Source organism: Podarcis raffonei, chromosome 3 (assembly GCF_027172205.1).
Source record: "Podarcis raffonei isolate rPodRaf1 chromosome 3, rPodRaf1.pri, whole genome shotgun sequence".
Classification (NCBI taxonomy): domain Eukaryota; kingdom Metazoa; phylum Chordata; class Lepidosauria; order Squamata; family Lacertidae; genus Podarcis; species Podarcis raffonei.
The window spans coordinates 41,648,413-41,709,360 of record NC_070604.1 but is presented as its reverse complement, the minus strand read 5'-3'; the positions used below and the strand labels follow the sequence as shown (position 1 = coordinate 41,709,360).

The window sequence follows — 60,948 nt, the reverse complement described above, 5'->3', positions numbered from 1 at the left end:
ACCACCCCAAAAAACAAGCTCAACAATCCTCCCCCCAAAAAAGCTCAACAACTTTGAAGAAGCCTCCGCAAAAAATCTCAAAAACTCTGGTCAATTCAATGGGTAGATCACTGCCAGTTTATTTATAGTAGGAGTAGATCGCAGTCTCTTGGAAGCTGGACGTGCCTGCTCTAGATGTTGCTGGACTACATCTGCCAAACCACTGCCCATGTCAGCTAGGGCTGATGGAGTGCAAATACATTTGGATGGCAACCCCCCCCCCCGGCTGCCCCTGAGCTACATCAACCTGCCTATTCCATATGCCCAGATAATATTTGGAGGACCTCCTCTTGACCCCACCCACCCCACCCATGTTCAGAGGTTAAGTGTGTGGCAGAGGTAGTTATGGGGTAGTGCAACTGGTGCAGTTGCACTGGGTGCCATGCCACAGGGGTCAGCAAAACAATGCTGTAGAACGGAGCAGAAGAGGAGAGGAGGTGCCAAAATTCAGCATCACACAGTGCACAGGTGACATTTGAGAGCCCCAAGTCCACAACTGCTTTTGGCTACTGGCGGGGCTGCTTCTAGCTAGTGAGGACTTGTCCTTGGAGCGACTGGAGCTGAGTGTTATTGTTTCTCCTGCATGAACTGAAGGTCCTTCCTTTTAACCAACCAACCAACTGAGCTTGCCCAAGATTAAAACCTCATTGAAACTGGTTTTGTATTGCTGGTGCAATTTTATGTTGTTGGCTTTTGTTTTTCTACTTTTCTGCTATTTGTAGTTCATTACTTGGTTTGTTTGTTTGTTTCAAATACACTTTGTTAACTACATTGGGAGTGGAAATGCCAGAAATAACTACGTATACAGCATTGACATTCAAGCATGGTGACTTCCTGGGCTCACTTATATCCCTGCTGTTTCCCCCCCACCCCCACTTTCTCTCAAGGTAGTGACCCCTTTCTGTTATGCTGCCTTGCAAATGTGCAAAGATGGTACAGGAGATAAATAATGCACACCTAATGAACCATGGAACGCAGAAGAGTCTTGTGTCTCGGTGTTGTTGCATTTGATTTTAGTTAGTTGACATTCATTTATTTATAGTATTATTTATTTATATATTTATTTATGTATATATTTATATATTTATAGTATTATTTATAAATAATAAAAAATATTTATTTATAGTATAGATGTAATTTGCTGTACACTTCCAGTTTTTGAAGCAGGAAATCTATACACTTCTACTATTACATACACACATATAATTGGTCATTGTGCCCTTTCGTCCCAACAAAACACACTGTCCAGAAACTTAAATAGTCCCCACTTTCCAGGCACACAAACCCTCTTCATATTGAGTTCAGAAATAAGGTGAATGGAGAAATAGTTCAGAACTGGAAAATAGCTCTGCTTATTTCTGTGTATACCCAAATTTGGGTGATCCCCTTCCATTTCACAGAGCTCCTGCCTTTCAACAGCCCCAGCTTCCACCTCACCCATCCCAAAACATCAGTATGTGGATGTCATGCAGCTCTATTTCTCCATAGCATCAGAAAAAAACTATGCAAGCCACAGACTAGTGTCTGAAAACAGGCCCATACAGCTGGGAACCTGAGAAGAGATGGCCTCTGAAGAAAGGAATTATGAAGATCCATCATCACTGCATCTGCTTCTGCTATCGGTATCTTCTATGTGTCACAACTGTCATGGCAAAAAAAGAAATATGCAGCAGGTGAGAGAGGGGTTGTTTTCTTTGCTTAATGCTCTTCCATTAAATGCTGTATACTATATTTTCTACACGTGAGTAGGCACAAGTGTCAGCTTATCCATGCTGGTGATTTCCCCCCCTCGTTCTTCCTTCTCTGACCGTTCAATGTTGATTCTCAGTCTACGGACATAGCTTTATGCCCTTTACAAAGTACAGCTGCATTCATAAATGCTTCTCACATTTGATGGTAGTTCTAACTGCAAAAGAAAGAAAGAACGAAGTCTGAGCAGGTAAAAGGGAGATCAATTTTCATAAGATAATTAAGAGTGTCAGATTACACAGGGGGTAGTATTTTCTTTCAATAACTAGAACGGAAACCGGGAATCATTCTCTCTGTTTTAATTAAAATATAAAATTAAGCATTTCCCCCCTGCTAAACAATTCTGAGAATGAAGCAAAGATGACAAACAAATAGAGAGAGCTTGCTAAGTCGAAGCTTGGGCTGTAAACCATGAAGACATCTAACAGGCTGAATGTAGTAAAATGTTTTTGAACCTAAATTGGTAGTTTGCAAAGCTCTGATTTCAAGACACATAGAGAGACAGAGTGTAAATATCACCCTTTTCAACGTGAATAAAGCAAAACCTTCATGGTGTTTATTATTTCGAGAGGCTAATTCAATAATTTATTAATTGATGTTCATAGATGACAAATTCCTTCAGCAACAGCCTCTTGAGATCAGTGGTTCTCTTTGAAAAGACTCTGATTATCCAGCATAGTTTCAAGTGAAATATCATTTGACCTAATATTTCAGGCATCATCAAGGCCACTTATAGAATAGTACTATATAGAACAGTATTATAAGTGTGAGCCTTGATCATATAGAGCAGTGGTTCCCAATTAGCTAAGTACTGCAGACCCTCTGTTATTGAAAAGCCAAGCCATGCCCCCCTACTATATATATATATATATATATATATATATATATATATATAGTAGTTTTTGTTGTGTGAATGGTGCCACCGACCCCCTGGGTGGGTTACACGGACCGCCCTGGGGTCCACACACCACCAACTTGAAACCACTGATATAGAGTATCTATATCTTTCATATTTCCTCTAGATTTCATCACAGCCTGGTATTGGACAGTGGACAGAGGAGTCTTAATTCATGACCTTTGAAGTCTGCTGAGTACTCCAACATTGTGGAATTTGTGTCACATATCATCTACTTGGGTATCAACTGGAAGAAACCATCCCGCCCCCCCCCCCCCCGCCAAGGAGCACAAGAAGCTGAAAAGGCAGCTGCTATTCTTCATTAAACCCTTCATTTTCTCCCCTGTTTACACAAGGGCTTTAAGCTGTTCTGTTTTTGGTAGGGTACAATGTTTAGTGAGACAACTTCCTGCCATAGGAATCTCTCCCCACCCCCAGCACTGTTTGAATTGGTACATCCCAGACAAAGTAGTTGGTTTTTTACTGCCTCTTCAGCTCATTGTGACATCTCTTTCAAGACACCCGCTAGTCCAGCCTCAGAGATCAAAAGGAATGGTCACCTCATGGTCTCGTATTAAAAAACCAAGATAGATTTAGTGATGCCTTTTTAAAATATCTGTCAAGGAATTATTCATCTCTTTTTACAGCATGCAGAGAATAACCTAATTAGTCAACAAACAAAGTTGAATTCTTTGGCAAATATCTCCATTGACTCAGCTAAATAAACAGAATGTGTCTGAATTATGGTACCAGTGGCCATTACTTTATAAACCACTGACACCAATAAAGATAATTCATCTTTTTTGTTTTATTGTTGGCAGGCAGGAATTGAAAATATGTGTGTGTGTACACACACATACACAAACACTAGAAAGCCTGAAGATGAAATTCAAGCAAAAAAACCCCAAAATACTGACTCAAAGAATGAGTATAGGGAGTCAGTTGAGAATAAAACACAAGAAAGATAGTTGCCATGCTGTAACCACAATCAGTAGGTATCTACACAACCATTAAAATCAGAAAAGAAGCCTAGAATTTCTTAAGAAATGTTCTCAGAATGTGGAAGCTAACATTAAAAAAGGTCAGACTGACACCAGACCATACTAAGAATACTAAGCGCACAGAAACCTGAAATGAATGAATGATTCTTTAAGGCCTTAATTAGTTGAGAGAGGCAGAGAGAGAGAGAGAATTGGGCATCCACATTGCTATCTGTGAGGAGGAAGAAAGAGAACTGGCACCTGTGAAAAAGAAATCAGGTGGATGTGGCAAATCAGGCAGCATCTGACATATTTATATTACATACTTGTAAGCTTCCAACCTGTTTATGAGAAACGAAAAGACCATTTGGAAGAGTCTATCAGGTGCAGCTGACTGATTAAAATACAAATGAGGAGGTAAAAAGATTTTTGTGTGTGTACCTAATCCATCATGCTGACAATACCACAACCTCCAACTCTTATCCAATTAGCACATAAAAGCACAGACGATTCTGACTGATTGAGGCTTACTACAGCTCTGAATCGTGGTGATAGGTGCTCATGTTGAACTTTTCCCTCCTTAATCACAAATGCATTTTTATCATGGTAGTTACTTCCTGGGTTTAGGGTTTTGAACAAAAGCTATCTGGGGCGGGGGGGGGGGAATACGGAAATGATAATAGAGTCCATTGCAAACGTACAAGTTCCATTTAACTCCTGAACCCTCTAAATTGTCATATAAGTAGAAACCATTATCATCACCATGCACTTCTTAGGATTAAAAGACACCACACCAGTTGTCTTACATTGATGGTTGCTGAGCTTTTTCTTTTTCTTTTTCTAGTTTTCCCAAATGGACTGCCATCCGGGGCGAACGAAGGCGTTGTGACACCCGGGGCGGCAAGCCACTATGTACGGCGTATGTGTGGCATAGCTACATACAGTGCATGCGCCGTACATAGTGACATTGCACATGCGCTGTACATAGCAGTTTGCTGGCAGCGTTGCTCATGCTGGGATCCTCTGCTCATAGATGCAGCCACGAATGGAGAATCCTCCGTTCGCGGCTGTAGCGGCGACGGAGGGATCCCACCGCCGTCTGTATGGTGCTCGAGCGGTGCTGGCGGCAAACCACTATGTAGAGCTCATGTGTGGCAGCATTATGTACAGTGCATGCGTATGATGCTGCACATGCACTGTACATAGTGGTTTGCCGCCGGCGCTGAGATCCTCTGCTCACGACTGCAGCCGCAAACGGAGGATCCTCCACATGCAGCTGCGGCAGTGTGATGGCTGCTTGAGTCGTTGTGAGCCCCCGCGGGGTGCCTTCTTGTCACCCCCCAGACATGGCACCCAGGGCGAACTGCCCCCCCCCCCGTTGCGATGCCACTGACTGGCATACGTCCAGACATTTTAGAGATTTCCACCGGGACACTGTTTTCGATGGCTGATTCCCGGCTATGCCCAGGCAATTGTATCTTACAACAACCCTGTAAAGTCAGCTATTATTAATAAGTCAAGGACGACAGTAACCATTTGCTTGAGATAACTCATCAACTCTGAGTTTAATGCTGACCTCCTTAATAATCTATTTAATAGTTTTGTGGAACTGCCTGTGCAACTGGGGCGTGGGCTATTTTTGGTTGAAAGCACCTTCATTCCAAACCAGTTGGGAGGAGAGCACTCTCCAGGCAACCGCCTTTTGATATATATCATGTAAGTAAAATACTAAGGTATCAAGCTTGAGCAAGCATGTTATTCGCAGGGTGAATGCTGCAACACTGCCTATTCCTTATCTAGACATGTTAAATGCACAGCACTATTGAGAAACTGCTACATTCTAATTGGATGACAGGAAGAGACTGCCAACGTCTAATTGGGGAGGGGAGATAACTGTCAGTAATGACATTTCCAGATGATTACAAAGCTCAGGGACTTAATCCTAAGTGTAGCTGTGCCAGAGTGTGAGTCATGTAATCATATTAACCAGTCAAGAGTCTCTCTCTCTCTCTCATGCTCTCTCTCTCCCTCCTATTATTTAATTTTCCAGTCAAACTCTCTGTGGTAATAAATTCCAAGAACAGTGTCAATACTCTACAAGATGATAGAAGGCCATGTCGATACAGCTGCCCGCGTAATATAGCTGTCAGTTATGAAAATGGCCGAGAGTATACTCTGCCTGTATTGTTAGTTATGGATCTGCAATTTTAAAACTTTGTGCTGCTCCCTGTGCAAGTTAAATTCATTGGTTTTGAGAAGCTGTACAGAGCAGCTCTGGGGTGGTTGGGCAGCAGGAAAGCAGCAGCAACAAGATGTTTCCTGGTACTGCAGACCAGAAAAGAATCCAAAATGGCGGAAGAGTCAACGCTATCATTAGGGAGAAGATGCTGCCTCAGTTGGTAGGTGCTGGGGTGTGTATTGGGGGCAGCAGTGGCAGGACCCCTGAGATTGCTCCTGAACTCTCCCCTGCCCCAAATTCCAGTGGTATGTGCCCTGCAGCAGCCTGCCCTAAGTTTGTTGCTGCCCTCAGGTGCAATAGTGAATGTTGTTGTACCACTACTGCTGAAGCAAAGTTCAACTCTAGTGTGGTGGACTTGTCTGTGTGGAATGAAGAGGCAGAATCGGTGTGACAGGATGAAGCTGATTATCAACACCCTGTGTCACTCTGTTTACCTTTATTGTGAAGGAGAGGAGTGATGTGATCCTGTTAGTTCTCCTTGATCTCTCTAGGGCTTTTACATACCATTGACCATAGTAACCTCCTGGAATGGCTCTGTGGATTGGGAGCATTACAGTGTTTCCTTTCTTAACTGCAGAACCAGCTTCTACTCGGTGCCTTGCTGTGGGGTTCCATAGGGTTCCATTTTGTCTCCAGTGCTTTTTACATATATATGAAGCCATTGGGAGCTGTGAAGTGGGGGTGTGGAGTATGGGGTCATCAAAAGTTGTTGGACTACAACTGCTATCATCCCTAGTTACAGGTAGGTAGCCGTGTTGGTCTGCCGTGGTTGAAACAAAATAAAAAAAATTCCTTCCAGTAGCACCTTAGAGACCAACTAAGTTTGTTATTGGTATGAGCTTGCATGCACACAAAAGCTCATACCAATAACAAACTTAGTTGGTCTCTAAGGTGCTATTGGAAGGATTTTTTTTTATTTTGCTATCATCCCTGACCACTAGCTGGCTAGGACTGATAGGAATCAGAGTCCATAAACACCCCTGATTTAGATCTTTCCCTGATAATAACATGAATAAGCTATTTTTTGAACTAAAGCTTTCAAATACCCTTCTGCCTCTCTGTGTCAGTCTTTGGCATGCAGACTTCCCTCTGAGGGTGAAAAAAAACTGCAGTTTTAAAAAATAATAATATTAGTAATTAGTAATATTAGTAATTATGATTAAACAGATTATTGTGAATGTCTGAGACATTTTCCATTGCAATTGACAGATGGAAGAATACACTACACTTTGGAATGGATCCAGAATACAGGCGTCGAAACAGGTAGGTTGGCGAAAAGAAGAATTTTGGTGGTGGTTTTTTATATTAAAAAGTCATTATAAGTTTATAAGAGAGAATGTTTTAACAGAGATATTCCTGAGGTACACTGTAAGCCTCAAACATCCATTAAAAGGAAAAAGCAGCAACTTTCAATGAAAAATCCACCCTGAGTAGGGAAAAACCCTGCTAGTTTAAGATCTCATTTTGGCTCAAACTCCACAAAGCCAGGAAATTGGCAGCTAAGGCTGATGCCTTAACAGAAGTGTCCTGTGACCAGCAATTATATTTTGCGATGTCAGAAATTGAGCTTGCTTACAGCTTACCCTCCATGTAGCCACACCCTTTTCTCATTCTCTAGCAATACAGTAAGGCTCAGATGGTTCATAAGGCAATAGAGTGCATTTGAAACATATGACATGCCTGTATAAAATTTGCAAAGGCAATATGTATCGATCTTCAGCACTTTTTTTTATAAAAAAAAATTGTTGCACATGTGGCAATGTTATTGGATAAGTTTGACATTTGCTGCCTTTGTAGACCTCATCAAATAGATCATGTGTGCTGCGTTTCAAGTTATGAGCTCAATGGGGCTTATTTTTAAACACAAATAGACTTTTGAGGCTTATAATGTTGGTGGAAGCTTTCCCCATCCCCACCATGCCACTTGTTTTAACTAAAGGTAAGGTTTGAGCATTATAACTCTAGGTGTTAGCATAATGCTTAGGAAAATGTTGCATTCTCTAGTATGTAGATCTAAACCTGCTAGGATAAAATGCATCATTTGTAGAGTAAAACGAAAGGCCCACTGGCATGGCCTTAACCTAAGGTGACATGTAATGAGGGTTTACTGAAAAAAGAATACATCTGAATTAGCTGGGGTGTAATCTACAAACATATTAAAAAATGCTGTGAAATGCTTTTTAAAAAGTTTTGAAAAATACACCGAATTTGGCATAGCTCACTGTCGCCATCTAGTGTCACATTTGTATATTGCACTTTACAACACATTTAAAACATTTCATTTGTAGCCTTATAGCTGATTTATTTCCTAATATGAGTGAATAGTATATCAGAAGTTATTTTCAAAAAGAGTTAGTTTGCATCTAGGTCTACACAGGCAGTGGAGTGAGGTGGTTGAATGCTGAGGGGCTATTAGAGGACCATGCTACTCTAGATAACACCCGGGGGGGGGCGCACATTTTTTGAATGCTTTCCCAAGCAAATAAGGAAGCAAGCCCAGCAGAGACAAAGGTTCTAGCCCATCCCTGTTGTTGTTTTATTTGCAATAGCTTTTTAACATACAGGCCTGTTCTTTAAAAAATGCCCCACTAAACTGCAGGTCCAGCATTTATCCAGTACACCCAGACCTCAGGTTGTCCAGAAATTAAATACCCCCCCATCTCTTTCCATAATCAAGAAGCTGCTTAGTGTTTTGTTGACAGAGAAAGGAATGTATTATGTGGGAAATGTATGCACTTCATACCTCAGAGTGTTAGGACAAATGTCGGTTTCTGGTGACATTAATTCTGATACTGAGAATGTTTTCTTTGTACTTGAAGCTTGCTCCTCTGGAATACGCCACTCTTCAAATAGAATCATGACTCTGTCAAGGTCTGGTATTTGCTCCCAGTGTGCAGATGTTACTGCAGGCTAGAATGCATAAGTCAGTGCTGAGAGTTAAGGATCAGTCAGAGATATCAGATCTATTTATTTTCAAGAAACCCCAGGATATCACAACACAGGTATCAGGTACAAAAGTGTATTCCCATACAGAAATATAAATAATCATAAAGCACTGGTCCCCTTATTAAAACAGTATGTACACTTGCTTCTTTCCTCCAGAGAGAGTTCTTCTAATATCCTCCTGAGGGAGATCGCACATCCAGCATTCAGACAGAATGTACTAAAAGCTGTTCACAATGCACGCCTATATATATTGAACTGGAGACTAGCCCATAGAAATCTCACAGCATAAGCAGATTTCATTTGGAATAACAACAACATACTGGGATTGCTTCTGCCACCACTGTATTTATCCTCTTTTCTGTAACATACTAGCTCCCTTTTGGAAGTGATCATGATGGATCTATGTACGTGCTTAAAAAGTTTTCTGAAACGTAAAGGTAAAGGGAACCCTGACCATTAGGTCCAGTCATGACTGACCCTGGGCCTGCGGCGCTCATCTCGCTTTATTGGCCGAGGGAGCCAGCGTACAGCTTCCGGGTCATGTGGCCAGCATGACTAAGCTGCTTCTGGCAAACCAGAGCAGCGCACGGAAACACCGTGTACCTTCCTGCCGGAGCGGTACCTATTTATCTACTTGCACTTTGACGTGCTTTTGAACTGCTAGGTTGGCAGGAGCAGGGACCGAGCAATGGGAGCTCACTCCGGCGGCGGGGATTCGAACCGCCAACCTTCTGATCGGCAAGCCCTAGGCTCTGTGGTTTAAACCCACAGTGCCACCCGCGTCCCTTTCTGAAACGAACTTAGTTGATATATAAGCAAGTACAACTCAATTTGGTTGAAGAACTTGGATTTCAATTAAGGGCTGTTGAAGTCTTTCTCATGTAAGCTACATTCAGTTGGACACTCTCTAGTGATTTCTACCAATTTTATTATAGCATAAGCTTTTGAGGACTAGAGGCACTTGGGGGTGTGGCCTCTACTCCATGGAAGCTTGTGCCAAAATAAAAATTTCAGGTGCCACAAGACTCTTGGTTCATTCCACTGTCTCAGACTAGCAGTACAATTCTAAACCAGGTCTCCACAGAAGTGTGTCCCAGGCCATGCTGTTACTGGATTGCAGTCTTAGTGCCGTTGAAATGCATGGGAACTCATTCTACTCAAATTCAAAAATTTTGGCTTGCGTAGACAAAAGACCAGGTTGTCAAAGTAACAACAAAAAATCCCACTGCCACTTCTGTAAAGATGATATGAGCACACTAGTTTCCAGTTTCTTCCTATCATCAATAAAAAGGCCCCGCTGGCTAAATTCTATTGTCAATTCTGTTAGTGGAATCCAGTTATAAACTTTTCCCCTTCCTTGATGTCATCTGGGCCACCCATGCTTTTATTCAATGGCTCTGCAAAATAAATGAATGAATGAAAGAGCCTCTCCTCATGAGAAGTGAGTAATTCCACAGCCACTGTACAGAGCAGAAACACACTTCCAACCCCTTGAACCTCTAATTCCCATTCATTAAATGAGTCTGTTACCATATGGATGGTTCTCCCAGCATTCATTACTACAATTTTATAAGAAGAGAAACCATCTTCCTCTTATTAACTCCATTTTCTCAACCTCTTCTGATGGGGAGAACCTATTTCAGCAATGCTAGACTTGGGCTATTTTTCACTTATAATTGTTTCTGAAATGTTAAATTAGCTTCCAGCAGCCCTGGAATTAATATATTAAATATATTTAAGGCTTGACGTCCCAGTGGAATTATCAGTGAAGGATGGCACTGAAAATAATGCTAGAGCCATATCTCATTTCAAGCAGGGGCTAATTGAGGCATTAACATAATGGCGCCCTGGACTGGATTCTCAGTCACGAGCCATGTGTTGTGGCTTGTCAGGTCACTATTTGTGGCTCCCTCCTTTCTACATTTGCAAGCAGAAAATAAAATGCTTATCAAGTCCTTGGGATAGCTTCTGCCAGCCTAGCAGTCTGAAAGCATACCAATGTGAGTAGATAAATAGGTACTGCTGTGGTGTGAAGGTAAACGGCGTTTCTGTGCGCTCTGGCACTTGTCACGGTGTCCCATTGCACCAGAAGCGGTTTAGTCATGCTGGCCACATAACCCGGAAAGCTGTCTGTGGACAAACATCAGCTCCCTTGGCCTGAAAAGTGAGATAAGTGCCACACCCCATAGTTGCCTTTGACTGGACATAACTGTCCAGGGATCCTTTACCTTTACCCTTGAAATAGAGGGTGTGACATGTTCAGCTTGATGGGTCACAAATTGTGCCAGTCCCACTATAGCAGGCACCCACAAACTCGGCCCTCCAGATGTTTTGGGACTACAACTCCCATCATCCCTAGCTAACAGGACCAGTGGTCAGGGATGATGGGAATTGTAGTCCCCAAACATCTGGAGGGCCGAGTTTGCCTATGCCTGCACTATAGCTTAGCTGGTCCTGCATTATGACAATTCAATAGCATAGCAATGTGAAAACATTGTTTGACTCCTCTGAATCTGGCTTAGATCGTCACTCCTGCCATTGCTCATTTTCCATATTCCCCCTCCCCCATATTTTATTTTCAATTTTCAATAATTTAATAATTTAACATCCGAATTAATTACTTATTCATCCCTTCTAGACTTCCCCCCAGCCCCTGGTCATTGCTCATTTTCTTCAGTCTGCAGATCCATGTCAAATGAGCTCTTTCCCAGGACACCATTTGCAGGGGCTCAGCACCCAGAAGAGAAAGCAGGATCAGGTCTAATGCTGAATTGCACCCAAAGCAAAGGTGATAATGGATCAGGAAGGCAGACAGGTCATCAAAGCCTGGGAACCAGAATTCAAAGATGGTAGGATTTGGCCTCATCTCAAAGGAAAAATTCACAGAGTATGGAAGACAGCCTTTTATGAACATTCAGATAATTTTCTGATAAACAGTTCCAGCCTTTGTTCAGGGGTGAGAAAGAAGTTGCTAATATTTGATGAGCTTCAGAGGTTTACTTTGTTTAGCGTGTACGGTATGAATGATAAATACTTAGAATAGGCTAGGTCACTGGTTTTGAAGACCTGCTATCTAGGATGAATAAATAACAGCTGTAGGGCAAAAGTCCAAAAACAGATCTGTAAAAGCAGGCTGAGAAAGTCAGAGCTCACTGTGAGTTGGTTTGTTTGTTTGTTTAATTTCTATCCACCCTTCCTCCCAAAGGAGTCTGGACTGGAAAACAACAAAATAGCAAAACAATTAAATTAAACATAAAATACCAACCTATTTAAGACATTTTTTAAAAAAATAAAAATAAGTAGCCACATTCTGTTTTGAGTTTTAAATGCCTGCTGAAACCATGTATATTCCCTCAGGCTTATGCAGGCAATTAAGACGCTATCTTTTCATAAAAATTAGTGATTTCTGATTTTTACATAGTTTTTATTGGAAGGGTTTTATGTAAAACAGTTATAAATCACTTGATGTTTTTGATGAACAGCAGTATATAAACGTTTTGTATAAATAAATAAATAAATAAATAAATAAATAAATAAATAACACTCCTAAAAACTTAAGTCACACACTCTTCCTTTCATAAACTTTTCTCTCTGATATTTATGATTCAATAATCATATCAATATATAATTGTGTTCCATTGTTGTGGAGATCTGCCTTGAGCACTAGGTAAGAAAAGGCAGGATAGCCATTTGAAGAATTAAGAAATTATAGTGATATGGCACTTGAGCCACAGAGGCCTACGTCAAAGGCTGTACAAACTCTCGCCTCAAAAGTTGCTCACATCAAAGTGTGAGGTTACCTTCTTAGACCAGGAGGAGCCAACATGGTGACCTCCAGATCTTGCTGGAATACAACCCCGATCGTCCCCAGGTTGGCTGGGGCTTATGGGAGTTGAAATCCAACAGCATGTGGAGGGCAGTACATGTCTACCTCAGGGCCATAGCATGTTGCTGTGAAAAATGTGAGCTCCTTTTTGAGCCATTTCCATCCACATCAAATTTCTTTGTGTCCTCATTTGGCCTCATAATGGAGGCTATAGCCTGAACTGCTTGATTTGAGTTTGATTTCTGCCAGTTTGGGTCTCTCCTTTGTGGTTTTCATAAAATATTATGTGTTTTCCCCATGTGAACCAGTTTTCCCCCTGCACCTTATGCAAACATGTGTTGTATTGTATACACACTTTTTTTTATCTGTGTGATCATTGGGCATTGAGCATTTGTTCTTGACAGCAATGAAATTTAAGATTCATTGTTCCTAAGTTGTATTACTTATCAATGTAAACTTTTTATTGAGTAAAAAAAGAGCCTATCAAGTTCAGCTGGAAACAGAAATCAATTAAAACAAAATGGCATTATAGAAGCAAAAGGCAACAAAAGAAAACGAGGGAATAAGTGTGAAAGTTTTTAGCACAAAGTACTAATACACAGGGTCAGCTTGTACTTTAGAGAAGAAAAGCTTCAATTAGTTAATCAAAGGATATCAAGGAAAGGAGAAAATTAAAGGGGTGACAAGGAAGGGAGGTGGTGTTAATAAAATAGACTTATGTGAGCTGATGTAAAATTGAGTGGAGCAGTACAAGTGGAACAAAGTTGGAGAAATGAAGGAAATCAGACTTCTTTACCATGTATGTGCATGCTTTAATTTGCCTTATTCAGTGTCCTTAATTATCATAATCAATGCTCTTAAGTCCCAGTACCAAATACAGTATATGTACCAAACAAATAATCAACAGTAATCCAAATGTTTCTATCTTCCAAAATACTACAAATTTTCTATTACTCTCTGTGTGTGAGAAAGTGAGAGAGAGATCTCACTCTACAAAGTGCACATACTCAATAATTCAATGAATTTCATCATGAACCCGAAATTCTGGAGGAAACCTATTCACTGAAAAATCAAATGAACTGAAAAATTACGGGCTTCTCAGCAGGGATTTGAAGCAGCACTAATCAAAGGTATAGTTCCTGGCAAGCTTTCTTCATGTGTCACACACACACACACAATCTTTTAACAGCTTTGCTTCTCTTTTCTGAATTATCTGTGATGAAAAGTGGTATATCTGTATTCCTAAAATGTAACCACTCAGAAGTGGACACAATAATCTGGGCTGAGAACAGTTGCGCTGTTACTGCCTCCTATGTGCAGCACACAATGCTACTCATAATGTAGCCTCAAATGGCATATCATCTGCAGCTTCCAGTATACTTTTATGAAATATACATGAGCCTGAAATCTCCCTGCCTTTCCAAATGCCTAAAGGCAAAAAAGGAAAAAAGGGGGGGGAAATCTCCCTCCTTCCAAAATGTCGTTGGATGAATTGATGGTGATTCAGAGTGATTGTCATAAAATGGTAAGACAAAATATCCAGAAACAGATGGCAGATAAAACACTTTAGCCACTTTATTAGTACTGTATGTCCTCAGTGTTTTGTAACAGAAAGAAATACATGAAGCTCAACTGTCTACAGCAAGGTAAGCTTGTCCAGGTTATCATAACCTTTTCGCAGGTTGTCTCAATGTATCATGTTATAGGATGAGACTATGTCAACCACTAAGTTTAAATGTGTCGTTGATCATTATCTGATGCCTCAGCTGCATATTACCTTGGATTACAATAAAAAAGTAGGATTTATGTAATTTACATAGATCAGTATACTGGGCACTGAAAGCAGTCCAAAATGAAAATGTCCACATATTTATGGATCATGGAAGATAATGAAATTTAAAGTCACTTCCAGGTGACATTTTAAAGGATCATTTGTCCTGGTTTGTTTATGGGGATATCAGTTGACTCTTTATTGAGCATTATTCTCATTCATTTGCAGGATAGACAATGCTGCAGGATAGACAATGTTGCATTACATAAATGTTAATCAACACTGTCCAGTGCATTTTCCTGTTGCTTTCCATATAGCAAGAAATTCCAATTTGGAGGGAAATTTGCTGATTTAGACTTGCGAATGAATTTCTTTCCAGAAATGATAGCCATCAGTTCTTGCAACTAAAATCACCTAATATTTGTCTTCCTATGTAACCTGCACAACTCCCAGTACAAAAGTGTTACGGCTGCAAACAGTAGACAGTTGCAGTGTAAGTAAGTATAATGTCTGCTTGCAAATCAGCTTGGAACACGCAGGGAATGAAAAACTGCCCATTTAGACTTTTGGAAAAGATGTTGATCGATGAAATTGATCCTTGTTTTGAGTGATTGTCCCACCCAGGGAGATACTTTGAATTAAAACTGGTGCAAGAGGTTCAGATGAAAACCCTATATGTTGTGAAACATATACTTTCCTAAGCATTAAACTTTCTGTTGTACTTTTTTTTCTGTACTGCTGATAAACTAACATCAGTTCATCTAGGGGATTGTTCCAAAAGGAGAAAACCACTCCCCATGTCTACGTGCAGTTTGTATTACCCAGGTGCAAATGAATAAGCCCTAGCTACAATTTCTGTATTTCTGTCCCTTTTCTTTAAAGATGCTGATTGCACACTTGAGGTTTCTGCTGAAGATGATGACAGTCTTCCCACGGTTGGAGAATCTGTGTGATTGTGTTAAAATATTTGTTTTTAAGAAGTGTGTTGAGAATGTATGTCATGCTGGCTTCTGGTTACTTAGGCTGCGATCCAATACCTATTTCCCTGGGAGAAAGCCTCATTGAACTCTGCAGAACTTATCTCTGAGTAGAAGTGGGTAGAAGTGCACTCTCGGTGGATCTCAGATAAGGGTCATTTGAAGGGCAACAATTCCTCTATTTTCATTGTTAATGAAATTTAATCTACAGTGGTACCTTGGGTTACATACGCTTCAGGTTACATACACTTCAGGTTACACACTCCGCTAACCCAGAAATAGTGCTTCAAGTTAAGAACTTTGCTTCAGGATAAGAACAGAAATTGGGCTCTGGCGGCGCGGCAGCAGCAGGAGGCCCCATTAGCTAAAGTCGTGCTTCAGGTTAAGAACAGTTTCAGGTTAAGAATGGACCTCCAGAACGAATTAAGTTCTTAACCAGAGGTACCACTGTATAGGCAGGACAACACACAGGATTTAGTCAGGATGAAAAGAGCATCATGTTGATGAGACTGCTAGCAGCAGATAATGGTCCGTCTACAGTTGATCATGCAAGAATATGCCATCTGCTCTGGAGTAAAAATTGTTTTTCTGCCAAACAAGGCGGGAGAGAGTACTTAACCTGAGGTACCACTGTACATTGATAAAGGCGTGACTGGAGATTTCTGTAGGGCTGCACCAAGATATTTTGTTGCTTGCAGCAAACGACAAAGTGTCACTAACATCCCCTCATTTCACCTCCAGAAGACAACCAGATGGGAAGTGCAATCTTTTAAAACAAAACAAAACAAAAAAACAAAAACTGGTGATGGGACAGTGTCGTTCAATACACCTGAAGGCAGCAGGCTAGCTTAGGAGGTATGGCGTATTGTCTTCTTTATGCAGTTCCAGATTTCCCTGCCATGTAAAAATTTTCATCCTTATTATCTTTCGAAGAAAAATTTATCTTATGTAGAAAAATGGAAGGGACATCTGCAGACTGATGCAGGAAGGCATGGAACAGAATATGGCTGTAAACTTCTCAAATCTTCATCCTTGAATATTAGAGCACTTATTTTAAAATTAGAATCAAGGTGTTGTCTAACATCCAATCAAATTTCACTTATCAGCAAGCCATTCATGAAGCTAGAAAATATGTGGCAAAACCATATATGCAGTGTTGGTAGGCTGTCCTAAGATAAAGAAGTAAATTTGGCTAGTTTTTGTTTTGGGTTGAACTGTAAACTGAAATGTATTGCTTATTTATTATGTATACTTCGGAGTTGGTTGATGTACTTGCAAGTACCTTGAAATTTCCCCCTCTTCAGCAAGGAAATGGTTTGTCTGCACTGATATTACTTCTCCAGTGCTCCACGGACAAGCAGAAACAAAGTGCACTTACCATATTCTTCGCGCTATAAGACGCACCAGACCACAAGACGCACCTAGTTTTTGGAGGAGGAAAACAAGAAAAAAAATATTCTGAATCTCAGAAGCCAGAACAGTGAGAGGGATCGCTGCACAGTGAAAGCAGCAATCCCTCTCTCTGTTCTGGCTTCTGTGATAGCTGCGCAGCCTGCATTCACTCCATAAGACGCACACACATTTCCCCTTACTTTTTAGGAGGGGAAAAGTGAGTCTTATAGAGCCAAAAATATGGTATATTTCAGCATGGCCATGTCAGGTTTTATAAAAGAAAGTGGAAGAGGTTATTCCAGTGATGGACAAACTTGGCCCTCCAGGTGTTTGGGGACTACAATTCCCATCATTCCTGACCACTGGTCCTGTTAGCTAGGGATGATGGGAGTTGTAGTCCCTCCCAGCTGGAGGGCCAAATGAAGAACCTGTCCTCACAATTCTGGCACAAAAACCTCTGCATGTATACTAAAAGCAAAAGGATGAAGTTGTGTGTGTGTGATTGATTTACATTTATGAATACATTTCAATCCCACCTTTTCTCCAAGGAGCTCAAGGTGATGTACATACATCTCCTTCTCCCCATTTTATCCCCACAGCAACGACCCTGTGAGTTAAGTTAGTCTGAGAGTGAGTGATTGGCCCAAGACTGCCTAGTCAGCTTCATGGCTGAGTGGGATTTCAACCCTCATCTTCCAGGTCCTAGTCCAGCACTCTAACACCCACAACTTCATCTTTTTGATTTTAGTATAAATGCATAGTTTTTGTGCCAGAATTGTGAAGACAGGTTCTTCATTTGTCTTTCAGTTTGTTTTCGTTGGCACACAACTTGTGCTGTCAGTACTGCATTATAATTTACTGCCCCAAATAGGTGCTCAAGGAGGGCAAACATTAAATCAGACACAGCTATGCTTCCGTCTTCCTTGCACACAATGAAAGGAGGAAAAACCCTTTATTTGGCTTTCCTGTTGAGTTCCTATCCAGACTAGGAGGTAGTTTCTTTTGGGGTTTGTAAAACATCCTTGCGCAGTGCCATCTAGTGGTTTCATGCTTACAGAGGTAAAAGCACAGAAACTGTAGCAACGAGAACCACTAACAAGCAAAGCTGACATGGCTCAAGTTGAAACTGTTCAATCTTCAATAAAGATAAATAAATAGTAAGAGTAATCTGGCTCTTGCACAATGAGTTTTGAACTTTCTTACCATTTCTAGATGTCTAAACTGCTGAAAAATATGATGCATACGCATAAATATTTTGTAAGGATCCTAAGTTGTTAGGCATAGCCCATTAAGTGTTCATGGGGAAAGTACAGTATTTGGCTAATAAAAGCAATAGATTATTACAACTAGCTATGACCTGGTAAAGGGAAAATATTTAGCAGCTATCCAGGGTCAGTATATAGTTTGGAGCAATCTTGCAATGTCGAATATAAAATTCAAACCACTTTGATTACGGTATATCAGATTTAAAATTGGATTTACCCACTTGGATGTGGTCAAGGAGACCATGTCTTTTTGTCAAAATGATCCCATATTTAAAGGATTATTTTTAGAATCTGTTGGGGTTTGGAGGGGGTGTTCATTTCAGCAGTGTGTTAAGACTGTGTGATGAACAGCTTTAATGATGATCCCTAACCTCATCCATGAATGCACTATGTGTTCTTAGGATTGTCACTTTGCAGCTGTATTAGGGTCTCTTTGCCTCTGCATTTCCCTGCAGCACTGGTTAAATTATGGTTAGAGCTTTCCTTTTTTTTTTTAAGTTAAGTGCACTGATTACTTTAAGCTGGCGATACAAAAAACGATTGAATCATGATATTGCAGTTAGTGAACCTAGAGCATTTCCAGGAATATAACTTCTAAGATGTGGCCCTGTTATATATGAATGAATGGATATGGTCACAGTGGGTATACCACATTAAGTCATAGGTAAAGGGACCCCTGACCATCAGGTCCAGTCGTGACCGACTCTGGGGTTGTGGCACTCATCTCACTTTATTGGCTGAGGGAGCTGGTGTACAACTTCGGGGTCATGTGGCCAGCATGACTAAGCAGCTTCTGGTGAACCAGAGCAGCGCATGGAAACGCCATTTACCTTCCTGCCAGAGCGGTACCTATTTATCTACTTGCACTTTGACGTGCTTTCGAACTGCTAGGTTGGCAGGAGCTGGGATATCGAACCGCTGACCTTCTGATCGGGAAGTCCTAGGCTCTGTGGTTTAACCCACAGTGCCACCTGCATCCCTTACATTAAGTCATAGCTCTCCCTAAATATCCTGGGCTTGGTAGTTTGCTGTGGTTGCTGGGAACTGTATCACTGTGGGGCTATCTAATAACTCAGCTCCTATAACAAACTGCAGTTCCCAGGGTTCTTTGGAAGACTGTCAATGCGGTACAAGCAGTGGAGGTTAGTCACTTAGGACCACTCCATCATATGAAGTTTAAAGCTGGGGGTGGGGATAAAAGTTTTCCCCAAAATAATAAAAGTACATGATTTCTGATCCTTGCATGCTCCCAGCAGTACATTTGAACTGCTTTAGACATTTATGCCAATCTCCCATTCTCTGGCCAATCACTTCTTTCCAATCAGCCAATCCCAAGGCAAAACTATTGCTATGGCTTGGAGTCCTTCCCACCCATCTCCAGGAAGAAAAATACATCCATGTAGCAACTGCTAGGACATTCCTATTTACTCCTGTGTTCTTAAAACCTTAATTTGCATCCATATAGGCAATCCAACCTATGAGAGCACAGGAGCTATCAAGCAGCCACCCAAACCTGCTCACCAAATGCCTGAGCTTTTGACCTCAGCGGCCTGGCAATTTGGCAAGCCAATTGCAATCATTCTTCCATTCTGAGCATGCTCATAAATATTTGTTTGCAGAGCAGCCTACTGAGTTGGACTGCAACTCCCATCATCCCTGATCATTGGCTGGGGCTAAAGAGAGCTGAATATTTGGAGGTTTGGGGAGGCTGGCGAAGAGGATGATGAAAGTTCTGGGTAGTCTGTAATTCTAGGTTGCTAGTTATTTTGCCCTGCTCCCCCAGCTCATACTACTTTTTCTTCTTCTAATTCAGAGTACAGTAGCTTGAACTTAATTCCTCCCCTTTTTCCTACTCTTCCAGCAAATGACTGGTACTAAGTGTTCTGCGACAATTGTTGCTTTTCTCTCTGCTGCCCACAGAAGACTTCGCTGTTTTTCAAAGTGATTTCTCAGCATAAAATATCATTAACTGCTGGGTATTTTACTTTTCTGTTATCCCTGGTATATGAAACTATGCATCTTTCCTTGAATTGGATGCCTTTAAGTTTTCACTTTTTAATCCCCGGGGGTTCTTTGTATTTGCTATATCACTGAAAAAGAGTGTGCTGCTGGTGGTGGAGAGAATATTATTTTTTCACAGATTGCTCCTTGAGATTGGATTTACACGTTTTAGCTATTTATAAAGCTGGCCAAGCAGGATCAGCAGCCTTAGAAGTAGCCTCCATAAAGGTCTTGTTCAGGCTTAGCTTTTTGGAGACACACATTACCTCCTATTACTGTGGTGACCACCTGAGTTCTTGTTTTACACTGGCCGTCCTGATCCTGCAAATGTGGCTTTGATGCTATGGGGTCATGAAAACACAAGTACCAGATGTTCTGGTATCGGACTTATCCACACACACCCCTTTAGTTGTATCAGAGTAAAGGCAGGAGCTCCCACCCTCACCTAATTTGGCTTGATGAGGTTGGCAAGTAATCAAATCTGATTGGTTATGTGTTGTCACCAAAAAGCCAGCTCAGACTGAGGGGGAATGTTTCCCACTGCTGGTAAGGAGCTGGTAAGGAGCGAGAACACTCCAGCAATACTTGCAACCCCCCCAAAAAACCAAATGGCAAGGGAGAGTTCTTTAAATTCCACTATTTGGGCTCTCTATTGAGAATTACTAATATTTGATGATATTCATTAGGAGGGCCTAGTGAAAATGTCTATTCTTTTCTGAATGCAGTTGTAGCAGACTTTGCGAGTGTGCACCCTAGGAGATGCAGACAAAGGTGGGATCTGCAACAAAGTGTATTGTGCACTGTTTCAACCAGCCATGCCATCCTCCAGGACATAGGCATGTGCATGAGGTTTGAAAGGTGTGTCCAGGCACACTCTAATGTTGTTGTTTTCAAGAAACAGTGGTCATGGTGAGGAGGAAAGAGTATGGAGCAGCAGCCTAACTCCCTTAGCTGCCATGACTGACAAGGAAGCAGCAGTGAGGGAGAGACAACAGTGGAAGGGAGGAGGAGGGAAGCCAACAGAGGGAGATGTGGGCAGAAGAAAAATACTGGAAAGGACCAGCAGTTTCTGCCGGCATCTGTTTCTGGAAGTGTCTGTGGGTTGATTGGTTCCAGTGGCAGCGCTGGAGCCAATCAACCCACAGCTGCTTCCAGAAACTGATGCCGGCAGAAACTGTGGGTCCATTGCAGCCTTTTTCTTCTGCCTCTTTCTGTCTCAATCTCAGACCACAGTCTCAGAGTTTTATTACTGCAAGGACTCAAAATCATTCAGCCTGAGCATAAGTTTTCAGTGCTAGGGTTCAACTATGTGTAACTTCTCCAACTACTCTTTAGTATATTTAAATGCATCAAAGGTTTGTGTTTCTCAATCAGAGTAAGGTGCTTCAAGAAATATTTGTTGCCCAGGTATCTCTTTTTCTAGAAATTAGGTACTGACCAAGCTCAATAAAGTGCTTGCAATAGCTTTCTGCTGGTCAGCAGATTAGCAGTACAGTGGTACCTCTAGTTAGTAACTTAATTCGTTCCGGAGGTCCGTTCTTAACCTGTAACTGTTCTTAACTAGAGGCATGCTTTCGCTAATGGGGTCTCTTGCTGCTGCTAAGCTGCTGGCACACGATTTCTGTTCTCATCCTGAGGCAAAGTTCTCAACTTGAGGTAACTCTTCCAGGTTAGCAGAGTTAGTAACCTGAAGCGTTTGTAACCTGAGGCATTTGTAACTCAGGGTACCACTGTACTACTAACCTGTTGATCAGTGGTCCAACAGCCATCGCCAATGAGCTAAGCCAGACAGCAAGCTCTGACCTGGAGTCCATCACCTTTTGTTGAACCTTCTGGTGATGATGCCAAATTAGCTGCCTTCAACACAATGATTTCCACATCCCTCTGGACATCAGTCGTATGGAAAACAAGTCATTCACCAATCACCACCCCTTTAGCAGCCTTTGCCTAATAATCAGTGCCTCCAATTGGTTACAACTGCTGTGTTTCTTTTAAAGTAGAAGCCACACTGTCAGCTTGTCATGCACAGGGGTGTCTAGAGTGACATTGCCAGAGGGAGTCCAATTATCAAATTTGAACATCATGGTTTCTGACAAACTAAGCAGTGCATTAGAGTATCCTGGTAGTATAATCGAACAACAATGGTAATATTAGTACACTCACAGCCAAATGGCAAAAAGGGAAAGAAACCTAGTTTGGAACTCTTTAAGACAAAGTTGTATTATCAACATTGTTGTGTTATGATCCTGTGATCATCATAATAAAAATTGATTCATAGACATTATTGCACAAAGTTTAGCATTTTATTTTATGAAAAGTTTATAATTTCAATATTTCTAGGAAGCATATACCTTTTTGGTATCACACCTCTAGCATTCACAGCACCAACAGAAGCGCTAATTGTGAGTAAATTTTGCCCACCCCTGGTGCAATAAGTGTTAGAAAAATGTAATGTTTCTGTGACAAAAACACCACAATAACCAAAAAGTGTCTGCATTCCTGTACAGTGGTAAAGGTAAAAGGTAGAGGGACCCCTGACCATTAGGTCCAGTCATGACCGACTCTGGGGTTGCGCGCTTATCTTGCTTTATTGGCCAAGGGAGCTGGCGTACAGCTTCTGGGTCATGTGGCCAGCATGATAAAGCCACTTCTGGTGAACCAGAGCAGCGCTCGGAAACGCCATTTACCTTCCAGCTGGAGCGGTACCTATTTATCTACTTGCACTTTGACGTGCTTTCGAACTGCTAGGTTGGCAGAAGCAGGGACCGAGCAACGGGAGCTCACACCGTTGTGGGGATTCAAACTGCCAACCTTCTGATTGGCAAGTCCTAGGCTCTGTGGTTTAACCCACAGCGCCACCCGCGTCCCTCATACAGTGGTACCTCGGGTTAAGTACTTACTTCGTTCCGGAGGTCCGTTCTTAACCTGAAACCGTTCTTAACCTGAGGTACCATTTTAGCTAATGGGGCCTCCTGCTGCCGCCGCGCTGCCAGAACACGATTTCTGTTCTCATCCTGAAGCAAAGTTCTTAACCCGAGGTACTATTTCTGGGTTAGCAGAGTCTGTAACCTGAAGCGTATGTAACCCGAGGTACCACTGTACTCAGAAATGGAAAACTCCAAAGCATTTTAGTACAGGAGTCCCAAGAGTAGCTAAAAACAAGAGACAACTCAAAGTCATTGATCTTTCTATACACAAACTTCCTTTTTCAGTGTGTCTAGATGGCAACATCAGGCAAAACTTTGTAGTTTTGATGACTTGCTGGCCTTCTGCAGTATTCTCAGAACCTGCGATGAATATAGATTCCCAAAGATAGGCTGACTGTCATTATCTGATAATGTCATAGCCATGGGAACTTTATAGAGTACTTCATGCTAGATAAATTATCCATGTTACTAAATTGGCCTGCTCTTTTAAAGACTGGGGGAAATCATGGAGCTGTCCACCTCAAGGACAGCGCAGAGAAAGAGTTTGTGTGACATGAATATATGGACAAGGAAGTTCTTCCCTACCTTTCATTCACTTCAAAAGGAACACTGTAGTTCAGACAACCTGAGGGCAACAAGCTCTACTTTCTGCTTGGATTGGCTGCCCTGCAGAGTGAACTCTGTCGTTCAGCCAATCCCAGCTAGCTTGCTCTCACTGCTAATTTGCTGATTGGTTGTGAAAGCAAGCCTCCCTTGCAAATACACAATGCTGTGATTCAAGAGCTTTTTTAGAGACTCCTCTGTTCCAACAAATAGACTGTCCTCGCCATTTTTTTCCGACCTAGAAAGAGCGGTCTGATTCTAAACTCCCTTTCTCTCTCCATTCCATTCCATTCCTCTCTCACACACAGTTCCAGTTTGATGTTAAATTTCATATTATTAATCCAGTTTCTTCCACCTTCACTTTTTATATATTTTAACCTTGCATTCTGGGGAGGGTTACCAAATCAGAACTGTAGAAGAAAAACTTTGAAAAACATCCATAGGCTCCCCTCCCCCCACCGTCTATGGCACCAAATGAAACCTTATCTCAATTCCAACCTTTAAATCCTTGTAGCCGAGATGTTCTGCAGTTTGTCGTCTCATCACTTCTAGCACGTGCCTGTAAATTACTCCAATCAAAGCCCAATTAGCAGGATATCCTCTGCTTCCAGGAACGGATTGGGTGTGTGTGTGTGTTTCGCATCAGTCGGAGTGCTGCATGCACCCAGTGCCTTTGCCTGCCCTCGCATTCCATAGGGAAGTGAGTGCCAGACCACAGGGCAATCCATGGGTGAAAGCCTGTTCCTCTCCCACCCAGAGAGGAATTCAAAGAAAGAGTTTTTCCCATCATTCTTTGTTTATCTCCATCTTCCTCTCCCTGTGATGATGAGAGAGACCTCCATTCCTGGTGCAGGCAGAAAGAGAAAGTCTCTTGTACCTTTTCTTCAAGACTGAGCACAGTGCCATGAAACTGAGATGGCCATACCATACCTATAGATAGTCTCTTTATTTCTTTGATGTAGCCCCTTGAAGATGGGCTGTATAGTCGCAAATGCATTGAAAATTTGGTTATTTTTCATTCAATAATCTTCTGTTCACTTGTACTAGTCTGCCCCCTTCATTAGCAATGGAAGAAACAAAGTTGTCAACTGTTCCCGTGAAGACTTGGGGTGTGTACTGGTGTGGGAAGCCTGCAATAGCAGTTGTAGCAACAGTTCCCACCCTGCTCACGCAAAAGTGGAACAGGCCTTAGCAGCATGTTCAGCCCTCAGATAGCATGCACAGACAATCATTTCTGCCCATATTATATTATTGTAGATGTTGCATTGTCTCTGCATACTAATAGCAGGGCCAATAGCTCTCAGACTAGACATTTACTGGTTTTCTAATGAAAGCCTAAGCATTCTTTGTTTTGAAGGATATTAACATCCTTCATGAGACCAGGTTGCTTAGGTTGCACTCCTATATATCAGGGCTGAGAAACTTGTGGTCCTTCAGATGTAGCTGGGCTGTAGCTTCCATCATCCCAGACCTTTGGCCATATTGGTTGGAGCTCATAGGAGTTGAAGTCCCAAAAACATATTGAGGACCGCAAGTTCCCCATCCTTGCTATATACATATATCATTGAACTCAGTAGGGCTTACTTTTGTCTCATTCATCCTTTAACTCCTGTAAACTTTAAAGGACAGACTCACAAACTAAGTGATAGTAGGGTGCTCCACAAAAATCAGTCTTTGGACTTTCTTTGTCACGTGTTTGGAGTAGGTAAGCTCAATGGACATTAAAACAGTCCTACACAGAATTCACTTAGCTTGCTATTGCTTCCATTTGCTTTCTAAAACAACAACAACAACAACAACTTATTTTTGACATTAGCTCTTCCCTTCTGCTCAGAAGCACTTTGTGACACTTTGGTAAATGTGAACCATCAAATTTTAGTTCACAGAATTGTTTGTAACAAGTGGTCCAAGAAAACAGAGAGTGTTTGTATCATTCCATTCAATTAAATCAACATAAAAAGAGTGATTTAGTATTCTGTTGTTGTTCTTTGAAGACATGCAGATGGCAGCAATACTTGGAAAAGCAAAAATTGTTTCAAAGCTGCCACCAACTGTTACACTTGCAAACTGCAATCCAAAGAACTGACTTTGCACTGAAATCCACACTGATACATTGTGTAACACGGTGAATTTCTCCTCTTTCACTATTTCTAACTCACAGGACACACACATACACACAGCTCTTTTTTTAGTAAGTCGCACAGAGAAACAAAGAGAATGCTCTGCTTTCTGATAACTAGAGTGCAATGAAGAAGAGCCTGCTAGATCAGACCAATGCCCCATCTAGGCCAGTGCTCTGTTCTCACAGTGGCCAGCCAAAAGTCTGTGGGAAGTCTGACTAAAAGTGCTTGCAGCTTTTAAATGTGACTATGCAAATAACTTTACATGAATCTTTTTGAGGCTCTCTGGGATCAATTTTCCCAAGCTTCAAAATTGTGTTATATACAAACCACATACCAGCACTCTATTTTGGTTTATTTTCCCTCTAACAAACCATGTAACTTCCTGCATTTCCGGCAGCTATACTAAAAGTCATGTCACCCCATGGACTGATAGAACTGCAGTGTCTTTTTTGAAAGCTCATTAAAGCTTGGTTCACGCAACCAGAAGATTATGTGGCAATTCTTCTTGGACTTTACCTATTCAGGTTGGAAGTCCAGACTTCACCATTTTGCACAGGCCAGCTTCTGTAGATGATGCAGCCAATCCTCTGGATACCGCAGCTGTGGTTGACCCACTGTGTATAGGTGGATGAGCTGCTGACCTATGGTTTTTTAAAAAATAACTTCTGCAAAACACATCCTGTCTGTGAGATACTCTTATTATTCAGGGTGATGGCAGTGGGTAATTCTGAACACTACTTCACTGCCTCTGCTGGAACAACTTGGTACGTAAGGCTGCTCCCATGACTTTTGGTTCAAAAGAAGAAGTCAATGAAGGTAGTCTGTTTTCAGAGACGGTGCTAATGCACCATGTCCTTCTGCAGATGTTGTGTTCATTTCCTGTCTGAATGACACTGGTGTCGGAATCAAGCCTTAGTCAGAGGAATTTGCCACTCTCCAGGCACCCGGCTTGAGTTCCTTGTTGACCTCCCCGTCTGCGACTCCCGGCAAGATCAGGCGAGATCTCAATCGGCGATCCTCCTCTTGCGTGAGAAGAACACACCACTCCTCCCCTGCCACCCCAGGGAGGGGAGAGAGACAGACAGAAATGTATTTACATGCCTTTATTTCTGTCCTTCCAGCAGTACAGAGAAAACGTGTCTGCACTCTCTTAACACCAACAGCAGAGAGGGAAAGACTCCTCCCATGTACTTCCAGTAGAGATCATATGACACTCTGAGCTAACATCCGGTGCTCAGTGGTGTGAATAGACTGTTCCTTTGTTCGCACGGTACAGTCCCATACGTCAACATCCTGTTTGGCTTTCCAGCCACCTGGAGCTCGCTGCTGCATTGCTCCTTTTTCGTAACAGTCACTGTGTGGGAAAGGCTGATCTATACTGACTGACATTGAGCAAGGGAGGTTTTCACTGACGGCAGTAGAAATACTTATTAGAATAAGGATCACCTCCTTTATTGCTATCATAAACAGAGGAAAATTATCATAATCAAGGCTTGTTATGCTGCCACATGCTTCACTGTCCCTGGTAAGGACCTCCAGGAAACAGCAACTATTTACAGCCGTTAGTGGCCTGGAAATAATTCATCTAAGTCAATGACTGTTTCCAAGCTTCAGCAATATAAAGGATAAAGCTTTTGGATAAGACAGTGGGAGCACAATATTTCCATCTGCATCCAGTAGCTTGTTCCTTTGTATCTTATAAACCATTAGATTAAGGGGTCAGCAAGTGAACTGCATCCCAGGACCTTTCTGGGTCTCTGGGTCATACCGCCAACCTTTTTGCCAACCTAGAGATAAGGGAGGTGTGTGGAAAGAGTGGTAGCTGTGAAAACAGGACCTACTGGCATCCCAATTCAGGAACAAGTGCAGGTCTCTTAGACACACCACTGCCCTACTATCATTTCTTCCAAGTGTCCCTCTTGGAAAGCAAGTTGGTGGCCAGGTCATCATTAGAGGAGTCTTTCATCATGCACTCACCGAAGGGCCTTGCACAAAGCATAGCCTTTGGTTCTCCACTCCTTCCCTATATCTGCAGTATTGTTATCACCCTTTCACGGGCCACAGCTGTGGAACACTTTTCCATGTTCAAACGATAAGTTCTTCCAGAGCATGAATGGGAACTTTGCTCAATGATGTGTTCTAAGAGGCAGGCTGCTGCTGTCTGAGTGGTAGGGCTGGCCCAGAAGCTGTCACTCGAAACAAAACTCAAAAAGAGCCAGCATCAAATAAATTCAGACAGTTTCATCAAGGCAGCAGAGTACTCAGGGTAGTAACAATGGGCTCGCCTAAATTTCCCTTTGTCCTGCCATGTCTTCCCTTTGTTCCGTGACTTCTGGGCATGGGCCCAATAGGATTTTCTTTTGTCCCACTACTTTCCCCAAGAAAATCTGCTGTTTACTGCTGAACCAGAATAAACGTCAAGTTGTGGAAAACCTGATTGGTGTACACGGTGGGTACTGATGGAAGTCACAGACTTGGATGGGCCCAAAAATGAGAAAAAGATCAGAACTTTTCAAGGAACTGAGTTTAATAAGAAAGCATGACAAAATAGTAGTTTAATAGTCCCAGAGGCAGAAAGGGAAAAGCGAGAGGAAGATGAGGGATGGGGGATGGGGGGGCCTGTTCTTCCATTACGAATTTCCTGGAAAGGTGTCCAAAGGTACAAGGGTGGGCACCTTGCCTGGAGCTGCAACAAATTAGTTAGCAGCAAAGTTAACACACGAGGCTTGTGTGAGAGGCTTGTGGAAGACTCGAGGCTCACTGAGCTTCTGATACTCCCATAAGGTGGGATGCTAAAAGGCTTAAAAAAGAATTGAGAGGCAAGATCAAAAGAGAAAATGTTGCCTTGCTCCTGTTTAACAACGGCAGCAACAAAATAAGGTGTTTATGTCCCAGTGGGTTTGAAAGTGCTTCGTAAATATTACAAAGTAGGACAGGTATGGTTTCAGATTGGATAGTGTTGAGATTTTAGCTGAAAGGCATAACCTGCACTGTTCCATTTATCGATGGGGCAGCTTATATAGGCAGCTTATTGGTATAGTAGCTTATTTTTGAGAATATCATTGGCTCCAGATTGATCTGGTATAATGAGCCCAACTTGTGGTCTGAATTTCACAATTGCTTTTCCTTTAGTCTAGTTACCTGAAAATGTGCAGGGCAATCTTTGCCGGTGTTGCTGAAAGATTGATTTCCGAGAAGCACAAGAGACAAGGCAGCAAGTCAGTGGCTCCAAAGGCAGTAACAGGTCAAAAAACAGTGTGGTCTGTAATAAAAGGCAAGTCTCTCCTAGGGTACTTACATTAAAGCCAACTGAAAGATCAGAGCAGATGCAACAAAGAGGATGGTTGAGAGGGGAAGGTGGCATTCAGAAGTCTGGAGACAACTTTCACTGGAACAGCATCTGAGAAAAGATTAAGGAAGCATACAGGTGATTAGATAAGCAGCAACACTCAACCTGAGGAAAGTGCAGGGATTAGGAAACTGTGGCCCTCCAGATGTTGTTGGATTCAAACCCCATCAGCTCAAGCAAACAACCTAGGATGGCCTTAGTGGTGTTAAGCGGGGTGGGGGTGGGGGGGTTGGTGGAGAATGAAAAGCCAACAAGGAAATCCCCAAGGATAAATAGGTGAAAGCTTTGGCTTGTTTGCATACAGTATATGCCAACTGGGAGGAAGCATGATCAAATGTTGCTGTGTTTAGTTAAAATGCTTATACTCTGCTTTCCAGACAGTACAAAGCATGTAACGAATTGAAACAACCAGAATTAAAAACTCTGAGACTATTTTTAAAAACCCATATAGGGTGGAATTCCCATCCCATAAACATATAGGGTAGGGTTCCCATCCCATCAGCACAAACTTTGCATGAGGGCTTCCACTTGCACAAATGGGGCTTTCTCCCTTTCCTGGCACCCCCAAAACTGGCTTTGGGGGGTCAGGAGAACCCCAAGAAGAGCATGTGGGGGGAGCAGAAGGGAGATTGTTCTGTTTGGCAAGCTAGAATGCTAGCACTGACAGGATGTTCCCCATAGCACAATGTTGAATTCCACGTGTAATTTTATTTTTATCAGATCAAAAAATCATGGTCTAGATTAAAATCGCAAGTGAAATAGGAAGCAGAAACACTAAGTACAATTTCAGCAAAAATACAGGAGTATCAAATGACACTGCAGGCACCAGATTGACTTCTTCTGGACTGGTGTTTCAGGGGCACAGCACCAACACAGAAAAGGCCCTGCCTCCAGGCTGTTAACTGCCTGGCCTCTGGTGATGATCTGAGTAAATGGACAGGATTGTATGAGAGGTTTTTATTGCTCCCATTTCCCTGGGCAGCCAGAAGCTCAAGGCATTCACTGATAAATCAGGTTTGGTTTTCCATATATTTGCAGGGCAGAAGCAGAAACCACTACAGACTTACATGATGTGGCATCAAGAAAAAGCAACACTACTGGCCTGGAGGCAAGATCAGCATTTGCCCCAGAGCCCAACAAACCCAGAACAAACCTGACTGCATTTCCAAGGGTTGTTTCTGACCAAGTTAAACTCAGTGTGGAGCCACTTAAATTAATGAACTTTACTTTGAGTGGGTCTATTCTGCCTAGCACTAAAACTGGAAGCAACCCCAAACTTCCACTTTCAGCATTAAACAAATCCAGCACAAGGGGTGGGGGAGAGAGAACACCCTCTCCTTTTAGCTGTGTGTGTGATTTCCAGGAAAATGTAATGCATTCCATCAGTAACAAACCAAAAGGAAGGACACCTTACTTCAGTGAAAATGGGCACTGGAACATCTTGTATTGATTCTTTTAATTGGCAAGTCCTGCCCTCAAAGCACTCAAGGAAGAAGGTGGCACTGCAATGCGATTTGCCTCATCATCATTACAGAAGTACCCCAATTTGCAGAGGGCGAGAAAACTGACGTTGCTTTTAAAAAATGCAAAGCAAATATTAAGCCTCTAGAGTTGTTTCCTTTTCTTTTGTCCCCATATGTTTCTGTACTGGTTGAATCATTGCCACATTATTTTTAACTTCACCAAAAACCAGTAAGAAACAACCAAGTCACTTTGGCAGAAGTTCTGTAGAGAATATTTATCATCCAGAAAGATATTTACTCCGCCGTGTGACTCAGTGCCATTGAGAGAGGCTACACTTCATAGAAATTCGGCATTTAATTATATCCCATAGATATGCTATTGAGTTTTCAGAGCATGAAGGGCAGGTGTAGTGCTGGTACTTGAAAACAACTACCCTGAACTAAATATGTGTGCTAATGAGCCCAGCTTAGGAGGGTTATCTCACTTCCAATAGCCCTTGTTTTAATCTGGAAAACAGATCCCCACGTGTTGAGCAGGGCACACATGAGCAGCATAGAACGATGAGGTCGCAAGCTGGATCAGGCCCACCATAAACCTGTCTTCAGAAAGCATGGTGGAACTAGAAAGGTGAAACTCATACAGACTGAGTTATTTCTGTTCATGTAATATATCCATTCACAAAGGTGTGAAGCAGCAATTGTATCAAAACCTTCCATCAAATTGAAACAACTTCTGCACCTTTTCTACATAAATGTAAGGCAAAGCTTTGCACTAAAGGTCACTCCTTACCGATTAGAAGATTTTCTGAGTCCTTTGGATTAGTTATTTGGACCAGCCTGAAGCACAGACATGCAATGCAGGATACATAATGAGGCTGTAGGCAAGATCTTTGCAGTGGTGAAACTGACTACATGCCTTCTCGATCCCTGTCTATCCCTTGGCTAAAAACATCTAGTAGGAGGGAATTGACTGCATGGGTCCAGTGGACTCCAAAGGGGACTTTATAGGAAGAATTTGGCTAGTTCAGATAAAGGTTAGGATAAATGAGTACCAGTGCCCTGCTGGAGTCCCAGATTAGCATCCATCATGTTGGGGATGTTTCCATCCCTGCACTGAGCCTCCCACTGCTTCTATTCTATTACTCACTGCACACCAAATCTCTTGGAAGCTTGGTTTTCCATATATTTTATAGAGTAGAATTTTCCCATGGACTGCTAATTGCAGGGGGTCGTGCATCCCATCTAGTCCAGACTTTCCAATCTTGTTTGGATATCCATTTGGCCATAATGACTGTCTTTATTAATTTATAGTGCTAAATCATGATTGAAGGAATCTTTTCGATGGCTAATGTCACTTGGCAATGTTCCTTTCCCCTTATGTTTGCACACAGGCGATTAGAGCAAGTGGTACAATATAGGTGCTACATGTTCTGACTGCCTAGTAACCTCCGGTAGCCAGACTGCTGCATTTTGCACCAGTTTAAATTTCTGAAGTATCTCTAAAGGTAGCCCCATGTAGACTTCATTACAGTAGTTTAACCTGGATATCATTAGTACACAGATCACTGAGTAGAACAATGAAGCTATTCTCACAAAGTGGTGTGTGTGTGTGTGTGTGTGTGTGTGTGTATCTGCACGATGGGGTGAGCTCCTATTGCTTTGTTCCAGCTCCTGCCAATCTAGCAGTTTGAAAACATACCAGCATGAGTAGATAAATAGATACTGCTGTGGCAGGAAAGTAAACGACATTTCTGTGCGCTCAGACACTTATCATAGTGTTCCATGCACCAGAAACGGTTTAGTCATGCTGGCCACGTGACCTGGAAAAGCTATCTGTGGACAAATGCCGGCTCCCTCAACCTGAAAGTGGAGATGAGTGGGATGAGTGGAGATGAGTCGAATTTAACTGGACTTAACCATCCAGGGGTCCTTTACTATATATATATATATATATATATATATATATATATATATATATTTCAACCCAGTTTAAATAGGATAAAAGTATAACTTCATGAAAGCAAGGGTAAGAATATCCAGCTAAATACCTTATAAAAGGAAGATGTCTTCACCTGCCTTCACAAAGAGACCAGAGAAAAATAAAATAAGTTTTTTTATATATGACAGAAGCATGCAGCCAATAAATCATTAAAGATGACTTATAACCTAACAAAGAGGAATAACGGAGTGTGTTAGGTGCTATATGAAAGCTAATAGATTAAAATGAAATCTTCAGTTTCCTTTTGTCTGCCTTGCTCAGCAGAAACCTTAAGCTGAAAATCTAAAATCATTTATGTCTTAACTAGAATTTGGGCAAAGAACAGAGAGCAAGTGAAACGATTCTGCTGCTGCTGTCATTTTTTTTTTAAAAAACAACCCCATAATCCCTTTCCTTTGATAAAATTATTTCTTAATTCGGGCACTAAAATTATATTCTTACAATTGGGCATCTCCTTTGTTAATATGTCTACAGCTTGAGCAAACATTGATACTATAAACAACTAGGGAAAGGAAAGGATAATAACTGTTGTGAAAATAACTGAGAATCTTGCAGGATAGCCAGTATTCAACCACATAGTTAAAAGGCTATGAAAGTAATGCATTTTTTTTTACTCTGGGGTGAAGTATCTCTAAAGATCTCAACTGAAAGGGCAACTGCTTTGTCCTTCCTAATATCTGTTTTGCAAAATTTTGTTTGCCTATTCAATTGTCTACAAAAATAGCTGTTGCTTTGTGATACTTGCTGCTAGCTACAGCTGAACAGTGCACATGGAGACAGAGTGAAATCCATGAAGCTATTCTATAATATTGATCCTTGATAGTATTGATCCTCGAGGCCTTGGCCCGAGTTCTTGTGGATGGCAAGGATAGAAAAAAATGGGCAAAGCGGTGGCGGCGGCAGAAAGAAGAGAGAGTCCTGTGGCCACATGCACTGTTGGCTGCCAGGATGTGCTGCCCATCAGATTTCCCCTAACAGAATATGGACCTTAACGGGGGGACGGGACATTCTCCACCTCTGCCCTTTACTTTGCTTCTCTGACTTACTGCGCCATTCCATGACTGCTTTGGAAACCACAGGAGCACAACAGCAGCAAGCTTGCTCCTATATGTAAACTGTAGTGGCTTTATGTCAGTACTGCAAGCAGGCATAGCAGTGTACTGTATTTTTCGCTCTATAAGACGCACCAGACCACAAGAACCACCTAATTTTTGGAGGAGGAAAACAAGGAAAAAAAATATTCTGAATCTCAGAAGCCAGAACAACAAGAGGGATCGCTGCGCAGTGAAAGCAGCAATCCCTCTTGCTGTTCTGGCCTCTGGGACAGCTGCGCAGCCTGCATTCGCTCCATAAGACGCACACACATTTCCCCTTACTTTTTAGGGGGGGAAGTGAGTCTTATAGAGCAAAAAATACGGTAAATGTTTAGAGTCAGTAAGTGAGTGATGTTCATTACAATCCAACAAAAGAGATCTGAGCACACACAAACACTAACACACACACAGGCAGTAGGTGCAAATAATAAATACACATCTCTATCAAAGATGAAGGCCCTTAACTTTTGGTATTGGCATCTCCTTTTTCCCAAGTAATTATTAAGCATGTCGTGAATTTGGAATCTGAATGCATTTAAGAACTAAAGAGATGAAAAGTGGGCAAGGAACTGAATCTTTTCACCAGAACATATAAAGGCCTCAGTGCTAGCTCCATAAAGAGATTGCTCACCTTCTGCTTATTCCAGCTAGCTTAGAAATAGCCCCCAAACTGGAAATCACAGTGTGGCTTTTCTAGTCAAGCCTTGATCAACTGGATATGGAAAATGAGTGTTGATGTTTAACACATCACAGCAGGTTGCCATTGGGGAACACCAAATGTAGCAGTTCCTTGGAAATTTGGTATCCATTTTTCCAGTACTGCACACAGATACAGAGGAGAGGAGAATATCTCAAACCACTAGGATACCTATGTTCCTTTCAAAAAGTCTTGCTTTATTATATAAAGCTTGTATAAATTTGTGCCTTGCAATCTTGTAAGGATGTTCGTTGGTATGTTACTTGTTTATGGTTGCATATGTTATATTATGCATAATAAAATAATAAAAATACAGTGATACCTCGGGTTAAGTACTTAATTCGTTCCAGAGGTCCATTCTTAACCTGAAACTGTTCTTAACCTGAAGCACCACTTTAGCTAATGGGGTCTCCTGCTGCTGCTGATGCTGCGCCACCGGAGCACAATTTCTGTTCTCATCCTGAAGCAAAGTTCTTAACCCAAGGTAATATTTCTGGGTTAGCGGAGTCTGTAACCTGAAGCGTCTGTAACCTGAAGCGTCTGTAACCCGAGGTACCACTGTATTTTTACAAATGAATACCTTCTTCACCATTCTCAGCTGAAAGTCTGACTGACTGTGTATGTGACAGAGAAGAGACGGAATTTCTTTTTATGGATCCTCAAAGTCAAAAATCAAAACCAGCCCCAGCTGTCCCTAATAATTAAATTTCAGTAACCCAGACTGAGAATTTTTATGTTGACTGGTGACTTAAAATGCTGACATTTAAACAGCTTCAGCTTTATTTCAAAATGAGCACAAGGGAACTTCACACATACACTGGAGTTTTCCTGCTGGGAAACCCAACAAAATACCAGTGCATTGATTTACATAGTGAAGGTTATTCATGAGGACTTGGAATTTCATTACCCAGAACGTAAAAGTGAAAGTCACCCACATACAAAGATGCACGTGACTCTTAAAACTAAGTTGGAACTTAATAAACTTTATATAATGATGATGGTTTGTTCTATCAAAAATAAAATTCAATGTCTAGTTGCAGCTGAAAGATTAACAAATTCATCATGACATAAACTTTCATAGGCAAGGGTCATAATAATAGGATGGTTCCTAAATGCACACTTCTCACATATCAAAGGCCAGCATAAAACAGAAAGTACATGATGAAGATGCCAAACACACCATTGTGAGGAGGGAATTCTACAACTTAGAGGTGCTACAGACTTCCAAACTTCTGACAGAAGTCTATCAGCTATTTGAAGCCTAAGTCATGAACAGCTTTAAACACTAATGTGAGCTTGAAATTGACCTAGCAGTGAACTGGCAACCAGTGCTGCTGTTTTAACTCAGGGTTTTGCATATTTTAAATGGAGCCCCAGCCAGTAACCTGCTACATTTTGGACCGGTTGAAGTTTCTGAGTTCTCTTCCAGGGCAGCTCCATGGATGGTGCTCTCTACCCCATCAACATACAAAACCAAAAGAAAACAATCCTCCTTATGGTGATTCTAAGTGCAAAATGTCTGTCTAAACATTTAAAGCTTTCCATTGCGTTTTGGATGCTGGAAGAGTTAGGTACCAATGAGTCTCCAGAAGGCTATAATGGGAAATTGGGCTTAAGGTGTGCGCAGCTCTGCCATTTAGAGCTTTATAGGTCAGCTAGCAGGCTGGTGTGCAGTTTCAACAAGATCAGCATGTCTTCCATTTCCTCTTTCTACACTAGATGACGCTCCCAAGCTATTTACTAGGACAGTCCTGGACACACGTCAAGGACAGCCCCAAGCACAGAACTCAACAGTAATCAGTCCTGGAGATGACAAAGGCATAAATTATAGGTGCATTTTTTGAGAATGATGCTACTCTCCAGTAACTCTTTACTGGAGTTAAGAAGAAAATCCAGGTGCTGAATGAATAGCTGGTACTTTTCAAGCATTTCTGTTTCTGTGAAACTCAAGTAAAATAGCTATCATACAATGGTTGCTGGAAGAACCAGTCAGTTAATTGGTATGCATTGCTTTTTGCCAGTGAATATATTACATTCATTTATATTAGTGGGAGCTATATGTGGGTTATCCAGCCTCATATAACCAACATGCTTAACTCTAATTAATGCATGAAGGGGTTAAGACCATACCGTAAGCTGTCCTGCCAGGTCTAGCTAGGTCACTCCCCCTCGCCTTGGGAGGAAGGATTATCAAGCCTTTGTTCCCCCATATGAACCCTACCAGTAAGGAGGTCGAACCTGGATGCTCCAAGCTTAAACCAAGTGGCTTCAGCAAGCCATCTCTGTGTTGCTATACAAATAATTTAGAAACCTTTGCCAATTTGGATCCTAAGTTATACTGCCTGTCTTTACTTGCTGCTGTAGGGAAAAGCACATGAATCTGACCTTTGAAGAGTTTGAAATAAACCATTTTTAATCTTTGCTCTATGCTAAGGGAAGTGGGGAACTTTGGAAACAACTTAGAAGGGGTTATTTTAAAGGTCTAACAATCTATAATTCCAGGCTTTACTTTGCTGCATGTTTTGTGATTTTATAGCTCATCCATGCAGTATTACTATTTATATTTTTATCATATATTTATTTTTATCCTCCACAGAGTTCAGAGTTCCATACATGGTGCCTCTCACCTTTAATGCTCACATCAGACCTGTGAGGTAGGTTTAGATGAACGGGAGTGACAGAACCTGTCACCCAGTCAGTTTCACGAGTGAGTAGGGATTTGAACAAAGGTCTTTCCAACACTTCGTCCACTATACCACACTTGATGCACAATACATATGGTGCAATAATAATTTGGATACAAGCTCTCTTCTTAATTCCCAGGAGAAGTACAAACAGTTGTGTTTCCTTAGAATGCTTCAGTGATACTCATTCACAGAGACTATATTTCTCAAACTGCATGGATGATGGCTCAAAAACATCTTTGCTGGAGTTAGAAAGTTGTACTCCAGAAAGTTTTATACCAAAGATCCTTATATTTCCAGTTTGACAGTATTTTCAATTAAGGCTTGATGGAATAACTGCTAAGACCCAAATAAATCCGTCACATTGCACTGTGGAATCAGTGCAGATGAATCCGATACACTGGCCCATCATATACCCTTTCTGGTGGTTAGATTCAGTATATTATAATACAACGAGAAAATAAGGAAGGATAAATTATTCTCTATAGAGCTAGAGCAGAGAGCAGGTGGAACACTTTTCAGAGAGCAAAAGTGAATGCATTGAAAGAAACAACTTTTTAGATGTTGCAGGACTGCAGTGGCAGAATTGCTATGCAAAAGAATTTCCAATGCAGGGAATTGCTTACATTATTGCTGCTGCATGATATATGGCCTCGTTTTGTTACAAGAAAATGAACACAATGCATAGGTATATTTTAATAACCCAAAACAAAACTATTATGCCCCATAGATCTTTCGAGACCACAGTGTAAAAAACCCAGAATTTGTTGAATTTGTTGCATTTGTTGTCTACACCAACCTTATCCCATTTTATCCTCAAAGTGACTCTGAGCAAGCTTAAGTTGGAGAGACAGTGATTCAGTGCCAGATTTACGTATAAGCTAAACAAACTATAGCTTAGGGCCCCACTCTCTTGGGCCCCCCAAAAAAACTAAAGAAAAAAACACCTGGATTTAGATTTCCAAAATATAAGATAAAAAACAAATAAAATAAAACCTACATACAGTTAGAGCTTAATAATTATTTCCCTATTAATATACTTCTTAATTGTATTTGAGTTCAACAATTACTTTGATAAAATACATATTTTGTTATGTGCAAATGGCTTTAGATACCTATTAGGTCCATAAATTACCATATAGCATCTATCCAACACAAAAAATAGCAACAATTTGTTATTGACAAAGGACAGCTAGACATATAAAGGGCCCCATTACCTTCAGTAGCTTAGGGCCTCATCAAACCTAAATCCGGCCCTGCAGTGTCTATTCTTTCTTAGAATGGGTGGAAGAAGGTTTTGTGCAATGACTATAGCCAGGGGCCTAAAATTCCTTTCCACCACATATGTTCTAAATTGAACAGAGGAGATATGCACTGCAGTACTGGAGAGGAGGAAGGGTGCAAGATTCAAACAACTACATTTTTTTAAGTAGTGGGAGGTAAAATGTCAGGAAGTGGTGGGCCATTGCTGCAGGGGGGAAAACAGCAGCCCTGCAGAGGTTTACCATCTGCCACTTAGGAACATAGGAAGCTGCCTTGTACAGAATAATTTCAATGGTTTATATAGCTCAGTATCAGGGCCAGCCCAATACATTGTGATGCCTTAGGTGAACAACTAAATGCTGCCCCGCCTGGTAAGAAGATGTGAGTGAAGATCTACATCAGGAGCATAGGAAGAACAAAGATCTACATCAGGATCTGCTGGCCCTGTGGATCCTGCTGGCTGAGACAGTAACTTCACCTTGCCTCATGGGCAAGTATTGCCCTGCTTAGTATTGTGTACACCAGGGTTTCCCAAACTTGGGTGTCCAGCTGTTTTTGGACCACTACTCCCATCATCCCCAGCTAGCAGGACCAGTGGTCAGGGATGATGGGAACTGTAGTCCAAAAACAGCTGGAGACCCAAGTTTGGGGAACACTGGTGTACACTGATGGACAGTGGCTCTCCAGGATTCCAGGAAGAGATGCCGTATTTCCCAGCCCTACCTTGAAACGCTGAGAATTGAACCTTGAAGCTTTTACACGCAAAGCAGATGCTCTCCTACTGAGCTATGGCCATATCTCTTTAATTTTTAAAATGCAGAATGTGTACTCCTGCACTTAAATGGTACAATAGAGGAGTAATCAGTTACTACAGAATATATGTGTCTATTTCCATCTACCTGTGTTAGATATAGATATTTTTAAACCCACCACCACCACCACCAAAGGCACAAATATGAAGGAGTATCAACCATTCGGTTCACTGACACTGATGAGACACATTCCCCCACATTGAACTCACTATATCAGCTGATACACTAGCTAGAAAAGGACATGACATTTCCCCATTGAAAACATAATAAATATTGATCCCTGGATGCAGATGTTTTCCACAGCAGGTGTGATTGTTAGAGATTTTTAGATCCTCTGAAACAACTGAGATGTAACTGTGCATTCATTTTACAATAAAGAATTTGTCTAGAAAAGCCCCAAGGCAGGTCAGGGTAATGGAAAGGGAAATCTACCATATTAAGATTAAGGCACCTTTCTTACTGAGACCCCTGTGATTAAAAACTCATTGACAAAAAGCAAAGCTGTCTGTTTCTGCCTTCTTTACTGCAGCTACTGTTTACTTCAAGTGAGCATGACACCTAGATGGTCAGATTCAGGTTTCTTCCTGATCACCTTTTTATTTATTCTTTACAGGGAATTTATATGAAGTTGTGTCAAGCAAGTGCTGTCCCACACTTTCCGGTGACACACACACCAAACCCCTAACCACTTTTTAGGTAAAATATCTCTCAGAGTATTTGTACAACAAAATCAACAATAAAATCATACATACATATTAAAATTCACCAAGAAATTAATAACCTCAAAATCCAAAACAAAACACCAAAATGAAACCAATGAAGTGCTGTTGAGTACAATAAACTGAGATTCAGGGTGGAAGTTTTAGTAGCCATCAAAGATTATCTAGTTTTGAGCCTTACAAAAACCTTGCAGAGAAGGTTACTAAAATATGAAGGTTACAATCTTCATATTGCAGATTTGGAACTGAGACTGTAGATATTAATTTGGCTAAGGCCCACATAATGGTTTCATGTAAGAGATGAGATTTTGACTGGGAAACTGCAGGTTTCAGCCTCCTAGCCACTACACTTTAGTAGAGATCTCCACATGTTTCTTACCTGTTCCACAACAAAATCACTGCGTCAGCCTTGCCCAGCCAAACACTCACTGAGAAATCACAATAGGCTTTTTAATATGTTACACTGAACACAGGTACAATCTGTCTTTACACACAGACAAAGATTTGTGTGCAGGAGTGTACACTTGTTGGTTTGTACAGCTCAAGTATTGTGTATAAAGGATTGTACAGTGAGCTATAATCTCAGCTTCAGTTTATTTTCTGTAAAAGAGGAACAAAAGTGGCTGACCTGATGGGGCTGACTGGAGGATAAACAAAATGAAGAAAACATGTTCTCAGTACATTTTTTAAAAAGCTATGTAGAACTATTAACAAGAATGGAATGCTATGGAAAACGTTTGCCCTTGACAGATGTACTTCATGTTCTTCCTAGCCTCTTAGTGGTGTACCAAGCACACCCAATATCCCATCTCTAGTCAGATTGATGAAATAATGCAGGAAAGTGGTGTGTTGGGAAGATTAAGTGGCCAAATAGGATACAGCTTCTTGACTTCTACCATAGAAGAAGAAGAAGAAGAAGAAGAAGAAGAAGAAGAAGAAGAAGAAGAAGAAGAAGAAGAAGAAGAAGTGTTCTGTAGGAGAGATGCACAGGAAATAGCAGCCAGGATTCACTTAACAAGTCCTTTGTCTGCATGAGAGTTTCTACTTACACAATAGGGCTTTTTCCCCACCCCGAAATCAGTTGCTGGGGTAGTCAAGAGAACCTGCAGAACAGCATATAAGGGGAGGGAGGGCAGAGGGGATTGTTCCACCTGTCAAGTTGCAATGCTTGCTCTGACAGGACTTCACCATAGCATGATGTCGCATTCTACCCAGTGTTTTCAATATTAATTGACTATGGTCACTGGCATTTTTGTACCTACTACAGCTGTCTAACTCATATCCCTTCCTAGGATCAAACACCTGCCAACAAACAACTCTATGAGGATGGGGATATTCCCAAAGCCTTAAGGAATCAATTTAGACTCCATGGATCACCACTGAACTTTTTGAATTCTCAACCCACTCATCACCCTGTTTTAATTCTCCAACCCCCCCCCCCATTTTGCAGTGCTTCTGAACATGATAATGCCTTTTGTGTTTTACCAAATGCTAGCAATGTTGGAGCAAGGGGGAAAGATACCCATCTGCTCAACACATGATGCCCAGTGCTGAATTTATGCTTTGAACATAGCATGGAGCTGACTTTCTAACCTACCCCCCTCCACACACTTTAAGAGTTTGCTCCCCTCTCTCTTGCTATTTATAGAGTGCAATCAAACATTTTTTCTACTTCTTCATTATTAGGCTAATGAGGCCTAGGTCTCTTAACTTCTTCCTATGATTACTCCAGCTGGTTATATATACAATCTCATGTATACTGGATTATATTTATAACAATTGCAAGACTCCACAGAAAATCTGAAGGCAGCCCTGTTTAGGGAAGTTTTTAATATTTAATGCTGTATTGTTTTTAACACTCGATTGGAAGCCGCCCAGGGTGGCTGGGGAAACTCAGCCAGATGGGCGGGGTATAATTAATAATAATAATAATAATAATAATAAATCTCTAAGTTCAGACATACTGCTAATATGTGGGGTTTTTACTGAACGGCATGAGGATGAAGTTAGGTGTTTTAAATGATGCTCATGCTCAGTGGCCTCTTAAGTTAAGCCACAATTACCGTATTTTTCGCTCTATAACACGCACCCGACCATAACACGCACGTAGTTTTTAGAGGAGGAAAATCCGTAGGCATGCCACCCATAGGCATTCCCTCCATAACACGCACAGACATTTCCCCTTACTTTTTAGGAGGAAAAAAGTGAGTGTTATGGTGCAAAAAATACGGTAGTTTATGTAGAGCAGAAACTGAATTTAGTTCCAAGTAGAGGTGCTAAAGATGGAAATTTAAACTATCATTATGTGCCAAAAAACATTCAAAATGGAAACTTCTCTTTAATTGAGGGAGTTCTTAGTTCACAGTTAATATCAATCAGCTTTCCTTGCTCATGGATATGCAAGTTGGTCCTGTTGTGCTTGGGATTTTTTTACCTATGCAAACAGCAGCTGCAATATCTAGTCAAATACACATTTGGTCCTGCAATATAGAACAACATCAGAATTTCTTTGGTCCATGAGAGATATGAATATGTCCCCCTCTATCTTGTTTTAACTATATTGGAAGATGCTTATTATAGATTAATAAATCACCACCTCTGAAATCTTTTTTCCTACAAAAGATTTAGTAACAAATTAACCCTCTGCCAGAATGTCTTACTGTCAAGGTAAAATATGGCCTAAAGCAAGAATGGATGAGATTTCTACACTGCCTATTGATGAATAAACTTTGAAACATGCAGTCTCCATCTGGAGACTCAGATATAATATGAGTTTTGAGTTCTAGGGAAACATATTATTTTAATTAAAACATGATTGGGTCCATGAATAAGATGTGTTTATAGTCCTCTACAATACATCATACCTGGCTCTTTTTTAAACAAAAAGGGACTCAGGTGTTTTGATTTTTTTAAAAAAACCTATCGTTTCCATTTTCCCAGAGCTTGGGGATTTTTTTCAATTTTGCTTGTATCTTATTTAATATTTATGCCACAGCCAGATCAAGACTATGTATGGATTGAAAATTGTCCTGGGTATGAATTTTCAAACCTTGAGAAAACTATTTCCATGTAGCATGCACATTCCCCCACCCATCTAAGTATTACAGCACACTGGCTCTCTACTGAATTATGCCATGTTCCAAATTCACCTAACTGCTTAAGTAAATCAACAACCGCAAGTTATATTATGTCCAAATTTTAATTTATAAAATTTCTTCATAAATCACTTACTGGGAATGTGGGTTCATTTTCCTTGTGTGTGCTTTCACTCTTTATTTTTTCCTTTGATTTAATTCAGTTATGTCTAACACATCTTTCTTGATTACCATTGTTAGCATGCTGTAGGGCAGATTTTGGCTACAGTTTAAGAATGTAATAATGTCACTGCAAATTTACCTTCAAACTTAGTTCTCCATTAGCAATCACAGTACCTGAAGTGATCTAAGTTTGTAAAGCTGATACTAATGGCGCCATGTCATATGTGAGAAAAACACTGTGTGGGTCACAAGGCATTATCCACACAAATGGGATTCTAAATTCTTGTATCAGCTGCGTTTTAAAATGACAATCCCCATGCGGCGCAAGATGAATCGTGGCCGAAGTTTGAGAGGACATTAAGCAACCCTGCATAACCTCAAAGATGTCTATTATCTTTGTACTGGGGATGTATCACATGTTAGATGTTGATTCACAGAGGTAGAGAGAGAATATGCTTGCTGCCCTCAAGCACAAACATACCCCAGTTAACCCAAACAGAAGCTCTGAGAAGCTGCATGTTGTGGAAGTCCCATAGCATTCCTAACCTGATGAAGACGGATTGATGCTTTCACAAACAAGTATTTGAAGCTTAAGCTGAGGTATTTAAGCATCTCTGAAGCTCTGCCTTCTTCCTAGGAGAAGACTGAAGTCTGTATCGTCAGCCCCAGCCCTCCAGAAACACACTGGGTGTGCTGACATTTCAGGAGCTCTGTTTGCTGGACAGCTCCCTTACCAGCTGCTGCAAAGCCACAGAGACATGGAGCAAACCTCTCCTATTTTTGGTCTGTGATCCATTTGTGTGTGTGTGTGTGTGTTTTAAAGGAAACCTTGTTGGGATCTAGATCAGCAGCACAGTGGGGCCTTCAGGACAAATAAGGGAGCAGAAGTTCAGGGCCCCAGAATAAGCAGGAAGAGACCCAAACACAGCAGGGCTGCATTTTGAAATAATACATTTTGAAATAATACACATTATCATATAAAGGTAATTTGGGTGGGGTGGGGTGGAGGGGGTGTCAAAAATTAGCTAACTGCACCATTTCAGGGAGCTGCCTTTTAACCTGCCCAGCTGCTTTTCTGAAGTGCATCCTCCTCCTGTCTGTGCCATCAATGGTGTTAACTTTTTGATGAAAAGGAAATGCTAAGATCATTTTTACTTGTGACTTAATAGATAATTTCCACCTCAGCTCTGATCAACCCAGTTCCAGATGTGACCCAGTCCAGAAAAATCACATCAGCTGCAACTTTCAGATCAGCTTGCATTATGGTTGGAGATCATAAGAGTACAATTCTGTAGGTTTACTTGGAAGTAAGCCACACTGTGTTTGATGGTTCTTACTCCCTGGTCTAGCTTAAGTACACCTTTATCAGGTAGATGTAAGTGCCACTAGATGTAACCAGTGGGACTAACTTCCTAATGATTTCCATCTGGGCATTCTGAATGGGAATTAAATTTCGCTGAAACCAGAGTGCCAGGGTATGATACTTAAATATTTCACTCCAGAAGCAGTGCCACTGGCTTACATCAAAACGAAGACTTCTGTTTGTGAATTGCACCCTAAGCCCATTTAAGGGCACATGCACGGATTTAAGTGGCTCGTGGATTTTCCTTAGAAATGTGATGAGACAAGGGAGAGAACTTTGGACGTTTTACTGTGTTGAGGCAAGCAAGGCTCAACCAGTTCTAACTATATTATGGCTTACGGTCCACAAAAGTCCTACAGAATTTTGGAAAAGAAGAAAAAAGCAGCTGCAGCAATAAACAAGAGGGTGAGCAAGAAAAAGAGGAAGGGCAAAGTTAAACTGCTTTCCTTTGGTGCTGAGCTTCAGCAGGCAGGAAACAATACTTTACACTGAAAGAACGACGAGGGCTTGCTAGAGTTTCTTTCTGAGCACGAGTAAAAGGGCCCCTTCACAATGCTGTCCGGACCAAAAGTGCAACAAATGGAAAGTGCAACGAAGGGTGAGCCTGGAAGGTGGGGTGACACTGAGGATACTCTGGGGCTCCCAGGCAAAATGAGCAACCAGCTGAAGGTGCGATAGGATGGCCACAGACAAGGCCATGGTATAATATGGTCTGCGGCTGCCCTGAGGAACAGAAGCATCAGGGAGAGAGCTGGTTCTCTGGGGTGCCTTAAGGAAACCCGAGGGCAGTTTTGTAACCTAAAACACAGCTCCTGGCAGCAGTTAACCGCTGATGGCGAGAGGGAACACATTTCTACCGAACTAAGAGCCGCTTCACAGATTACTTTTAAGTGCACCTAGAAAGCATAACATGTGAAAGCAACAAAGGGAGGTTTGTTCGCAAGGGGAGCTGTGATTGCCTACAGTTCACTGCTGAGTGCACACACTCCATGCCCACGGCCAACTTTAGTGCAAGAATTCAGTTGGGCTCGGAATCGGATCTCACCTCTCTGCTGCATCATGGATCACTTGCCTTGTAAAGGTGATGGCGGTAGATTAGGGATGTGCGTGCGCCACGCATGCAATACAGAAATCCGGGAGGAGAACCTTCCCTCTCCACCCTGTTTGCTCGCGTCATTCAGGCAATCTGTCGCCCACCAATGCAAGCGCCCACCCAAGCCTGTGGGAACGAGCCGGCACGTGGCTGCCGCGAACCTCCAACTCGCCACTTCTACCAAGATCCGTCCCTTCTTCGCTTATAGGGTGGAGCTCGGGACTTGTGCAATCGCATTCAACCCCCTGGAACTCGGTAGGAGTTAGTTACTCCTGAGCAAATGCGTTGAGGGGGCAGCCTTTTTTCCCGTGACGCAGCGCAGCAATGTTTTAACGATCGCATTTCGGACTGTAAAAAACCCACATCGTAAACGCGTAACAGCACCGCCTGAGTAGTCCATAAAAGCTCGCGGCTCTGCAGTCAGCACGCCGAGCTGTTCCCCTCCCTGCCAAGATCGGGCGGTGGGAAAAGATAAAGGCTTCCTAGTCACCGATTTTGTTGCTCTTTCGGCGTTTACTGACTGGATCATAGAATCCCAGAATTGTAAAGAGGCTCATCTAGTCGAACCCGCTTCAAGGCAGGAATGTGCAGCTGTCCCCAACAGGGATCAAACCTGCAACCTTGGCGTTATCAGCACTATGCTCTAACCCAGGCATCCCCAGACTCGGCCCTCCAGATGTTTTGGGACTACAATTCCCATCATCCCTGACCACTGGTCCTGTTAGCTAGGGATGATGGGAGTTGTAGTCCCCAAACAACTGGAGGGCCAGGTTTGTGGGTGCCTGCTTTAACCAACTGAGTTTGGAAGATTGCTTCACACACACACACACACACACACACACACACACACACAGGTTGAGCACTTTGTAGGCGACGATAAATATTGCTTTCCTACTTCTGCCAAAGGCAGCCTAGCTGAGGATATCCCGGGGGCCCAGAGCCCTCTCTCCAGTCTGGTTCCATGGCGTTTTTGGACGCCCCCCGCAGCCCAAGAAAGAAACCCTCCTGCCTTTCTCAGCCTCTTGATTTCAGCCAGACGTGCACTGTTGCTGCGTGTGAACACAGCTCAGGAGGAAGGTCTGGTTCTGCACGTGCGCTGCGATCACCCTCGAAGGGAGGTTGCGCGCAAAGAGCGGCGGCTCGCTCGCCGGCTTCGTTCGGCCATTCAATTGTTTCTAACGGTCAACTGCTGTTAAGATATTTTTTTCCATTGCAAACCGCCTTGGGCTCCAAAAGCAGCCCAAAATGAGAGGAAGTCGAAATAAAAACGCAGAGAGCTTAGAGCTTGGACCTTCTAGCCAAGGCAAGTGCGACTTGCGAGGCGCGCGGCGCTCGGGTAGGTTGCGAGCGAAAAGACAGAGGAATCCCAAACGTGCTTACTCAAAAGTAAGTCTCCCTAGACGCTCATGTAATGGGGATCGGGTGTTGCGAGTATGAGAGAACGAGGAGTATTATTAAGCTTCTGTCCTGGGTACATGCTCTCTGGTTCTGCCAGTCCCCATAAATGCCTGTCATCAGACTGCAGATTTCAAAGCGCGGGTGGGTGGGCAGAGGAAGGCGGAATGCTTACGTTTGCACTCGGCGTGAGTGCAAACCCTCCGCGGCTGGAGATAAAAGCAGTTCCCATTCAGCCGATGCTCTTCGGGGAAGACTTTCAGAGAATTCCCCCTTCCAAAAAACAGCAAGAGCAGCCGCCCGATTCGCGACGCTGCCCAATTAAAAGCCGAAGGGCTTGGAGTCGAGCCAGCGGAGCCAACGGGGTAAAGTTGGTTTACATCAAAGCGCAAAGGACATAATTGGACTGTGGATCAGGCAGGAGCACAAAAAACCGAAAAGAGCGATCCAGACACGACAGCAGTAGCCCGGCTGGATCAGAGAAAGGACCCATCTGGGTCCAGCGTCCTGCAACCCACAAACAACACGTGAGGGCAACAGACCTCTCCCGCGCGCGACACTGCTCCTGACGCTGGAGGCTCCATTTAGCCACGAAGGGCTACGGCTAGGAGTTGTGGACAGACTTACCCTGCACGAAGGAGCCCTCAACGCCAGGGGCTATTTCGCCCCATCTAACGGCATCGACCTCTTCGTGGTTGGACACCATCATCCTCATCTTTCCCCACCTTGGATGTCGCTGGTGCCCCATGCTGTTGGCAGCCAGGCAGGCGTCCGCGTCCAAAGAAGGCGCAAGCAAAGAGACAAGGCAAACTAGCGATCCCAAGCAAGTCCGCTTCGGTTCGAGGGGAAAGCTGAACCTCCAGTGGCAGGTGCGGTGGGAGGGCGCTAGGACCCGGCGGGATCCTCTCGGGGCCGAGAGGGGCGGGGCGGGGCCGAGAGGCCGGCAGCCGGAGCTGGGCGAGAGCGGCCACGAGTTGCCGAGGTGGGCTCGCGCCGAGCGGAGCGGAGCTGCGGCGGGCGGCGTATATATAGCCGAGGCTGGCGCTGCGCTCGCTCACTGAGGCGCCGGCTGCGTCTGCCGGGAGGACCCTCGCTCTCCTGGGCTAGGAGAGAAAGAGAGAGAGACGGACCCGGGGAACATTCCCCCCCACAGGGGTCGCCTTGCCACCTACTTTCCTTCCGTCCGTCGCCTGGAAAAAGTTGTTGGGCGAGGCGCGGAGAAGAAGAGAAGAGGCTTCTGACCGCCCGTGGCGCCGTTTCCCGCCCTCCGAGAAGCCCGCGTGTGGGTTCCTACTCCCGCCGCCGCCGCCGTTCCCAACTTCTCCGTCCGCCGGCTTCGCTGCTGCCGTCGCGAAAGTGGGAAGATGCTACCTCGCCTGGACCAGGGCATGGACTGCCGCCGCCGCCGCCGCCGCCAACACCACCACCCGAGATGGCCTCGCTTGGAAGCCCGCACGTGCTGAGGCGGCTTGGCGCCGGCAGGAAAGTAGGCGGACGGGCGAGCGCGTGATGGCGGCGGCGCGAGACCCTGTCCGCCCGGGCGCGGGAGGCGTCCCCATTGGGTGAGCCCGGCGCGCATGCCCTCCCCCGCACATCCGCCCAGACTCCCGTCTGCCAGCTCACATTTGGCGCGCGGGTTTCTCTGGAGATGTAGCGTGCTGTGAGGGCGCTGCCCTCTTCCACCTCCTCCTCCTCTCGGCAGCCCCGTCGGTCCAGAGCCTCTGTGTGGAGGCATGGAGCAGCCCAGACCCTGCCCAGCCTCCGTGGATGTGTTCCACACCAATGACTCCTTCCACCACGCCAGGAACTGCAGTGGCGGCGGCGCAGAAGAAAGCGCCGCCTACCAAGATGGCACCCCGCTCTCCTGGAAGGTGGTGCTGACCATCATCTTGGCTCTCATCACCTTGGCCACCATGCTGTCCAACGCTTTTGTCATCGCCACCGTTTACCAGAGCCGCAAGCTCCACACGCCGGCCAACTATCTCATCGCTTCCTTGGCTGTCACGGACCTCCTGGTGTCCATCCTTGTCATGCCCATCAGCACCATGTACACTGTGACTGGGAAATGGACCCTGGGCCAGATTGTCTGCGACATCTGGCTCTCTTCGGATATCACTTGTTGCACTGCTTCCATTCTCCATCTGTGTGTGATTGCCCTGGACAGGTACTGGGCCATTACGGATGCGGTGGAGTACTCTACTAAAAGGACTCCCAAGAGGGCGGCTGTCATGATTGCCCTGGTGTGGGTCTTCTCCATCTCCATCTCGATGCCCCCTTTGTTCTGGCGCCAGTCGAAAGCTGAAGAAGAGGTGGCTGATTGCGTGGTGAACACGGATCACATCTTGTACACCGTCTACTCCACGGTGGGGGCCTTCTACTTCCCCACCTTGCTTCTGATCATCCTCTATGGAAGGATCTACGTGGAAGCCAGGTCTCGGATTTTGAAACAGACACCAAAGAACACAGGCAAAAGGTTAACCCGAGCCCACCTAATAACAGATTCCCCGGGCTCAACGTCATCAGTCACGTCCATAAACTGCAAGGCTTCGGAGGCTTCTAGTGAAACGGGGTCTCCTGTGTACATGAACCAAGTCAAAGTGAAGGTGTCTGATGCACTGCTGGAAAAAAAGAAGCTGACTGCCGCCAGAGAGCGGAAAGCTACCAAGACTTTAGGGGTTATTCTAGGAGCCTTCATTGTGTGCTGGCTGCCCTTCTTCATCATCACCTTGGTGTTGCCTATTTGTAAAGATGCTTGCTGGTTTCACATGGCCATCTTTGACTTCTTCACATGGCTGGGATATCTTAACTCCTTAATCAACCCCATCATCTACACCATGTCCAATGAAGACTTCAAACAGGCATTTCATAAATTGGTACGGTTTCGGTGCACAAGCTGAGTATTGAATGCAGTTAAGTTTAATTCTCCAGGGCAGGAGGGCTTGAATGCATTTTGTATGTCTGGTTCTGCAGGTAGGTAGATCATTATTACCATGTTACTTCGTCTCTGAAAAAATGGTACTTTGGATGGCAGAGTTTGGTGCAGAGGAGAACCATGCAAGCCTAGTGTAGCTTCCCTTTCAGAGTGAAAGTAGCTTCTCTCTGAGCCTTGATTTAAAAATGCTGCTGCATCTTATTATACTCCCATTAACAATTGCTGAAGGAAAGTAGTTTTGGCCTTAAAAAAATGATTGTTTCTCCTGGATTATGCCTTGTAGACCCACTGTGGTAGGAATTGGATTGCTTTGGGACAACTTCTTTGGAGACGCCTCCATCCAGCGTGACTGCACTTGAACTAAAAGTTTGTCATCTGGTCTCCTCTGCTAGGAGACCTTTGCCTCTCAGCCATCTGTGTTTGAAAGCCTTTCGCCAATGTTTCACTCCTCTTTTTCCCTGCTAGCTTGCTAATTTTAAAGACTATGCAGAGTGGACTGCAAATGAATTGCGCATGCTGCTCAAAACCTTACTTGTCCTACAGAGCCAAGACCTTGAAAGAATAGGCATTGACAGTCTGGCGAGAACTGTCCCTGACTTGTTGATAGTAAATGGGTTTGAGGAACACTGGGGAAGCAAATCAAGTTTAGGAGGAGACAGGGGGATCAAATAAGAACTCAGTGTGAGAAAAGCAACTCATTCTTGTTTGTGTCTTTTCTGTTTAACAACTTGTCAGATTGTAACCCACAAATCAAACAGTGAGTGTGAGTGTGTGTTTTCACATGCATGTCTGCCTGCACAGTTGAGTGCCAAAGCCTGCAAGCTGCTTCCATTTTTCATTTTAGTGCTATATGTTCCTGACATTTTGCATATTTGAATAAGTGACTCACACACAAATCTCTTGATAATATGTGCGTTAACACATACAGGCCGTTTAAACCTAAATCTGCTTTTGCTCACCAACCCAGTTTTGCTGGTGTTTTAATCCTTACATTGACGCTGATTATGAAGCCATCATAGCTAAAATGACACATTAAATCAACCATCTTAGTTATTTTCTGAAAAGGACTTTTGCCCACCAAATAAATGCACGGCAACTTTCCCTTGCACTGATTTCACATGCATATTCCTCCCATTTCAGCTCTCCAGGTTACCAGTCCATTAAGTAGGGTACTGTCTTCCCCTCTAAAAAGAATAATACTTGGAACACTCTCTAGTAAGAAATCTTATGTACAGTTTTCTTTTTCTTCATCTTTTCACTCCATTCCCTCCTCTGTGCGCCCTTTCATAAAAACTCTGATAAGCAGGTAGAAATTAATTTAACTACAGCAGCTTCTTATTATTAACACTGTCTGCAGTAAGACTCTATCTTCAGCTTCAGTATTTGGAGAACTGTAAAGTTCCCCAATTGTCTGCCTAATATCTGGGTGCAAAAAGGTCAGGTTTTATATAGTATTCCCTGCTTTGAATAAGCATTGTGCTTAGAAAATCCAGTTACATCTTCCTGTATTATATAATACATGCAAGAAAGTCTTCTGGTTTTACATGTCCCCACTTTTAAAAATAGTAAAACCTGTTTTAATAAGACCTTCACCAGGTGGGAGGGTCCTGATCCCAAACCCCTTCAGAATAAAGCCTTCTCCTCCCCAGTAGGCTTTTGTTCGGATGTCAAATGAAGATTGGCAGTAACTGTCTTTTGCAGACTTGTGCATCCGGAAATGTTCATTCTTAGAACTTCCAAAATGTAAATTCTCAGCTTTCAGTAAGGGTAAAGCAAGAGGATAAATATAAAGATGTATGCACCCTAAAGGAGGCTTGCTATACATGGAAAATCTGTACTTTACAGACTTGTACACTGTCTGTAATACAGAGTATACAGATACACATGCTAGTGCTATTTCTTATGAAAGAAATGTTCTTATGAAGTTTCTCATGAAAAAAACCTGTTCTGTGCATCTCTTTTCCTGTTTATCTGTAGAATTAAGTTGCTATTCCAAAGACACAACAGTTCTGTTGTCTAAAGTCCTTGATGCTGCAGAACTACCAGCACATGTGTGTGTGTAAGTTACTAAGTTCAGCCCAAATTTAGTGCAATGACTTTGGAAGAGAAGCTGTTCCAGAATTTGCTAATATTGGGTGCAAAAAGAGAAGCTTAGGCTATGAACCTTATGGTTTTTCACAAAAAGTCTTCAGAAGTTGCTGATTTTTTTTTTTACCATTATGGGGAGAGTAGCCAGAAAAGCAAGGAAGTGTGTGTTCCTTATACAGGGCAAGTCCTTTAAAAGAGGCCCCATGGATACAGAGTACACATGTTCTACGGGGCCTCTTTTTAAATACTCACCTTGTATATATCATAAAAAATAGCTGAATGCTACCCACCCTTTAACGGTACTCCAGAGCCTGCCAATCAAATAAAACTCTATTGCATGAATCACCAATACAGCACCTGTGGGTGCCCACAGGGGCCTTTCCTTGTGCCCTCAGGTTTCTGTTTCCTCTGCCCCACCCCTGCTGTAATTGGACTTGAGAGAAACATCTTTTGGAGAAGGAGTATAGCTCAGTGGTAGAGCATCTCGCTTTGCATGCAAAAAGTCCTTAGGCATCTCCAGGCAGGGCCAGGAGTAACCCCTGCCTGAAAACCTGCGTAGATGGACCAGTGGCAGCTTCCTGTGTTCCTGTTGTAGCCAATATAAAGCTTTTCTCAAGCTCTACTGCATCATGTGTAGCAGGGAGATCTTTTTCCATGTGTGACCCTAGCACGCCAAAAATGTCCCCTACGTCACAATTAGGCTGGAAAGAAAATGATTATATTGACTAAAAGAGAAGGCTTCTGACAAGCCTAATTAGAATGGAAGAGGGATTATTTTGAGGGGTGGGTTGCAGCTGCAGAGGAAAGGATCACCAAATTCCCCAACAGTTGCCCCCTCATTACAGTTAGGCTTGGGAAATGCCTTCTATTGGCTTCAATATAACACTTTCCCCAGGTGTAAATGTTGGGTATGGGCCCATCTTCTTGGATAGTGCAGCTCAGGAAGGAAGTTTAACTCTCTAAGAAGATATCCTGCCCCCAAGCTCTAGCCTAAAAAGAAGCAAGGCAATTTTTTCATGCCCAGTCGCTAGCAGTGAAAGTGAGTGTATGTCTCCGTGTGTGTGATTGTGGTCAATGTGGTTGCAGTGTGTGCATGGTTGTGGAGCATACCAAGTTGCAGTGCATTCATGGTGGCAACAACAGTTCCTCTATTTTTCAAATACTGTATGTTTGAAAAAAAATGGTGACTCTTGCTCTGATGGGAGGACCAGCCTGGTGTGTACCTTGGATATAGAGAGAAAACTCTTTTCCATTTCTCTCTTGATCTACATGTGTCTTCTCACAAAGTTCAGATATTTGGGTCTTGTTTCTTTTTTTTAAATCATGTTTGGAGTTATTTTCCCACTAGTCCCCCTTTTTCTTAATTTGAAACAGTTGCTATTCTCATTCTGAAGGGCCAGAAATACACTTAAATGAACCATATGCTTGGTGGTATAAGTTCTTCAAGTTTGTAGTTTGTGAAAAGAAGAGGGGCGTTCAAATGCAAATATAATAGCAGAGAGATTTAGAATTTAGCCAACGTACTTCACACACGTGACTGGAACTGAAGCAGGGAATTCAATGGACTTTTCTATCCATTAATGATTGGTATTGTTTGCACTACAGTTTCCTCCATAAGTGAAGCACCTTGTGTTCCTGGCTCTGGCAACACAGGAGGAGAAACATGAAAGTGCCGTCTTCTCCCCTCCCCCTCTTAACCAATTGGGAATAAACGTAGCCATTCGATGCTGTGACTATATAGCTTTTTCATATCTGTATCATTACCTCATCAAACACTGAGAACTCTAGAACCATCTGAGAAGCTGACTGCTTGGTCTTCTGATCCTATACAACGCTGAAGGAGGTCCCAACCCCCACCACCACACCTGCAAAATAAATGCTTAATACGAAATCTGAATAAACTGATGTTACTGAAATTTGATCCTACTTCATTATATATTTTTACTCATTATTTTTATAATAATAGATAAGTAATCTTTACATAAGCCCAGCAGGCAAAATAAAATAAAATAAAAAACAGACTATGTTCCATTTGCTTTGATAGGATTGCATTGTGAGTGTTCATCCTAAATGTAACCGAAATTCAAACAATAAAAAAAGCTTTACTGTGTTCCTCAAGAGTATAGAAGTTGTGTTACTGATGATGCGGGTATTTATCAGATCACTTGACTGTGACATATTGTCTAGGTAAGGCTTATTTGATGATGAGTCACTAGGAAAAAAAACGATTAATCATGTATGACGTTGCCAGCTATGATCAGCAACCAAGTTGTTGAGAAAAAACAGTAAGAATCTTGTGGCACCTTAAAAATGAGCAAATCTTATTATAGCCTAAGTTTTTGTGATTTAGAGTCCACTCAGACTCTAGTCCACAAAAGATTATGCTAGAATAAATTTGTTAGTCTTTAAGGCACCACAAGACGCTTCATTTTTGTAGCAAAGCAACAAATGAGAATTGCTACTCCTCTGCAAGTTGCTGATATCTTCTTTGCTTTTAAAGGGAGAGATGAGTCTTTAGGCACCCTGCTTTAAAGCTATAATTCCAATATTTGTTTGAGATGCAGTTACATAACACTAGGACTAGATACTTATGCATATTTTATTACTAAGAATAAAAGGATCTTCTATATAACATAAGTATGCTGAGAACTTGCATTCCACTTGGCTTAAAATACTTGCTATGGGGCTATTAACAATTACGATAATAATTTTCTTCTCCCTTCAAGCTCTGCACTTTTTAAAAACAAGTTTTGCTTAAACATGGAAATAATTTAAACAGTATTGATTTGTTTACTTCACTTGCCAGCCAAATGAAGAACTTAGCCCTCATTTCTTATGCATTCTGGTACTAGAGGTTTTCCCCCTCCCTCTCTCTTCAAATCATGGAGTGTGTTTATTCCCCCCTCCCCCATTTCTATACTGCTGAATCACAAAAGATTGTTGATGACGTGACTGCTCTCATCTGAAGAGATAGCCGGAGTCTTTAAGAATCCTTTATCTTTAAAGATCAGTTCTCACAGTTTTCCTGTTCAGAGGAAACTGATTGGGCTTAAGACTCAATGAAGTACATGAGACTTAGGGTAAACAGAAGTAAGGGCTTGTCCACATGTCCACTTGTTCTGTGCCTTAAAAAAATGGGTCTGAGAGGTTTTTTCATTTTCCACATGCTTTCTAGGCATGGGTCTGAGAGGTTTTCTGTTTGTGCCTCCACTTTCACCTAGAACATCTGCCCTTTCCTGCTGAATCGGGACAAGCAGCAATCTGCAGAAAACCCTGTTGACATTGTGATTTAGCAGTAAACAGCGGGTTTTCCCAGGGGAAAGTGGCGGGACAAGAAGTATGCACAAGCCCTAACTTTGGACCCAGTGATTTCAAAGTATGACTAAGGCCGTTTTCATGAGTTCCAAATACAGTAGAGCTATATGAAGATAACTTGTATGCACACAGGTACTTCAACTTGCGATCTGGTAACCTCCAAAATGCATTTTTGCCCAGTTGTGTACTCAGTGTACATACAATATGTACGCATAGAGATTCTGTTCACCAAGGAACCACTGGGGTAAGAAGGTGAGCAAGTGAATGGACTTTATTCCTCGGCGCATTGATCATGTGTCTGAAAGAGTCTTAAGTTTCTCTATATTGGGCCCTGCAAGTTGAAATTGCTGGAATAATTGCATAAAAAACCTGAACACGGCAAAGATGACTAGAAATGCTAAGGATCCAGAGTAGTTAAAACACACCTGTGTACTTTTTGCAAGGAAACGCAAATATTTAAACACAAGATCTGCCATAGTTAGCCTTGTGATAAGAGAAGTGGCTTTGTAAGAACTGCTATGGCTTGTATCCCTCAGTTCATGGAAATTCTCTGTGGTCCAACAAGGGGAAAGATGTGATTTTTATAAATTCTCCCTCTTGCAGCCACCACATCAGCTACTGTGTGGTTCCAAAGCCCCTTCTCCCAGTGCTGTGGGGCTGATTTGGGGACTGCAGAGGAAAGACAGAATTAGTATCACCTCCTCGCTCCTTCAAAGAGCCTTTTGTGGGTGGTGAGACCCAACTGTGTGTAACCAGAGAACCTTAATGCCATTCCCATGGCCCTTGACGAGTGCAACCTGGCTATAAAGGTGTTCTGCTTGTCCAAAGAAGCTGAATGTTCACATTTTGAATGCTTCTCTATACCATTCCTATGAAGCAGTCTCTGCAAACCTAGAAGTCAGAATAAAATATTCATTCAGAGCTAAAATATGGAAAGCCAATTAATAAAGAATGCAAGTTCAAAGTTCCCTTTTTAGTTATTGGAGCCTTACAGAATTGTGTTAGGCTTTTTGATCATTTGTTCTAAAATATGCATTTTTCAGCTTTGTTTCTCCCTCCCCTAAAATATTTTCCTTAAGGCAATGACATGTTCTAGAGTTGGTACATTGAAAATGTGTTGTTCTGTTTTCAGACTTTTTGTCAGCGCCGGATCAAGTTCTGTGTTAGTTGAAAAAACAAGTAAGGTCGTAATTTAAATGGGTATCTGGTTCTTGTTCACAGTCCAGCTCTTTTCTATTTCTGGGAGGAACATAAAATGATGAATATGGAAACATTAAATATATTCTGTTTACAGTTAGGGAGGGGAAAGAAATCTAGCAGTTTTCAGCAAAGCCATAAAATGATGTGTCTTGTCTCAGTTTTTGCAGTTCTCTGTTTTGCTGTGCCACCCTGTTTCCAAAACTGAATGATGACGACTAGGGTAGTCATGATGACCACACAGCAGGAGGAACCGATGGGGCTGTTGTGTAGTCACACAAAGGATTGTTGTAGCTTTACTGCTCACACTTGGAAGAAATGTGAGGTCAGGCTACTTAAATGCTTTTTTCCTGTATGTGGGTCATTTAATGGAAATGCCTAATCCCTTGTTCTCCTCCTTTGTAAGCAAGAGCTTCACAGCAAAGAGCTTTGCCAATTGTTTGCAGCAGTGGTGGCCTAAGGGTGCCTCTAGATGCTCAGTATTTGGCAAGAGGGCTTCAAGTACATTCTAGAGCTTTAAAGGTAAAGGGACCCCTGACAATTAAGTCCAGTCGCGAACAACTCTGGGGTTGTGGCACTCATCTTGCTTTAAAGGCTGAAGGAGCCGGCGTTCGTCTGCTTCTGCAGACAGTTTTTCTGGGTCATGTGGCCAACATGACTAAGCCGCTTCTGGAGAAACCAGAACAGCACATGGAAATGCTGTTTACCTTCCTGCCGGAGCGGTACCTATTTATCTACTTTCACTGTATGCTTTTGAACTGCTAGGTTGGCAGGAGCAGGGACTGAACAACAGGAGCTCACCCCATCGCAGGGATTCGAACCACTGACCTTTCAATCGGCAAGCCCAAGTGGCACAATGGTTTAATCCACAGAGCCACCCTCATCCCTCACTAGAGCTTCAGGTTTGCATATTTAAAGTGGATTAAAGTACTACGTTGTCCTAGGGCAACAAATCATATTTTTTTAAAAAGAACTACAAAGTTTTTCAAGTTTGCAAAGTGTGTTAAAGAGTGTGGGTTGAACAAGTGACTAAACTCCCTGCAAGCAAACCAGGATGAATTATCATAGTCATATAACTACCCCATAAACAAACTAGATGCTCAATAAAGATCGGATGTGGTCTAACCATCATGTAGGCTTTCTGCAAGGAAATCTGGTCAAATGTGAAATAAACAGGGCATTAAGGGCATTCCTAAGACATTTTGCTGCCTCAGGTTGAAGGGCAAATGTCACTCTTCCCAAGGTGCATAGTACCTAAGACTAGCTAAGTTATTTTGGCCCCTGAGACAAGAATCTTACAAGTACTTCTTCCTGGGAGTGAAAATACAAGAATAATAAATAAGCAATTCTTGACACCCAAAATAAGCTGCTTGAAGCCGCTGACTCACTCTGCCTAATGGTAGGGCCAACCCTGTTTTGTGGGCTAGCTTGTCCAAGAACTTGTGAGACAACCATGTTCAGTTTAGACAATACCATTATACTTACCATCCGTAGAATTTTGGCAGGTGTAGCTTTTTGTTATTATTGTTTAAGTATTACAAAATGACAAATAGCCCCTGCTGAAATGTCTTCATACAAAACTGCAGTGCACTGTTGCATTGGGACACCCCAGCAGTGTCACAACTATATGAAATACTGCATGCACTACTTTTGGGGGCAGTAATAGCATTTGGGAATGCTGCAGAATGTTGTGTCCATCCAAATCCCATACCAAGCACTATAAATCGATTCCTGGATCCTCAGCTCTGAGTCTATTGCTTTCCTGGTGTACCTTCTGTTGAATTAGGGCATGCTTCTGCCTTACGTAAGCATTTTTTAAAACTCACTATTCAGAGTTGCAAACAGATCCATAATAGCTTTTGGTGTTGGAAGCAAAAAGGAAAATGAGGATATTCATGAGATGAGATAGTAGAACATACATCATTATTTGCAACAGAGAGTACTAGGATAGGACAACATTCCCCTCTGAATTCTGAGCCAGATGTTTGGAAGAATTGTTGATTGCAGTAAATATATTCCAATATTTTTGCACACACAAAAAAAGCAATCACTGCTTGAGGGGAACATTTTTGAAAAAGATAACAGGGACCTTAGCAAATTGTGGTAATTGGATGTTAAGAAGTGTCATAGAGACAAAGTATAAAGCAGTGTTGTGCCATGAATAAAGTGAGAGCCCCAATATAAGTTATTTGCCGAGTTCCCTTGGTCCTAGATGGTAAAGACGTTCCCACCATAGGATGTTGCTTTATACTGAATTAGACCTTTGACCAGTCTAGTTCATTATTGCCCAGACCAGTGTTCCCCAACCTGGTGTCCTTCAAATGTTTTAGCCAACATCTCCCAAATGCTGGTTGGGATTAATGGGAGTTGTAATTCAAAACATTTGGAAGGCAGCAGGTTGGGAAATGCTTGTCCATGCCACTCCCCAGGGTTTCAGATGGGACTCTTTCTCAGTACTGCTTGGAGATGCCTGGAACCTGGAATCTTCTGCATTCAGAAGATGGAACCTCTTCCCGGGCTTAGGATGGAGAAAGCAAAAATGTGAGCCTATTTTACTTCTACCCCCCCCCACCTTACAATTTCTCGTATCTGTTAGGTGTTGCTACAGAAGTGAGGAAATAAGAAGCCTGAGTAGTTTGTGTGTCTTCTCTTTCCTCTTTGTTTCAAAGTTTTGAACTTAAGCCTAGCCTAATCAGCCCCATGGGAGTTTTGAGGAAGAGTAAATAGAATAAAATGATAGTGAGGATTCTAAGGCAGCCTTACTCAAGCGTTATTACCACTGAGCTCAGTATGGCTTACTTTTGAACAAACATGCACAGTATTTGCCTCTAAATCCCTCTTGTATGCTGAAAAGTCATATTTAAAACACCCAAAATAATAATCACTTGCTGCCGCCTGATGTCTGTTCATTTCAATGGGATTAGCTCCCCTGTGATCTCCTTCAGAATGAATTGAGTTTGCACAGCACTGATGCTTGGTACTTATTGTTAAACATGCCACTTAACTCTGTATTAATTTTATAATTGTCTGACCAAAGCAAGTTGCAACTGACTTGGGTATAGAGCCTGGAGGCACTCATCCAGCACAAAGGCGGATCTTGCTAAGCTGATTTTTCTGATGTGTAAGGAAGAAAAGAACACAAGAAAATTCCCAAGAAACCCCAAGCTTGAAAATTCTTCAGCAATATTTAGTAATCAGAGTGTTAGTATGAGCTAAATAAGTCCTGGGAAGCTAGTACACCCTTATGGTGGGAGCATACATTGTAAAGCAAGTCTATTGTTACATTACATCCCTTCACACACACACTCCACTGCCACAAATAGTTTGGCTCACACAATAATAATATCTGTTGCCATGAGCAGAGAACAGCAGTCTAAAATTCTGTGCCTCCCAGAAATGCTAGCTGAATAGATGTTTATTTCTTTTTTTAAAAAAAAAAAGACTGCTGTTCTATTAATCATTCACAGTGTATAAAGAAAACATGATAAATAAACATAAAAATCCATATCATCACACCCAAATAGTATTAACCAGCAGTAACTTATTGTATGTCAAGCTGATGTCAGAACTGAAGATAGCTGTGGGGGAAAGCATGCTATAGGGGAAGGAAAAAACATTTGGTAGCTTGGTGGCTCTGCTGAGATGTGCAAGTTCCCTCACAGACCCGAGAGTGGTTGTCATTATGTCTCCCCAAAGTCATGGTTGCATTTTGTGAAGCTTCGTGTGCAGCATTCTGGAAGGCCTGACATGCCCAAGACCTGGTCATCAGGTCTTGGGCAGCCCTGTGCACAGTGAGAGCCGCTGGTCGTTGGCACCTGTCAATCACTCTGCACAGCAGTTTGTACAGGGTTTTGCAGGCACCACTGATCAGCTGATCAGCAGTGCTTGCAGACCTCCATTCAACTGAGACGCAACTTCACCCACCCTACACTTGACCTGGTGGGCCAAATAAGGAGGCCTGCCAGGCCTGATGAGGCCCATGAGCTGGAAGTTCCCCGGCACTGCTGTACCACCCTGCCACGCTGTCTCTGTTTGTGGCAGTATCAGTGGAAAAGGAAAAGGGGGGTTGGGCGAATCCCTAAGTTTTCAAGTGGGTGGTGAAAGCACCAATTTTTAGCACCACTTTGTCACTATGGAGGCATCAGAATGAAACCTGTAAGACACCTTGTCCAGATTTATATTACAGTTATGGGATGCTTTCCCACAAATCTACCCCTCTATCATTTAGCTATTAACTAATAATTTTTAAAGTCTTGATTTCTCAGTTTTCTGTTTGTCCAAGTAATTTTTGTGTGTGCATAAAAGTTTTTTTTAACCTAGACAATTTTCACTTTCCCCTGTAGCTATGTATAGATTGCTATCATTTTATAGAAGCTTGGGTGCATAAAATGGTGTGTTTCATAAACTGGCTCCCCTCTTATTAACTGCCTGTGTTGTGGTTAATACAAATTTTCAACACGTTGTAACATGGTCCTTGTGCCATTGTAGCTCTCAG

At 42.5% G+C, this 60,948-nt stretch overlaps 1 protein-coding gene and 1 long non-coding RNA gene across 2 annotated transcripts; one reads left to right on the top strand and one right to left on the bottom strand.

Annotated features, from left to right (window-relative positions):
• Positions 1-760: 760 nt before the first annotated feature.
• On the bottom strand, positions 761-48,330 carry LOC128410274 (uncharacterized). Its single transcript, XR_008329442.1, has 3 exons — positions 47,549-48,330; positions 29,032-29,133; positions 761-1,945 (listed from the first exon to the last, which is right to left on the bottom strand). It is a non-coding gene; the product is annotated as an uncharacterized LOC128410274 (long non-coding RNA).
• Position 48,331: 1 nt separating this feature from the next.
• On the top strand, positions 48,332-52,227 carry HTR1B (5-hydroxytryptamine receptor 1B). Its single transcript, XM_053381320.1, has one exon. The coding sequence runs from the start codon at positions 48,655-48,657 to the stop codon at positions 49,816-49,818; it is 1,164 nt and encodes a 387-aa protein (XP_053237295.1). The 5' UTR covers positions 48,332-48,654; the 3' UTR covers positions 49,819-52,227.
• Positions 52,228-60,948: the final 8,721 nt, after the last annotated feature.

Coding starts and splice junctions, on each gene's coding strand:
- HTR1B (XM_053381320.1), top strand. CDS start 48,655: ATGGAGCAGCCCAGACCCTGCCCAGCCTCCGTGGATGTGTTCCACACC.